At 35.8% G+C, this 67,487-nt stretch overlaps 3 protein-coding genes and 1 long non-coding RNA gene across 4 annotated transcripts in view; 2 read left to right on the top strand and 2 right to left on the bottom strand.

Moving 5' to 3' along the window:
* Nucleotides 1-18,600, top strand: part of LOC144452710 (von Willebrand factor D and EGF domain-containing protein-like) — an 18,912-nt gene extending 312 nt beyond the window's left edge. The window contains exons 2-25 of the mRNA XM_078143854.1: nucleotides 1,855-2,094; nucleotides 2,982-3,153; nucleotides 4,188-4,315; nucleotides 4,671-4,937; nucleotides 5,274-5,540; nucleotides 6,191-6,301; nucleotides 6,890-6,952; nucleotides 7,529-7,731; nucleotides 7,917-8,003; nucleotides 8,331-8,436; nucleotides 8,992-9,191; nucleotides 9,777-9,850; nucleotides 10,435-10,498; nucleotides 11,011-11,208; nucleotides 11,605-11,813; nucleotides 12,472-12,666; nucleotides 13,214-13,445; nucleotides 14,040-14,136; nucleotides 14,460-14,573; nucleotides 14,884-15,059; nucleotides 15,307-15,567; nucleotides 16,098-16,224; nucleotides 16,461-16,594; nucleotides 17,096-18,600. Coding sequence (XP_077999980.1) covers nucleotides 1,855-2,094; nucleotides 2,982-3,153; nucleotides 4,188-4,315; nucleotides 4,671-4,937; nucleotides 5,274-5,540; nucleotides 6,191-6,301; nucleotides 6,890-6,952; nucleotides 7,529-7,731; nucleotides 7,917-8,003; nucleotides 8,331-8,436; nucleotides 8,992-9,191; nucleotides 9,777-9,850; nucleotides 10,435-10,498; nucleotides 11,011-11,208; nucleotides 11,605-11,813; nucleotides 12,472-12,666; nucleotides 13,214-13,445; nucleotides 14,040-14,136; nucleotides 14,460-14,573; nucleotides 14,884-15,059; nucleotides 15,307-15,567; nucleotides 16,098-16,224; nucleotides 16,461-16,594; nucleotides 17,096-17,104 — 3,734 coding nt within the window. The 3' untranslated portion in view covers nucleotides 17,105-18,600. The remainder of the gene's footprint in view (nucleotides 1-1,854; nucleotides 2,095-2,981; nucleotides 3,154-4,187; nucleotides 4,316-4,670; nucleotides 4,938-5,273; nucleotides 5,541-6,190; nucleotides 6,302-6,889; nucleotides 6,953-7,528; nucleotides 7,732-7,916; nucleotides 8,004-8,330; nucleotides 8,437-8,991; nucleotides 9,192-9,776; nucleotides 9,851-10,434; nucleotides 10,499-11,010; nucleotides 11,209-11,604; nucleotides 11,814-12,471; nucleotides 12,667-13,213; nucleotides 13,446-14,039; nucleotides 14,137-14,459; nucleotides 14,574-14,883; nucleotides 15,060-15,306; nucleotides 15,568-16,097; nucleotides 16,225-16,460; nucleotides 16,595-17,095) is intronic.
* Nucleotides 18,601-20,523: 1,923 nt separating this feature from the next.
* Nucleotides 20,524-22,635, bottom strand: LOC144453059 (uncharacterized). The gene is made up of 3 exons (XR_013482386.1): nucleotides 22,550-22,635; nucleotides 21,798-21,943; nucleotides 20,524-20,638 (listed from the first exon to the last, which is right to left on the bottom strand). It is a non-coding gene; the product is annotated as an uncharacterized LOC144453059 (long non-coding RNA).
* A 12,430-nt stretch (nucleotides 22,636-35,065) lies between these two features.
* Nucleotides 35,066-54,283, bottom strand: LOC144452709 (multidrug resistance-associated protein 1-like). The gene is made up of 29 exons (XM_078143853.1): nucleotides 54,244-54,283; nucleotides 53,856-54,029; nucleotides 53,113-53,238; nucleotides 52,577-52,714; nucleotides 51,849-51,971; nucleotides 51,150-51,211; nucleotides 50,564-50,686; nucleotides 49,792-50,082; nucleotides 49,104-49,281; nucleotides 48,445-48,699; nucleotides 47,494-47,697; nucleotides 46,907-47,053; nucleotides 46,467-46,551; nucleotides 45,968-46,034; nucleotides 45,605-45,731; nucleotides 44,831-45,007; nucleotides 44,164-44,331; nucleotides 43,428-43,620; nucleotides 43,043-43,148; nucleotides 42,461-42,626; nucleotides 41,761-41,974; nucleotides 41,043-41,353; nucleotides 40,494-40,693; nucleotides 40,014-40,140; nucleotides 39,435-39,683; nucleotides 38,844-39,002; nucleotides 37,950-38,116; nucleotides 37,114-37,308; nucleotides 35,066-35,989 (listed from the first exon to the last, which is right to left on the bottom strand). The coding sequence occupies exons 1-29, from the start codon at nucleotides 54,277-54,279 to the stop codon at nucleotides 35,878-35,880; spliced, it is 4,680 nt and encodes a 1,559-aa protein (XP_077999979.1). The 5' UTR covers nucleotides 54,280-54,283; the 3' UTR covers nucleotides 35,066-35,877.
* A 3,422-nt stretch (nucleotides 54,284-57,705) lies between these two features.
* Nucleotides 57,706-64,565, top strand: LOC144452929 (WASH complex subunit 3-like). Its single transcript, XM_078144143.1, has 7 exons — nucleotides 57,706-57,826; nucleotides 58,697-58,795; nucleotides 59,161-59,226; nucleotides 60,602-60,727; nucleotides 61,630-61,728; nucleotides 62,221-62,285; nucleotides 63,354-64,565. The coding sequence occupies exons 1-7, from the start codon at nucleotides 57,776-57,778 to the stop codon at nucleotides 63,448-63,450; spliced, it is 603 nt and encodes a 200-aa protein (XP_078000269.1). The 5' UTR covers nucleotides 57,706-57,775; the 3' UTR covers nucleotides 63,451-64,565.
* Nucleotides 64,566-67,487: the final 2,922 nt, after the last annotated feature.

The raw sequence follows: 67,487 nt of genomic DNA, 5'->3' as shown, positions 1-67,487 counted from the left end.
GGCATAGTTTTCGTTGTTATAGAGGTCCATCGCAATATAAAGCGGAAAACAGTTCAAGCGAAAGCCACAATCATTTAATTTTATACTGTGGGTGATTATGTGTAACAATAGCAGGGTGTTTCCCTTTCAAATGATCTCATCGGGGTCACAATGCAAATTATACGTGGAATCTCAGTTAAATCTTCCGTGATAGGTCATTTCAACCACATGTTGATTTTATTTAACATACATGGTAATATATATTGTTGCCTTATAGACAACTTTAAATTAAACCTATACTACTAGCCGTAAATGATTTTCAAAAAGTATTCCATGGCCAGTTGCAGCTACTTCAGACTTTCCTTACAGTAGTATTTTATATATTTAGACTCTCTCAAAGTCCTCAGAACAGTCCTCAGAGAAGCGCTAAAAGGACTGTTTTGTATGTACCGATATCTACTGCATATATAATTGTACTCGAATATCCTTGTGTTGTTGGCCCTCGTCGACTACATAGGGCTATTCATTCGTTGACGTGTTACTGCGGTGTTCCGTGTTATTGCGATGCCCCGAGGACTGTTAACACTTAATCTAGGGGCATCGCAGTAACATATCAACAAATGATTAGCCCTATGTAGTCGATGAGGGCGCACACTGAGTACAATGTTATTCGCGTACAATCATGGCGTAGATATTGGTACATACAAAACAGCCCTTTCAGCGATTCTCTGAGGACTGTGAGAGAGTCTAATACTCATTGTGCCCTTAAACAATTAAAAGAATGTCCAATTAGTTAAACTAGAGTTATACGGTGCCATAAGAAAGAGTAAATAGTGAATTGTAAAGACAAATACTTTATTCTTTAGTTTGGAAAGAATACACTTTCGTGTTTGACGTCATATGTTGATATGTCGATTGTCGGCAGATGAAAAGATAATGCTAGGCTAAGTAGTCTCAAATTGAAGTAGGAAACTGATTTATTATTAAAATACTTTCCCGTCACGTGACACTATATCCGGGTTGAAGAGTGTGGCAACATTCCGGCGTTGACTGCAGCAATTTACATTATTTAATTGTATGACTGGTTCATATTTACACACGTCATCATTTTTGTTATTTATTGTGTGCTAGATAAAACTACAGTTTGACCTCAGATGACCTCTAGGTGTGCGAGCGCATGCGTCAAACCGTTTCCTTTAAAAACAACTGCGAGTTTCTGGGTTCGATTGAACACTGAACTAGCTGCTATTGGATAGTTGTTAATGTTTTGCTATAAAGTACAATAACGTTACTCGTCACATCGTATCCCGATCACGTGAACAGTGTTACATCACCTGTGGGTAGAGTTATTGTTTTTTTAGCTGTATACACGATAAATAAAATAAAATTGATTTTGAGGCCACACCAAAAATCAGCACCCTCAACGGCGATCAAGATTTCGACCTGTTTCTGTACTCTTTATGGATAATATAAATTTGAATATTAACGTGGTATTGAATCATCTGATCTCTTCTCCCCATCTAGCCCAATGAGAAATCATGAACCAAATATTGTTTATGCAAATGAGTAAACCCCAACCGTGATAGAATGTCACCGAATCACTCCAGCGCGGCAGCACTTGTCAGTGCAATGTGAGTAACGTAGTGCCCCAACAGTACCTGATTCATTATTCCAGAATTACATCTCAAACAATGGCCATATCATATCAAGATTTCACAATTGTAATCCCGCCTTCACAGTGATTACTCATATTCCCTGTTTCGACCATACCGTTGCGCATGCTCAATTTCCTGCAGCCGCGTTAACACGTACGGTACGTCACAAAGGTGATCAGATAATCGATCCGACGTGCAGTCTGTTTTTCTGTTCCAACAGGTGTGGACTTAGAAAGGTTTTTGTTGGTGGCTGGCTTAAGTGATGTCGTACAAATTGACATGCAGAATGACGGATATAATAACCGTAATTTGAATTTGACTGGATATTCATATATTATGGCCCTGGACTTTGACTACCAAGACAGAATGGTATATTGGACAGACGTAGATCAACGACAGATCAGCAGGTGTAACCTAGATGGCACAGACATTGAAGTTATTATAACTGTTGATGTTGACAGTAAGTGTAGAGCAAATTATGTATTACAGAAAAGATACGAGAATACAGCGAAAAACAGGAATTAAGCTCACATATTTATATTCAGACTTTCTAGCCCTCTAAAAGCTGTGTTGTAATCAATTAATTACAACTGGATTTGATCAATTAATTACAACTGGATTTGATCAATTAATTACAACTGGATTTGATCAATTAATTGCAACTGGATTTCATCAATTAATTACAACTGGGTTTCATCAATTAATTACAACTGGGTTTCATCAATTAATTACAACTGGATTTCATCAATTAATTACAACTGGGTTTCATCAATTAATTACAACTGGGTTTCATCAATTAATTACAACTGGATTTCATCAATTAATTACAACTGGATTTCATCAATTAATTACAACTGGATTTCATCAATTAATTACAACTGGATTTGATCAATTAATTACAACTGGATTTCATCAATTAATTGCAACTGGATTTCGTCAATTAATTACAACTGGGTTTCATCAATTAATTACAACTGGATTTGATCAATTAATTACAACTGGATTTCATCAATTAATTACAACTGGGTTTCATCAATTAATTACAACTGGATTTGATCAATTAATTACAACTGGATTTCATCAATTAATTGCAACTGGATTTCATCAATTAATTACAACTGGGTTTCATCAATTAATTACAGCTGGATTTCATGTTGTTTCCGAAATTAGCTTAGTATAAATTGATTGGTAATGATCACTTGAATACAGCAAGGACAATACGCAAATGTCGAAAACGATTTACAAAGTGCACTGAGTTGATGTCTTTAAAACAATCAGAGTTCGAAAGGTGGACATGTGGTAAAAAAAAAAAACCTCAATACTTGCACTTCTCCCTATCACTTCTAGTATTTTCTCTAGGATCTTATGGCCTTGCCCTAGATGTGGTTAATAGAAAAGTGTACTGGACTGATACTGGCACAGGCCGAATAGAACGTGCGAACTTGGATGGAAGTAGTCGGGAAGGAATCGTTACTACAAATCTATATTACCCTATAGCGATTGTTGTCGACAGTGACAGGCAAGTACAAATGTACTACAAAGATCTTTGCCTCTTCAAGTAAAATATGCAAAATGTGCCTTATATGTGATCAAATGTAAATATACTTAAAACAGAACTGATGTGCTTGAGTAGGTTTTGATTTACAATTTTGAAATACTTGAAAGAGTTACAAGCCTGGTGGTTTCCTCATTGATCTTTGGTCTATTTCCTTATAGCTCTTTACCATTGTTTGTGATGTACTTTATTTCGTGAACACAAAGCCGTCATTGATTACTTAGCCCCCATTACAGACTGGAATACCTCGCAAGAACTCAAACTGCTTAAACTGCAAACGAATTGAAGTATTCAAATTTAATTTTTCATGAACACAATTGCTGATTAGTTGGTTGAATAAGTCACATGATGCATGTACTATGTTGACTGTGTTGAGTTACCCTATGTGACCAAGTTGTCCGTATAGGGAAAGGGGATTTTAATTGTGTACATAAGATCATATGTCAATATAGGTGATATGTTAACATTATGTTGAATTTTCCGTCCGGTTGAAGGCAATGTGACATGGCCAAAAATACGAAATTTGAATGACTGAGCTCGCAATGCTGTTCAGGGTGCACAATATGACGAATAAGTTAATCATATATATAACAAAACAGTTCCAGTTACAGAGTTACATCTAGTGTAGCTTTAAGGACAAACGCAATAGGTATAAATAGCACCTCCAGCAAAGTAAGGCAAAAACATCTATACGTTTTTACATTTCGTACGTAAGCTATTTATTTAAAGTTAAAATACAGTAGTTGTATTTTGAAATTCCCTTCATAATTTGTCCCATATACTTTCTCATTCTTGTTTTACTGAAATGTTTCCGAATGCAAACTGTTAGACGTGTTCACTCCCTGATAGATGGCGCTGTTTAGATTTAAGTTTAAATAAAGGTAACATAACTAGATGTTTGATAGATGTATGTAATCATGATTGTTATCCTATGATTCCAGTACGAATTAAATTTTTGGAACTGTCTGAACAATATCCCTGTGGTTTTAACACTAAAGGTGCATGTATTGGACTGATTGGGGATCTTCGCCAAAAATCGAAAAATCAAACTTAGATGGATCTGGTAGGCAAACCTTGGTGACAAGTGGATTGGTGAGGCCAAGTGGGCTAGCTTTGGACAAACCAGGTGATAAAATGTTAAACTTGTATAACATTTTAACACAAAGTAACATTCTTTTCAATTTCAGAGAAAAATCAAGTTAATCTTGCGCCTTTATAGGGCATATGTGGTGTGGGCTAAAGCATCATGGGAGTCAGAACAAAAAAAGAATGGCAAATCTTCCTGAAATGTGTCTTACAGTGAATGGAATAGGCACTTAGGAGTCATGAATATTCATTGTTCAACCATGAATACATTATAGGCACAAGATTAACTTGATGTTCCTCTGAAATCAAAAGTAAAATCATGAATTCAAATGACTCTTTATGTAAATGTATATTTTTTCTGGTGGGATTTTCCCCTTTAATTTGTTGAATTTCAGATAAAAAGCTGTATTGGTGCGATGCAATTACTGACAACATAGAAGTATACAACTTGAGAACTGGGATAAGGCAGATATTGGTGTACCGTCCACTTGCTTATTTCTTTGGCGTGGCTATTGTCGATGACTACATCTATTGGACGGACTGGAATAGTTATAGGATCGGGAGAGCCGATAAGAACACTGGTGCAAACCAAGATGAGGTTGGTCAACCAATATCCGGTATATTGTGGGATATTCATTTCTACGGAGGAACGTATTCTGTCGGTAAGTCTTCAGAAATGTAATCCAAACTGAGCATGCCCAGATGCAAGTACTGTTGGGGGACATTTGGTTGTAGTAATGCCATACCTTACAGGATCGATCGGAATAATTATCTCCTCCCCAAGCATTCTGGGTAATCAAAGCACGATTAGAACTATCTGACTGGTCGTTTAAAATTGTACAGTAACAGATGATAGGTCATTTTAATAAAATGATACAGTTTATCTAAATGTGTACACAAATCAACATCACTGTCAGGTGAGACAATGAATGAGTCATTTTAACAACTAAAGTTTTCACATGATTATGTTATTGCAACTGTAAATTCATCATTTTCAGATCCATGTGAAATGAACAAATTTGAAGACATCAATGACCGATATAGAAGTAAAACATTCAACTCGAGTAATTGGTTCAACATGACAGATTTTATCTGTGATGGTGATTTAGAAGAGGGTTGGTACAGGTTTAGCAGTGATGCTGGTGATGAGATACCGACATCTTGTGTAGAAGTAGGGATGTGTGGAACTAAGTATCCTGTATGGATTGATGACCAGATTGGAAACTATCAGAATATTACCCAAGTTAGGGGGTGCATCAATAAAGGTAGTTATTAGTACATTATTTGTGGCTAGATTTGTGGTGGACAGTGCTTTACAATGTTGAATGTCATCACACACACACACGCACGCACGCACGCACGCACACACATACATACATACATACATACATACATACATACATACATACACGCACGCACGCACACATACATACATACATACATACATACATACATACATACATACATACATACATACATACATACATACATACATACATACATACATACATACATGTACATACACACACATCCATACATACATCCATCCATCCATCCATCCATCCATCCATCCATCCATCCATCCATACATACATACATACATACATATATACATACATACATACATGCATGCATGCATGCATGCATGCATGCATGCATACATACATACATACATACATACATACATACATACATACATACATACATACATACATACATACATACATACATACATACATACAGTGCACATACAGTTAACTGTCGGATTCAACTAATGTTTGCTGTTATATGGAAAGATAAAGTATAGACAATAAAGATGTGCGGTCATTCACTTTGGTATGGAATTTGGATGATAGGTTAATTATGTACTCTCAAGCAGGCTGCTGACTTTACAGTATATATTTATGTCCTTTAGGGTCGACCGATTGTTGTGATGAAAGTGTTGATATTCAAGTCAAGGATTGTGGTAATTTTACTGTGTATAAGTTGAAACCACTCCAGGACTGTCCTTCTGGATATTGTGCAGGTAATTGACACATATGGGTATCACGTACAAGTCAATATCCTACAGATCAAATAAAACAACCACCACCACCACCACCACCACCATCACCACTACTACCACCAAACTACATCGAGCATAGCTACTACAACAGTACTAACAATACATCACACCAGCAGTGATACCTATAATCACATTAAACCACCTCTAACAACAGATATACAAACCTGAATGCCATGGAAAATTTACAATGTCGACTTATATGAATCATGTATGCACAAATCTGACTTACATAGAAAAATCATGAAGCTTAAGTCTATCAACATCTGCCGTTAAAATCCAAAGATGAATAGAGACAGACATCGAAGTACCTAACATCTGCGATCAGTTGATCATACCGCCACCTGGTGGTCTGCTATGGAATTTTCTGATGAAGATCGAAGATAGATCGAAAGCTCAGTGCTAAAATCTTGAACTGGTTGTGCGTTACTAGTTACTGTATAATCTTTGTAATTCAATTTGAACCTATTGCCATATACTTTGATATCAATCCCAATAATATCGTACAATTACAATGCCAAATAATACAATGCAATGTGCCTTATTTTTCAGGTGAACGTGAACCTTGCCCTCTTGATCAAAATTCACCAAGTGGTTTCCAGCCTGGCTGTACAGGTAAATTACATCTAACTAAAAAGCCTGAGAGAATTTTGTATAAGCGATCACCATTCTCGATACTATTTGTTCTACTGGACACACCATTACATATTGTTAAATTATCACTCATCTTGGTGAAAGCAAGGGTTTTCTGCAGGTACGACTTACTAGTCTACCGCTAGAAAGCCAAGTTGAACGTGTTCTAACAAAAACATATATCCCGGTCTTTCTATGTCTTAACGACTGTGTCTAAATCAATGATTCGTAAAATAAGTCTTATACATGTATATAATTAAAACCTTAAAAATCTCCATAAGATTTCCTGACATTTCTCACTCGTCATAGTAGCAAGGCCCCTTAGGTCACTTTCGTTAAATGATGAACAATATAAAAGTAGTCACTATCTCTCGTAGAATTAGACGCTTAATATTATTAGAGGGTTGGAACGCAGACATGAACAAATATTATGTTAAAAATCTTCTGACTTTTGCTTTTTCAAAACAGTACTAGATGACAAGAAACGATGTATTAATTTAAAGTCAGTATTGTATTATAGACAGATAAGACACATTGAACAAATGTCTCTGTCAACAGATGTGTTTCCAAAACTCGGCGGAAAGCCATCTTTGTCGGCAGATACAGGTTATATGACGTGTCGGTTCAATGCTCCTTTATGGCCGAACAGTACCTTCACCATGGAATGGTTGTTAGATGAAGACATTATTAAGACAGAGCAGTTGGAGTACAAGTTACGATACTCTCGTTTGTATGACACTGAGTACAAACTTGGAAAGACGGTAACCATTTCTAAATTGTGAAATTGTACTTGTAAATCTATTTAACTGATACAACAGTAACATCGAAAGTTTCAATTTTTTGAACGAATCGTAAAATTCCACGTTGATGACTCTCAAGTTGACATCGCATTGTATGAAATTCTTATATTTATATACATATACCATATGTATGTTTTTTTGAATAGGTTAAATGCCGTGTTTCTGCAGCTTTCAAGAATTCAAATGTATCAAGTCCCACAGCTGATAGTAATGGTATATATGTAGGACTTGTGGTAAGTAATTATATATTAGGTCCTACTGCTGATAGCAAAGGTATGTATGTATGTATGTATGTATGTATGTATGTATGTATGTATGTATGTATGTATGTATACACACACACACACACACACACACACACACACACACACACACACGGTGTATATGTAGAATTTGTGGTTATTAGTTATGTAATAAATCCTACAGCTAACAGATATAATAACATACATTCAGAAGCCATGAAAATCTACAATAGACACTTACCTAGACAGTTACTGTGTATATTACAGTATAGAATGATATAAGTTGCTTTAAAACCGTTCGTTTTTGTGATTTATTAGGTTGAACCTGACATACAAACCGTACACGAAGACGGTCCTGCTGGTAATATATCCATACGAGCTACTGTACCAATGAATTGTCAAGTCAATTTAGTTGTTGAAAGAAGTAAGAGAGTACAATCTATCTGTCTATCTGTATATGTATGTATGTATGTATGTATGTATGTATGTATGTATGTATGTATGTATGTATGTATGTATGTATGTGTGTGTGTGTATGTATGTATGTATGTATGTATGTATGTTTGTTTGTATGTATGTATGTATGTATGTATGTATGTATGTATGTATGTATGTATGTATGTATGCATGTGTGTGTGTATATATATATATATATGTGTGTGTGTGTGTGTGTGTGTGTGAGAGAGAGAGAGCACATGTGTGTAAGTTTGTTGCCTGTGTACGTATCTTTGGCTTGTTGTTTTGTTTGTTTGTTTGTTTGTTTGTTTGTTTGTTTGTTTGTTTGTTAGTATATCTACCTTTGTGAGCAGGTGTGCATACATATATGAATATATGTGAGTATTTGTGTACGCGTGTCAGTGTTTTGGCACTTTCACGTGTGTACAAAAGTAAGGTAACAATTAAAATTTCAAAGGAACACACTAGTTTCACATGACAACCTTTAGTAACAAAAATAATCTGGTTGTTTATTTCTCAATAGACTACCTTGGACGAGCAGAAATTGTAATGGACAAGTGTACCATTGATATAGAATCCAAAACGTTTTCTTTGGAGAATGTTATCCAGGTATTCGCATTGAGGGACTGTCAGGATGATGGAGGCCAGGTAACAAGCATAGATATCGTACCAACTAATCAATGCTCAGTACCATTTGATTCAACCTATGGTCAATCAACAAAGGTGAGTGTGTCCTCGTAATTTGTAGTCTAGTTCCTGACAGGGACCGTATTACGTAACTTTGTACTTCATCACTATCCCAGTCTAATCAATCCCCTTGCTCAAAGCGTTAAATGTGGTTCAACTTCTGTGGTGAGCAAAGCTCAAGCGGCGCATGTCAGTAGTAACCCATCACAAATTGACAGGCTGTTGTCATCGCTCTCCTGTTTCTAGGATCTAGGACTGATATGGTACGTGTAAATGTCCAACCAGGACTCCACCTCCAGTCTATTTAAACTAAAATCATGTGGGGACGTGACAACGTCATCATGTTTATATGAACGCCATAGGGGGACACAGATATTTGTGCTCCAGCAAGGGGATTGACTAGACTGGGATAGTGATGAAGTACACACGTGATACAGTCCCTGTCAGAAACTAGACAATGTATTTTGTATCAAATTATCAATTATTGTAACTGAAATATCAAACTGAAATTCGGTCCAAATTTTTTTTTATATTCTTATATAAGTGGAAGTAAGGGCGTTATAAGCTTTCTAGCAATTGGCTGAATATAATATTTAAATTATTCCATGCATCCTATTCCAGATAAGAACAGCTGATAAAAGTTGTGGTCGATGCCATGGTACCGGTGATCCCCATTACAGTACCACTGACAAAACGTGAGTTTTGTTATATGTTCTTAAAATACCCAACTGATTATAACTAAATCCTCTTCACATTGTTTCCATACAGCCTTCAGTGATTGGCTTAGACCGTGTCACATGGTATGAAGTAGTGACCAATGGTGACCTCAATTTGTATACAGACTTCACTATTTGTTTTCTATTTTCCCAAGGGCACTATTCATGTAGCACGGGAATCCTCTCTGTGATTTGCTTTGACTATGGAAACAATACATGCCTAAGAATGTGATGTGTTATAAAACACTTATTGCCTGGCCTTATTTGGGCACTAGTAGACATCATATCACACCTAGTACTGTTATGTAGCAACTATTTCCCAATTTCAGCTAGTGCAGCTTTGCGTATTCTATATTGACACCGTCTCAAATGTTAGAATACATGACAAAATAGATTTCGCTACCAATTATGTCAATTGAAAAACAATAACTGTACCATTGCTAAAGTTCTGCCCAGATTAATTAATCATATTAGCATGTGACAATTGACATTCAATTTTCAAATTCTCCGGAAACATGATAAATTAGCAATAAACAAAAAAATGTTGTTAATATTTCTACTAGATATTATGATTGGTATGGTATTGGTGACGCTGTTCTTCTCAGGAGCAAGAGCCGTGCTTTTGAGGTCAGTGTGGGCCACTATGGATAACTAACTTTTTAGCCTGCTTACAGTGCTAGTGGTATTCCGTTTATCTCTGATACCATGCTTGTGATGAGAATGTTTAGAACTAATTCAGTTAGCCATAACCCCAAAATTCGTTATCAAACACTTAAGTTTGTTTATTAAATTTACATAATTACGTATATATTATCATATGCTTACGTCACATGATTCAGGTGTAACTCGTGCCTTCATCTCTGCTGTGAATGTACATTTACATAATGACTTCATTTGCATAACACTGTCATGGGTATAATCAACACACTGCTTTTACTGAAAATAAATGCTTTATGTTCAAATGTCTATCATAGTACAAAGGTCACTTAGATATAATACATTTAATAGGACAAAATATGGTAAACTTTCTCCTATCCCAATCATGATGTTTCCATATGCATCATACTGTGTCAAAGCTGGACGATCTATCGCCTCTGATATTTTTACCTGACTTTCCTTGTAATATTTTGGTATGGCAGGTCCATGCTCGGACATGGAAATGTGGAAGCGTGTCTTGTCACTGTGGAGTTACAGTAAGGGAAAACAATGACGTCATCACTATTGACTTGTGTTATGGATCATATGGAAAAACTGCTCCACAAGTCGTTAAATTAAGTAAAGGTGCTTTGTCAAAGGGAGTTCACATCACTAGAGATAAAAGTGGCAAAACGTTTGAGGTAAATATCAACTAATATTTTACACCAAATATTTGATATCGACGTTTGATTTGACAGGGATTTATTTATTTATTTATTTATAAATAAATGAAAACACACTGGTCTCACAAAAAAAGATGTGATTGAGGCCAGAAATGACCCATGGCTGTCTTGCGAAAGCTTTAACTAAAGATGCAATAAGTTGAGATATGTGGTCCCCAAAATAAAATTACCATTAAAAAAAGTTTCTTTAAAATTATTCTGAATGTAATATGTTATATTTGGTCCCGCTATTGTCCGCTACATAACAGATATAGGAACAAAAATTCATGAAAAATATTTTTGAAACTTCATGGCAATTGCTATTATACTCACATATTTGTAAGTACATTAACAATTTATTACTGTATTATTCAGATCACGATGCCGTCAGGTTCCTCGGTTCGAGCCGATACCTCAAGTTGGGGAATGAATATTTATCTTGAAGTATCAAGTGACGAGTACGACAACTCGGAAGGACTGTGTGGTTCATTTGATGATGATAACAGCAATGACTATACAACGGCTGACGGAAATGTTCTTCTGTATTCAGGAAGACGACCTGACAGTTTTTCTGACAGTTGGAGGTAAGAATGTTAAAAGACTTGGCAAATAGAAAAACAACCTCTGCATCCGTTTACAGGGAACTTGCAAACCCACCATGTTGAATGTTGCATCATGGGAAATGTGATAATAAATACTAATCAAATAGTATTGTAAACAATAATGTTATATTGCTTTTAACCACAAATAACCAATTCATAGTCACCCTGGCAATTGTGGGAGGTTTATTTTATCAGTAGCTCCAGATTAGGTGTTACGATAACCACAGATAATCCCATAGTCCTTTGCGTCTGAGCATACGCAGTCTGGATTGCAAGTTCCCTGTTGTATGTATGTATACTCCTGTACAAAAGTTACGCAATCAATGCTTCAGCGAAAGTAGTAAAACTTTAAATAATAAAGAAGTATGTAACTGCCTTGTGTAAAGAAGTATAACATGTCAAATGTTGCATGCTTTATCGTGATAACGTTGACTTTTACTTCTTTTTACTTCTTTTTGTATAATAAATCGATAAAACAGATCTTTGAATTCATATACCTTCGTTACACGTGCACTTAAGTATATACAATCGAGGTATCTACATATGGTCCAGCTTTATCAAACGTTGTACATATGACACCCATATCTCCTTCGTTATCAAATAAAGGAAATTTGCACTTTATATTTTATCATTATGATAGAGTTGATGGCGAGAAGAGTTTATTCAATATGCTCCCAGCTGACGTAACAGACGAACCCATGGATGAGTCACAATACTGCAATTGTTTTGAGGACGACAGTAGTTGTACCTTTGGAAATGAAGGCAAACCAACTGTGAATACTAATGCAATTGATATAACTGCGTTGGTTGGTGGTATTTCTATTACTCCAGTAAGGTAAGTGTAGACATTTCAGTAACGTTGCAATTGCAAGAAACAAAATATACATATGATATGAGAATTGCTTTTTATCCTTAAAACTTAATGAAATAAAATGTCAATGTCAATGTCAAATGGCACTAGCTGAGATTATAAGTTATCTTATTTATTCAATTTGGGTTGTAATATTTGGAGCACATTATAAGAGTGTAATTACCATTCTACTGTTATTGGTAGAACTCTGCCTTGGTATTGAGCCTTAATACTTGTCTGTGCAGTACATAATATTGTTTGTGTCAGAGTTAATATATACTAAATGTCAATGAAACTCCTGTTATGTCAAACACTGTGTCAACTAACAATACCAGAAGGGGATTTTTAAATCGAAGACATGTATTGCAATTAACAGGAAAACGTACTTGGAATGTTTAATTGCTCTCGGTTATTGAAAATATGTTCACTCGTGCATGTACAAAACATTATAAACTCAGCTTGTACAACTTCCAGCATATCAGAGGAATAAACTGTACCATTATACAATGCGATTATCTTCCCTCTTATCTAGACGTAGAAAAAGATCCTCCTCAGATGAAGATGTTTCTTGGTATCCATACACACCTGATCCAACCTTTGTACCAGCTAATGTGTCATGGCCGACACCAAGCGGCATCACTGAACAGGAAGCACGTGATTTGTGCAAATCAGCTGTCACTAATTCTAGCATAGCCGAGGCATGCCGGGAAGTTCCTAGTGTCGATATCTTCAATGGTGTTGAAGGCTGTGTTGAGGATATCAAGGTATTTTTGATAGAACACATGAATATTTTTCACTGAAAAAGTTATCATTTCTTATATTCAAAGTTATACTAATCTTTACAATCCATGATGGGTGGTGCATTGGTTCATTTCTAGGTAAGATGGTTGGAATAAAATGCAGCATACAAGTACTCAGCTGATTTTAGAACAGTGTAAACCAGAATCCGGTAACCGTTTTCAAGGGAATTAGCACTGGTGTAACAGGAATTGCAGTTTAGACAGGATGTCAATTGTCGTCATCCTTTCTGTGGTTTTTCCCTCATGTTACTATCTATTGGAAGTAATAAGTCGTTAAAACAATCCCTAAAGTTATACTTAAAACAGACGTTTCATGGAATAGAGAAGGTTCTTTGTCAATGTTTATATATAAAGGTTTGTGTTTTTTAAATAGCCTTAGTGATTTGCCTAAAGGTTCTGAATGACAAATATATGTAAATAGTATACAACTGTCGTATGAAATGTTAGTGTTTGTGATGTAGGGCCCACATGTTTACCTTATTATTCTACCAGCATAAACTATTTATGAAATAAGATATGTAGATATGTAGGTACAAATACTCATACTTTAATTCTCAGTTATCAGACAGTAAAGATTTCCTACTGACCGTTATTACTGATATGCAAAACGCCTGTCAAGAACAAGTATTGAAGAATGTCTCCCTGTATGACACTGGTAAGACTGTGTTACTATAATAATCAGCGGTCTTTGGGTTCTATGTTGGATGTATCACAGGTCTTTACTAAATATGAGAAATCTTCAGTTGTGTTGACTTTGAACCCAACTTTATAATGTAATATGTTTTCTCTGTCCTTCTGTCTGGCTGTCTATGTATGTAAGTATGTATATATGTATGTATGTATGTATGTATGTATGTATGTATGTATGTATGTATGTATGTATGTATGTATGTACCTGTGATTCTGAGCGCATGGTATGAGGATTGAACATCATGATCGGTACTTAATATAATTTTAAGTGCTTTGTTCTTCAAAAAGGCGAAAATGGAACTGCTGTGGCGACTCCCCCTAGATTTCTAATAGAGTTAATCTGTCCAGGAGAATGCAATAGCAATGGTTTCTGCATCAATGGGACTTGTCAATGTGGCGAGGGTAAGCATGAGACTTCCATATGTTTATTAATCTTCCGTTAATCTTACGATTCGATTTAGGACATATTGAGTGCATACTTAGGCCAGTGTTACTATTTTTCTTTGTATAGTTATGAGTTGACATCTGACCCCGATGTAATTTTCAGTATTCGGTGACTTTCATATTCAAATTCTTGAATTATTCACCAGGTACAAGAGGAATTAAAATAGCAATAAAGAACGTATTCCTGTTGCTGTAAGAAAACACGGTTTGAATGACGGTTTTATGGTTTTGTTAATTCGGGCAAATTTCTCTTGTTTGTCAATGTTAGGATTTTCAGGTTCAGATTGTTCTATTGATTCATCAAAGCCTCCTGAAGTCTGGTTTATAAATGGTGGAGAACAAGGATTATGTGATATTCGACAGGATGACTGTGCAACCACCAGTATCATTGGTGATAATTTTCTTGATTCTGACGACCTAGTTTGTTATTATTATGCAGGGGAGGTGAGTCTATATTTGTGAGTTTAGTGTAAAGTTCGCAATAACATGCATGTATGGTTGCAAGTTTTTTAAGTGTAAGTAACTGTTGAAACCAATAAAAGGAATAAACACATTACGAAATGATTTTTTTTTTAAAGTTTTCACTGCATCTGTAGCTTGTTTATATAATTTCCCACATAGAATAGTCCTTTCAATAACTCACAAAAAGTACAAAACTTTTGCTATTAATTCAATATTTTTTCCACTTTAGACAAATAACCAGACATTTGATGGGATTACGAGGTTTACCACAGTTGGCGCTACTTTGAGAAGTTTTAGAGAGGTCTTCTGTGAGTTTGGTGTTTCTATGGTGATTCCTGGAAATCCGGATGTGTTGAAAGGTGTCACTGTCAAATTAGTGACGGTCTTTATAAGTAACGATAATGGCAATACTATAAGTGACGGGTTGCCATTGACAACGTTTGACTCAAGATGTCAAGACTGCAATGAAGATGGAAAATGTCAAATGAAGGTTAGTTCAATCATTGCTATGTATGGACTTTGTATGCCCTGAGATAATGTCAGGAGACGTTCACATATGCATCCAACATACCACAATGGAAACTAGAAAAGAAGTTAAAAAGAACAATTACTATGACTTAAACAGCTTCATTACAGGAGAATTTTGCTATTATGGCAACGTGTAAGACAACTAACTAGAGACTGTGGTTATATGCATGAAGGAAACAACGAATATCCACCTTAGGCCCCCACCACCACCCCATTCCAAAATGTGCACGAGCTTCAAATTTTCTCATCAGGCCCCTGTTGTAAGTTCTCCAGGTGGTGAAATGTAATTACTAAATCTTGTCTCTTAGCTATCGAGTATACCCATTCTGCGCACATTTACTTGAAAAACTGAGAGTTTTTTTATTCCAGCAATATAATGTATTACATATTGGATGCAATGTTTAACGTTCCCACTCCCTCCATAATTTGTCAGTAGTAAATGTTATTCCTGTATTCCTGAATTTAATGAGGATAGGTTGTTTTTTGTTTCAGGCAAATTCGTGTGAAATCAATGGTCATTGCTTTGCTGATATGGAATTCCATCCAACTGAACCATCTAAACAATGTCAACCAGTGAAAGATCAGTTTGACTGGACTACAGCCAGAAATGATGACAACGGTAATGAATACTTGTCTATAGATGATTTGAATGAAACAAATGCGTTCATACTCTCCACTGTGATACCTGCACAGACTGACATGATCAATCAATCAATCAATCAATCAATCAATCAATCAATCAATCAATCAATCAATTTGAGGAGGTAAATATCTAAGACGCTGTCCCAAGTAGATGGCTCTCGCGAACATATAGATTAAAAAAACTCTGGAATTCTTTCTCTCTTTTATGTACAGAGAGCAAGGCATCAAGTCTGTACATCATAATTGGAGTTTCAAGCGCTGTTGCTGTGGTCGTGCTGTTGGTTGTCGTCATTGTTATTTACTGCGCATGTACCAAAGCTCGTAAGAAGACTACTGAGGAGATCGGGGTATGACTTTACGATGTTTATTGAATTGGTGGATGGGTGGGTGGGTGGGTGGGTCGTTGGATGAGTACATGAGTGCGTACTTGCGTACGGTCGTGCTTAAGTGGGTGGGTAGATGGGTGAGTTGTTGTTGTTGTTGTTGTTGTTGTTGTTGTTGTTGTTGTTGTTTCTTTATTCCTAAAGAAAGAAAGTTACATCAACAAAACTCAAAAACTACAAATCAGGAAGGGAAAATGTAAATAATTACAAATAATTACAATGTTCACGTTTCAAACTAGTAATCAAGGCACATAATTTTGTATAAACCGCATTTCTGTGAGCTATAAAGCATTGCATCTGTAAACCTGTCATTATTTTATCATTCCAAAAAACAATGTAAATCAAATATACAAAATACACTAAATGTCGCCCCGAGTTGACGATGAATCGTTAAGCTTTTCATCGATATTCAGAAAGACTTCGTTCCCATTAACATCAAATTTCTCTTATATTTTTATTTTACAGATCATGTAAGCAGGGGATACTAGCAAGTCACTTTGTGTATAACTAACTTACCAATTCAAGTCGAACATTCCATCAGTAATATGAAGTGCTTTTGCATTCTAACCTAGATTTACACGATAAAATGTCTGATTATTTTTTTACATACAGTGAATTTCACAACACCATTCAACTTTCCTGTTTGAAACAACCATGCAGAAATTAACATGAAACTGTATATGCCACACTTCAATGGCAATATTGCATTTTTGCTACATTTAGTCTAAATGAAATAAACCATTTAAATGCATTGCAACTCCACGCAGACTAGACATTCAGGCGCCAGTGTTTTCCTTCGTATCAAACATCCGATGAAGGGCGCGCAAATGTCATTTGATGTATGTATGGTGGCATGTGTAGTTCAATTCACTTGACAAAATGTAACAAGAAACTGTACTCGTTCAATCTTAGTATCTTAAAGTGTAGCATGTCCAGTTGTCATTGATTTTTCCGTGGTTGTATCTAACAGAAAAGCTGAACGGTGTTGTGAAATTCGCTGTAGATATAACTCTAACACCTTGTCATAATGATAATCCAAAATTATCGATTTTATCAATTATAATCAAGAGTAGTAACAATAACAATTTACATAATTACTACACAGTATTAATGAACATCATAATCTTTAAGAATTTTGAAGACGTGTAATGAAACAACATTTCCAATTGTTAACCATATATAACATGGTGAAGTACATATTTGACCACTGTTTTCCAAAAGTGTTCCACCAGAGTATTTTTAACTTTTGTTTATATAATTGAATTTGATTCACAATACCATTGCACAACATAGTGTCATGGATACTAGGGGTATTTACCAGTCAATATTTTGTTATACATTTTTAATGTCATGAGTCATAATTTGACCATGAAGTAAGTCTTTCAGATCGGGAACTATTGGAACTATCAATCGATACTGAACATGCGCAGACGCAAGGGACTATGGGATTAATCTGAAACCATTAATACAATAAACCTCCTACAATGGTCAGGGTATCCATAACTAGATTTATTTGTGGTTAAAAAACAAAATATGTTTACAATACTGATTGATTTATCAACACGTTTCCCATGATGCAACATTCACGATATTCAAGATGGCTGCTTTGTAAGTTCCGCATTCTATGAAATCTATCAACATATAGCTTGTACCATGGAAGTATAATGGGTTATACTTCCATGCTTGTACCAATACAAATGTGGAGAACTACAAGTGTGTCCAGTCATTCTTTTTTACAGGTTTTCGGACAATATGTGATAGAGCTCGAGTGCTTTCGATTGAAAGGCCGCTTACTTTGACTCAGATTGTAAGATATGTACATCGTGTTGTTCAGGCCTATCAGGCTGAGTGTCGGCTGATAGCGTGGAACGAATGTCTGTATCTTACAGACTAAGTTGGACTATGAAAAGCAGAGTGGTTGTTTTTGAATACCTGATTGCAGTTGTATTAGTAGTGTAAGAGAAATATCGTCCGTGGCCACATGGATGAGAAATGGGTATTTATTTGGGGGTTTTCATCAAGACTCAAAAGTCTACATGAGTCGAACAAAAGGGGGGGGGGGGTTCAAAACCGCGGTACATACGTATTCTATGGGAGTAATCCCCCCCCCCCCTGGATTTTCCTTAACAAGGTATACCAAATTATATTATAGTGTTATAGTGATTGTACCTCAGATCTCAGTGAAGCTATCGTCTATTACTGAATGAATTTATCAGATCTTTTCTCAGAGAGGGAGCTGTCCTGGGAACGATTTGGAATACCTACTATTTGTATTCGGTAGCACATAACTCTCTTTACCGTATATCTCGATCAGCCACGTCTAACCTCAGCTCAGCAACTAACGTAGACATCGTCGGCTTCTAGGGCAGCCTGATCCTCATTACAAACCACCAGTCACCCCGACGACAACACATAACTCGGTCATACAAGTATGTATAAGTTAAAATTGTAACGTGCATTTGAAACTTAATACTATTAGAAAGTGCTGTATTTACACCGCTTAGTGTAAAGCAGTGTAGTATTGCAAACATCACATGCGTACCTGCATGAATATCAGCACTCTATCGTACCACACTGTATACATGTACACGCAACACGCGCACGTGACGCTCTTGAGCAAATACCATACTTGTACTCGCACGTCATGTCACTAGAAATTAACTGTGCCATCCGATACATCGTAACCAATATTTTCCTTATAGCATCAACCTTTATTAACCAAACATTGTAAAAGAATAGCGTTCATTATACCATGCATAAGCCAAAAATATGGAATATATACCCTGGGCGTTCTACGTCACAATTTCAACGCGCGTCTATGTCACAACAATGCGTGTCTACGTCACTAGTTCTGCTGTGTTCGTAATATGAGTCAAAATGTCAAAATTGCCATTATTTTCCCCAATTTTTCTTTCATATTACTGGCACTGGTATAATTATGTTATTCTCCAATACTTTACTTCATTCAATTGGAAAATACTCGTGACCTATGGGTTGTGTCACTACTCGTCTAGCGACTCATAATGACAAAGCCCTTAGGTCACTCGTATTTTCCATGGCTGAACGAAGAAAAATATCGGGGAAAGTTTTTTTAATAACAATGACCACTTTGATTTGCAAAAAATAACCATTTCCAAATGACAAAATGTTATGTAACTACGCTATAGACAATTATTGGGTATTGATATCCCCATCAAAAATAGTGTCTCATTCTGATTATTATTAGTAAAAATTATGTAAAAATTAGAATCTGTTAAAACAAGATTAACACAACAGAAACAAGCCTAAAATACACATACTAAAACGTAAAGAGACTTTAGCGACGCTACTAAGTTTATATGTGAGAGTTTTCCAAATTCACGAGCCAAATTTGCATAAACATGTGACGACGTCGTGCTCCTAAATCATTCAGATATCACAATTTTCTCAAACTAATTCGTATTAGTGTTTTAATGAAAACGTCCCAAAATTATCACACCGTTCTAAAATCATTGAATCAATTATTATAGACACACTCTCTTTGATGGCTATTACATTATTGAAATTGACTTTCTGTAAGCTCAGCAGTCACGTGCACGTGACCAACCAATGAGGGCTTTACACCACAACGAGGCTCGTGTACAACATGACAGAGATACCAAGAATAAGGCTACTCGTCTTGATGATGTTGCCATCACTTCCTGTGTTACAGAGATCGGCATTGCAACATTCATTGCATCCTTTAACACCTGTAACAGCTGGAATACAACGTAATAAATGAATTTATACAAAGATACAGACAGAGACATACATACACACACACACACACACACACACACACACACACACACACACACACACACACACTGACATTTCATATATCTAAACTGAATGTTTCAAAGATGTTGACTTACCTTCCATCTCGGCTACAGTCAACTCTCTGCAATTATCAGTACAATGTTCGGAGGACTTTACACACCCTCTACCAAACATTGCGGGGACGTCATTATCATATTCGGTGTGATAAACCTATAGATCGTATAGAAAAATCATCAGCTCTTTCAGAGTCACGATTTTGCATTCCTTGCTTTAATAGTTATCCTTTCAGCAGAGTTAGTCCTTGCCTAACCACAGGGAAAAGGACGAATAATCATTTTATTTCTCACGATTTTCCAGATTTCTATTTAATTATTATTTATTATTTTCTGAACATTTTAAATAAAGTTTTAATTATTGTTTCCTCTCACTGTTTTTTTCTCAATGTGTTATCAGAGTTTATCGGCTTTGCATTAATTAGTAGCTTGCTAATCCGAGAACAAACTCATTGGTTATTTGCCCAATTACGCAGTGAGTGTAAACATCCACTGATCCGACTAATGGCCAGTACACTGCCGTTACATCACTGGGCTTGGTGTTAATTGGGCAATTAGCCCGTGAGTCTGTTCTAGGATACTAGTAAGCAATCTGCTGCTAATTAATGCAAAGTTCGTAACCTCTGATAAGACAGTAATAACAGTAGAAAATAGGGGGCGGGGGGTGAGGGGAAACAATATTTAAAACTTTATTTGAAACGTAGAGAAAATAATATTAGAAATCCGGAAAATCATGAGAACAAAATTGATTATTTGTCCTTTACCCTCATGATGTAAAAAGTAACGATGTTGAATCGGTTCATAGAACATACGATTTAATGTAGGTTGGTTGTTTGTTCTTTTGGTTTGATTGTTTTCGTTTTTTTTACTTTTGCTGTGTTTGTCTTTGGTTGGTTGGTATGTTGGTTGGTTGGTTGGTTGGTTGGTTGGTTGGTACATGTATGTTGTTTGGGTGGTTGATCGGTTGGTTGGTTGTTATGTCGGTTGAATATGTTAGCTGATTGGTTAGTATGTTGGTTGGTTGGTTGGTTGGTTGGTTGGTTACTTGGTTAGTATGTTGGTTGGGTGGGCGGTTGGTTAGTATGTTGGTTGGTTGGTTGGTTAACTGGTTGGTTGGTTGGTTGGTTAGTATGTTAGCTGATTGGTTAGTATGTGGGTTGGTTGGTTGGTTGGTTGGTTGGTTGGTTGGTTGGTTGGTTGGTTAGTATGTTAGCTGATTGGTTAGTATGTTGGTTGGTTGGTTGGTTGGTTGGCTACAATGTATGTTGGAATGGTTGGTTAAGTTCCAACCTTATGAATATATCGGGTAAACGTACAATGCAAGCATCATCTTCACCACTGCATTCTTTCTTGCTAGCGTAGTCAAGGTAATTCAATTCACATGATGTATTAGTCAGTGGCGAGTAATCTTCGCACGAGTAACATGTCAACGCGGTAGTGGAGTAAACAAACACGAACAATACTGCAAGGAAAATTAACAAATGTGACTTCAGATACATGAACACAACAATATGCGATCAAAGAGTCACAGATACTTGGTCAATTGTAAGGTACACACTAACTTGGTATTGGTGAAACGTTACGTAGTGATTACTATGCGAAGTAGTATTTCTCTTTGTTAAACATCCCATCCAGACATGAAAATTATATAATTTACATGATGTAATGACATGTTCCCATGACTACAAACTTGTAATAGTCATGTGCATATATAAATGATAGCGGGTATAATTATAGAACATAGTGCCAATCGTCATGGCAACGTAGCACAACTATACTTTATGTGATGATTTTTTGAAATCCTCATGACGATCTACATGTACCCTTGTGACCATACAACATACACGATAATTTTACTATTAACATATGCGGTATTTTAGTTGCTGGGTAACTATACATTGTTTACCTTCCGAAAGGGAAGGTTATGTTTTAGATGTATGTATGTCTGTCTGTCCGTCCCTCCCTCTGTGTATGTGTCTGTGTGTCTGTCTGTGTCATCGTTTTCTCAAAACCGGCTGGCTAGCTCCATTCAAATGAAATTCAGTACTCATATTTTTAAGATAATTACCTAATATTACGTAGATGAATCTATTTTCCATAATTATTGTCTGCCTTGGCAATAGGTAGCCTTTTCTTCGTTTAAATTCAACGGATATGAATATATATCTGCAACAAAGCATACAATTGATATGAATGGTAATATTATAGTTTCTTTTATATGAAGAATGAATGATCAGTTTGAATAAGTATCAAAATTTAGGCATGAAAAAAGAATTTCTAGCAAGACTATAGAAAAACGTTTGCTCAGAAGTGAATAACGATACCATGTATTGACAGGCACTTTAATATAATTGGATAATTCGTTCAAGAAAAACATGATCCTGATATGTCTACACTCAGACCACTAAGAGATAGAAGTGGTCTGAGGTTTACATCATACGCCAACTTCAAGTTTGAATACAAGTCACCTGTGGATGTGATAACGTCACTGGGCTCCAATTTGATTAAACACAGCTGTATGTTGGTCGCCTTTTAACATTTAGCAGGGAATGTTGTTCTACATACATCCATTTGACTAGATGTGAGTGGTAAGATCTTCAGATTCGAAACAAACGGATAGCACATATAGACTAAGATTATGCGTGCAATCTAATGAAGTAGGGAAAACTAACGAGCATATTGTTTAATTTGGTGTCAATATTGAATAAACCGACACCCAAAATTGTAATAAACAGTAAACATCTCTATCATGTTGAAAAATGAACGCTGTGTCTAAATAATTGCAATAGGTGCCAACACCAGTTGTTTGTTGGGATGACAACAGAAATAGCCCACATGGAGTCGATTTCCTCCTGAGTTTCCCTACAAGACTAGAATATTGTCAATAGTTTCTAATATGCCATACCTGGCAACATCGGAAGTGAGAAAATTTGCCAGAATGAAGTTAAGGTTAAAGCGAAAATGTGTGTTGGTTCTTCACTAGCATTTTCCAAACGAGTATGGGAATCAACACAAAGCCTGAGGTGACCACAAAAGTCAAAATACAAAAGCGAGTGGTCTGGTATTTTGCACCTGTCATTCAAAAGATAATTTAAACCATTTTAATAATAACAGACACCGTGTTTACAACATTAAAATTACTACAATGCTGAAAATGCTAAGGTGCACAAATATAGTCTACTACTGCTGAACCCCTAGCTAGTCGAAACTGATGTGAAACCATCGCATTGAGGATCACACCTGCCATTTAATGTGCACAGTTTGGATTCTTGTAAGAAATCACGAAAACAGTGACCATGTTGATTAACACCTTTGTCAATGACATTCCTTTATGGAGTGTCATCCAGAAAACCAATGCTATCATTCAAGGTGCCAATGCGAGCATTATAATCACCACACATGACGACTGAATCGACATCATTGTTATAAAAATATAACTGACAGAGCAGGTGGCCAAACAACCTATTAGTATCTCGGCCCCAAGGCGAATTCTCAGGCGGCAAAATAACAGGAAAACACAACAAAGGAATAACCAGAAACCTTATTTGTAAAACGCACTCCCAAAATCCCGTTAGACGATTTATCAATTGTACGTACTATATGAAATCGTTATACAGTGAGTTCTTGATAAAGAGACCCACACCTCCAAAGTTCCTGCGTGCATTATAATGTACAGGTGCTCTGTTAAACCCTACCCACTGATAACATCATAACTGTATTGTTTCATCCCCAGACAAATGCGTTTCATTCAGAGAAATTATATCTGCCCTTATAGTTAACAAAATTTCACTCCTGAGCGTACTGTTCCACCGAGTCCATCCCCGACATTATGGTGAGCAATTCTCACCCCGTTGAGCTGAATGTCCTATTCTGTGTCATTATCACCACCTCTGTCTTCTTGGTGATTTGCCTTCTTGATAATTCGACCATTTGCGGTTACCTTGTAACTACTTCCATTTGGTAATTCGCTAAGAAGTGTTCTAGCATTCAGCTCTACAATGCGCTCCGTGTGTGACTTACTTGGGCGAAGGAAAACCCTCTTATACTGCTCACTGTCCTTTAGACGTTGTTGGGCCGGAAAAGCAATCTTCTTTTGTTCGACATTTTCCATTGCAAACTTAACGAGACCCGGGACACCCACTCTGCGACTTCTAAGACGAACTGCTTCTACCACCTTGACTTTGGTGAAGACATCCTTCCCAAGAGCTCTAAGCAAGGTTTAATAGCTTAGTGACGTGTGATTTCAAACAGAGAAATTATAAAGCGAATAAGGTATTATAATGAAATACATATTTTTTTCAAGTAGAGGAAGCTTGTGTACCATACACCATTACGAGAGAGAGAGAGAGAGAGAGAGAGAGAGAGAGAGAGAGAGAGAGAGAGAGAGAGAGAGAGAGAGAGAGAGAGAGAGAGAGAGAGAGAGAGAGAGAGAGAGAGAGAGAGAGAGAGAGAGAGAGAGAGAGAGAGAGAGAGAGAGAGAGAGAGAGAGAGAGAGAGAGAGAGAGAGAGAGAGAGAGAGAGAGAGAGAGAGAGAGAGAGAGAGACGTTCGGCATCCGATGTCAGGCAGCTAGTTAAAATTAATAGAAGTTTTCAATAGAAAATGTCTGGTGTTATGGGACACCTTTCCAGACAAAATCAATCCTGACATCACCAAATTGAAGCACTGGTGTGTTATCGGTATTTTGGTTTACTGCATTAGTTGTTTGAAGGCAAATGCAACGTTCTTTACTACTGTAACATTATCGGCTTGAAAATATGCTAGTTTATTGGTAAATCTGTACTAAATTTTCAAGTTCTACGTTAATGATACATTTTTACTACATTGTTGGTTAGAAATGTTACTACGCTCTCAGTTAATTCTCGGTATCTGCAATAGCATTTTGCTTCATACTAGAGGGTCAAAATATATAGAACAAGGCCGACTTGTTCTCTCGAGCGCCCACGGTAATGCATGTGAAGTGCGTGGAGCCGAAAGTATGATGTCGACCAATTCAAGAAATCGAATGTTCTTTAATTTTATGATGCGCCTAGACAGTAATGTTCTATTTCAGGTACCGAGAATTGATATATTACTGGTTGATTTAATACGTTATCGATTTGTTACTACGTAATCAGTTGAGTGAGTTGTAAATTACCTCATCCCGCCAACCTAAAATCACCCATAAATGTACATACACATACTTCAAGATAAAATTCAGCACAAACACTTCAATCTAAGGTATATACGTACTTTTTCGACGTTGCAAAATGTTGTCTTGTTCTCCCAGCTATGATATATGAAGCAGTGGTGCTTCGGTTGACGTTGTATATAAGTTTATATATTAGAAAGTGTACTGTTTACCGCCTTCCATGACAACCTATTGTTATGCTGTACAGTCATATCAATGCCTTCAGAATTCCAGCGAAAAAGTATATTGTACTCACGAGCAAAGTTGGGTAGATGTAATAATTCCCTTTGACGACGTACCATTGATTACCGGCCCTACAATAGTATCTGCAGTGAGAAAGGGGTCTTGACTAGATAAACATAACATCAGCAGCCCTGACATTTGGGTCATTTAAGTTCATTGAAATGGCTGTGTAAAGACATGGCATTGTTAAAGGCTAATTTGAGTGTGTTGTGACCAGCCATATACAAAGGTGTATAACATAGTGAAAGTGGTGTATTGTCTCGTAGTCTTTGAATTTCTGTTATTTAATTTACAGCAATAGATGTTGACTCTCTCTCTCTCTCTCTCTCTCTCTCTCTCTCTCTCTCTCTCTCTCTCTCTCTCTCTCTCTCCTCTCTCTCTCTCTCTCTCTCTCTCTCTCTCTCTCTCTCTCTCTCTCTCTCTCTCTCTCTCTCTCTCTCGTTGTGTTTTTTGAAATACTGGTAGTTTTGTTATGCAGTTTCCAGGTCAAACAGGGTCGTCTGAACGAAACAAAAGAACCATGGAAACCCAAAGATGGCTGACAAAAATGTCCCTGATGCTTGGATGGCGTCCTTGATCATGTACTCGCATGATTAAACGAATAAACATTCTATATTCTGTCGAGCTCACTGCACTATCCCCTCCCTCCTTTACTGTGCCAAGAATGACAACGTGACTTCAAGTGTTCTGATTACGCTTTAAATAATATAACATTTACTGCCTTATCACTTCGCTCAAGAATATTTCCAATTGATAAAGGATTGGGATACGAGCATTATTTTGGCTATCTTCACTCCACCTCAGCCTCTTCCTGCAAATATCATTGAACCATAGTAGCAGACCACCTCTAATTCTCACATTCCTAAATCTCCAACTCCTTAATCACCCCCCTCCCCACCCATCTTACTCAAAGAACTGGAGCAAGTCTGTGTCTATGCGTGCCATCTGAGGTCACTTATGTGCCGAATGTTTTCCATTGTTGTATGATAGTTGTATCAAATGCGTGCCTATGTCATCCACAAATTTGAAATGATCCTTCGAATGGAAGGCAGCAATTAAGCTAAGGGCTATTTGAATAGTCATTAGTCTACCGCTACCTACAGTCATCACGTTATTTGAGAAATTATAACTGCCATCTTTTATTTTTAATCCATCAAGTCTTCACAAAATGTTTCGAACATGTAGTATTTAAGCCTATTGGCTATCCAATTGATACGATGAAACACGGGAGACCATCAATATAGTACTCGACTGGGTCAGTCATAGATTTGTAATAATTCCATCATTTCTATTGCACTAGTATGTAGCCTTCGAGCTATGGCCAGTACTTAACTATTAGACATTGTTTACAATGGTCCGGGTAATGGTCCGGGTAGTCTAGCTGCTGGCTTTCCCGATACAATACGACAAGCGACCGAGGGTGGGCGTTCCGCCCTCACAATGAATGTTTTATATGCCAGCCAATACTTACAAGGAAACATCTATCAGTGTCAGCTGCAAACCACGACCGTTTTACGGTACCGTTCTTAACAATCCGGTCCCTACGGGTTAATATTTCAAAGAAATAATAACTCTGGTTTGCGAGAATGGTCAGCTCGAGCACAGCTTCAGTGCGAGGATAGTGTTGGAAAGTGCTCCTGTCAACTCAATCTTTCAAGTTCCACATTTATTTTGTTTGTCTGTCTGTCTGTCTGTCTGTCTGTCTGTCTGTCTGTCTGTCTGTCTGTTTGTTTGTGAGTTTGTTTGTGTGTTTGTTTGCTTGTTTGTTTTCGTAAACATAACTAACTAAGCCTGAGTGCCCTGTACTAAAACCTTGACATTCATTCTAAATCTGTTATGTGAAGAGGCTGTCAAACGATAATGTCGTAGTGCTGCTTAGATGCTGTGCAAAGGGCGATTAATCCAAGTCATTTGTGTACTTGTCCTCTCTATAACGGGTTCCGTTTGTACACGTGCTGTGCTGTCGAAAGTAGTATTGATTACTGGTGAACTCGAGCATGCGCATGAGGCGACAAAGTCCATCATATTATTGAAGTGAATCACAGTGAATGTATCCAATCTTAGCAACATAGATATAACTATGTGTAATAATCCATAGATGTGATTGATTTTTATCAGTGTAATTCCCGTATATTAGGTAAGTACAATTCTATCGCACGCTCAAGTGAAAACCAAACTCGTCGGGAAACTTTCGGCTCTCACATTCTATAAACCTCCCAAAGCACATTTTTACTTGATACAAGGGTACTGAGTGTACCAGTTTACGGTTAGTCAGTATGAACGTATCTATATCTACATCTGTATCTATTTCTCTATCTCTCTGTATCTATATCACTATACCTGTACCTGTATCTGTATCTGTACCTGTACCTGTATCTGTACCTGTATCTGTATCTGTATCTGTATCTGTCTGTACCTGTACCTGTATCTGTATCTGTACCTGTATATGTACATGTACCTGTATCTGTATCTGTATCTGTATCTGTATCTGTATTTGTACCTGTACATGTATCTGTATCTGTATCACTATCTGTATCTGTACCTGTATTAATTTGTATATGTATATGTAGCTCTATATATCTGTATATGTACCTATATCTGCATCTATCTTTATCTGTACCTGTTTCTCCATTTCTCTATATCGCCATCGCTGTTTGTGTGTCTGTATCTCTATGTACATTTGTATATAAATTCAGTCTGTATTCGTATCTGTATATGTACATATATTTGTATATTAATATATATCTGATCTGTATCATTCTGTATATTAATGTCTGTGTCTGTATATTAATATATCTATATATCTGTATCTGTATTATTCTGTGTATTAATATTTGTATCTGTATATTAATATCTATATGTAGCTGTGTATTAATATTTGTATCTGTGTATTAATATTTGTATCTGTATATTAATATCTATATGTAGCTGTGTATTAATATTTGTATCTGTATATTAATATCTTTATCTGTATATTAATATATCTATATGTAGCTGTGTCTGTACTATAGAAAAACGTGTACATATCTAAAGTATTCTATAATACAGGATCAAAGGAGATTTCAGAATTCTAAAATGATATGCAATTCTAAGTATTGACTGCTTAATACGAATTCATAGTTTGAAATTACGTCAAACAACGAATCATGTCATCTCTAGATGGATTAGGATTTCACTTTGTTAGTCACGCACCCAATTCCGAGCACACAAAACATCAAAACCATAGAAAAAAAATTACACGGCTACCATAATAGAAATAATTATCCCAATTCTATTATATCGAGGAATTTCGATTCGGATAATCGGATAATATCACATGTGACGAATGTCACATTTTACCAAAACTCTATATTATTATATCTCGTCAGCAAAACAATAGCCAAGCCTAATGACTTCTAAAATCAATAGTATGAGCTATTTTATTACTTTTACTTATTAACAGATGTGATGTATTCAATTCCACGAAGTACAAAAACTACCTTTATGTTGTAATCTGGTTACAATCTAATCAAGGAGAAGATACGATTTCGTTTTATTTGCTGTAATTCTCAACTAATATGTTTTGGCATTAAGTTAACGTTTCCTATTACGTTCTTTTGTGTATATCTCAGATGTCGGCATCTTACACATGGGAATCCACACTTGCCCTATTATGTACACAAAATGTCACGCAAATATAAAATAAGGGTGCCAATATTTGTATACAAAATAGGACGCAATTTTCCAGAACATAAAATGATTGAGTAGAGTAAATACGAACGATAAATCGCATCACTCTCCAATATTTAGTTCGTTTCATAACGTTTATAAACGCAAATGAGAACTGGATGGTCCCAACAAAACTCAACTCAAGGGTTTCCAAAGTTCTGACTTGCTTTCACCCCGTTAACAGAGCATCATCGGGTCGGTATATATATGAATGTAAGTGTCTCACTGGAGAGAACAGTGCTCGATGCAAGTATAGTAGCAGAGCATTATAGACTTAATTCAAAAGAATAAGGATCTAATAAGTCGTTACTCAGAGTTTCACGCTTTTCAGACAACTAAATTGGGATTGTCAAGGTCGGTCTTGACAATCCCAATTTAGTTGTCTGAAGATCGCTCGAAACGTGAAACTCTGAGTAACGACTTATTAGATCCTTATTCTTTGAATTAAGTATAAGCTTATATATATATATATATATATATATATATATATATATATATATATATATATATATATATATATATATGCTATTTGATGTACATGTATCTTAGTTTTTGAGGTTGATACATTACATTTCAATGGGTATTCGTAGCAGATTTGCGTTTATGTATTAATGGCGGTCATTATAATTAATCAGTATCTAGTCGACAATCGATATTAAGACCATATCGTGTTTGAATGATTTGTTTTGTGTGTTTATCTTATAGATCACAAGTGTTTAATAATTACAACAACATGAGTGAAGACTCAAACATAAGTTACAACGATGTTAATGTGACCATGAGTAGTATTAAACTCTTCGGCTATAGCACCATGTTCCAGAACAGCATTATCATCATATGTATCATTGGAATTATCGGGAACAGTTTAGTATGCTATGTAATTGGCCGTGTTCGCTCACTTCAAACACTGACTAATGTTTTTGTGATCAACCAGGCTGTGGCTGATATATTGGCATCCTTTCTAATCCTAACTGTTCATCTAATACCAATCAAAGAAACGTACCATCCACAACTTTTGAATAGATTCATCTGTCATATTTGGTTATCACGGTATTTAATGTGGGGCAGCTTAACGACATCAACCTACAGTCTTCTGGCGTTAACAATGGAGAGATATGTAGCTATCGTTTATCCAATGCGTTACCTTGCTACTTTCACGGCACAGAAGGCTAAGATAATTATCATCGTGGTCTGGAGCACAGCTTTCCTTGTCTGCATTTATCCTATATTTATGCGAGAGGTAACAGCAGATGGCATGTGTAGTCAAAAAGTCATTTCACCGGAATCACTAAAGATAGCGATGGGGGTTTTTGTTTTTCTTGCCCAATTCTTCATTCCGTTGTTTTTCATGTCTGCAGCCTACATCCACATCGCTTTTATTTTGGTACGAAGTATAAAGGTTCATACACATGTTCCTCAACCGTCATCGCAGGCGCCAATCTCGGAACAAATACAGGAGGGCGATGCTACTAACCAGACACAAAACCAAGACCCGGTGATGACGAAGGCACGCCGAAATGTCATCAAAACACTTTGTCTTGTTTTCTTCTCCTATGCATTGTGTTGGACACCAAACCAAGTATTTTTTCTGATGTTCAATTTTCATCTAATCAAAAGTTTAGGTTCGACAGTTCATGAAGTAACAATTCTGCTAGCCTACACGAACTCTTGTATCAACCCATTTATTTATGCAATCAGGTATCGACAATTTCGAGCTGGTATTCGCAAAGCCTTCAATTGTAACAATGCTATCAATGACATATTTACAACAACTACAGGTAACTAAAAGCACTGACATACAACCAGTAACAGTGAAGTAAAGCACTTTCTATATGTGCTACACTTGTCTATAGCTTTCATATCAAGTGTAAAGTATATTGTTTCAATTGGTTTATTTACAAGCCTAGCATGTGGCCTTTCTAATGTGGTCATTTAGCAAATGAAACAGTATACTTTTACACTTGAATGATATGGATGCTATAAATGATTGTGGTACATACAGAGAACACTTTACTTTGCTGTTATGGGTTGTACTTTATATGGATGCTGTAAACGATTGTGGTACATACAGAAAATGCTTTACTTTGGTGTTATGGGTTGTACTTGATATGGATGCTATAAACGATTGTGGTACAGACAGAAAACGCTTAACTTTGGTGTTATGGGTTGTAGAATATTAGACCACTAAACCATTAAACCACGAGATTTTTGTACTGTCATAATCTTGTTTTCCTTTATTATTATAGCAAAATAAACATTTAAAGTTCAAATGATGGCCTTCTTTTGATGTAGACTTTTGACGACTTCTTGATAACGATAGAAGTATTTCGCCTCTAACCGTGAAAATATTGAATAGTTTCGTCTGTGTGGTCACAATGAAGTTGGCTAATCAATTGTTCAAACATGTGTGGTGTACCAAGTCTACCATGTGTCTATGTAGCAGCAGCAGCAGCAGCAGCAGCAGCGGCAGCAGCAGTAGCAGTAGTAGTAGTAGTAGTAGTAGTAGTAGTAGTAGTAGTAGTAGTGTGATGTGGTATAACATCATCATAGTCGTAAAGGTGTACGAGTCGTAACGAGAGTAATTAATTCGATCATACAAACAGTACATGCCAATTAGAGGTCGATCCGTTTTTGTTTTTGTTTTTTTTTGGGGGGGGGGGCACTGAGTTTACAGTGCCGATGCTAGAATTAGAATCAATATGATTGAATTTATTGTACTAGGATTTTACACATTTTTACACATTATTCCTTGCGTATATTTAACCGTGTTTGTGAGAACTTGCTGTGTGTCATTCTATTCCGTAACATTTAGATATACAGTCAGGTGATGACCTAAAATACATCTTGCCTTGATATCCTATGAGGAAGAATATTGATTCGAAACGCCAGAATTGAATTTGTTTATCAGAACTGTTTTACTCATTAGTTTTGCACTCCTGTGTTTATCGATCCACAGTTAACGTTGAATGAATACTATTCAGGATGTGCAATAGTAAGTCATAACATCTAAGAAATGGGATTTCAAAAATCGGTCCAGTTGCAGTTCTAATACAGCTTTAACTTATTTACTTCTCCGACGTTTCTATTTCCGTGTCTGTTATTCAAAACATGCCAATAATGTCGACAGGAAGGTCGACTTTGATCGATATTTCAGGATGTTTACGTTATTCACATCTCCAAATTTGTACAAATAAAATTGCACGCAATATTGAACCAATGTGACGTCATCATAATTATTGATTATAGCATTCTGTTGAGACAGATTTTTCATAAAATGATATTGGAGGGAGTTACATATTGATATTGACGCCAGTTACATTTGTGTAAGTGTGGAACAGATATTGATATTGATATTGACGGGAGTTATATTTGTGTAAGTTTGGAACAGATAGATATTGATTTTGGGGCATCATGTAAATAGTATCAACAAAGGCAGATGATACGAGCTGTTATTTTTGATAATCAACTAACTCAGTACAGTATGAAGGGAAAAAATTAAACTGCCTCATATATCGTGCTAGTGTACGATTATATATAGGTAACACTTTTATATTGCGTATTAATACCGGTATGAGGCAACAATTCTTGTGTATATCAACAGTGGAATAACATTTAAATAAAGACAAAAAACAACATACAAGTAATTCCTAAAAATATGTAATAGATAGTCAACGAGTTCGGGAGTGTTATGTGCCAATAAACGAATTGTTCGGATTTCACTAGAATTGTTGCCTCATGCCCCTGGCTAAGCCCGCTATAGAAAATGTTCTATAAGTATAAGGCCTAACCAAAAAAATTGTGTGGTTCCGATTACGCTTAGTCTTAGAATAGGTGGGGAAGGTAATTTTTTCTCTCTTTTTTCATAATATATATATATATATAAATAAAAATAAAAAATCTACTTACCCCATCTATTCTAAAATTGAGCATAAGCTTAATCGGAAGCACATAATTTTATTTGTTTACACCTTAATGAAAATGATGAAAAAAATATGATTCTAGCAGAGCTGCATTCACTCGAGTCTTCTATATAGAAATAGGTAAGCGTTTCGAACCTCCATCTTGCAAGATTTGTTTAGTAGTTTACCGTAATTTACTGTTTACTATAGATGGACCCAAAACGCATTATGTAGGACAGCTAGTACCTTTACTTTAGTACAGAAAACTGCGTCATTTTCGTTACTTATTCTGGACCAATCCGGAACAACTACGTCACTCCGGACAGTTCGCAACATTGTAGTCAGTTTGAGCGTGAACATCCGAGTTGTGCGGACTGTCTGCTGATGCTGTAAGGTCCGGTGTTGTTGTACAGTATGCGGACCGTAGTATGTAAAGGTTTGGTATTACAAACCTGTGAACTGTACTGCTTTGGTGACGGAGAATAATACGGTTGGAAGTGTTGAATTGCAGACGAATTTGTTATTTATTCCCACCTTAACCCCATGGCGAGGACGATACAACTCATCAGCGGGAACCCAGGCCAAGGCTTCAAGGTAAATTTGGCCTATGGTCAGATAAAAATAATTGTTTGGTTCCGGTATAAACCTAGTTTTTCACTGTCGACCCTCAACTTGTCTTTAGGTAATTCTAACAAAAAATTGAAAAATTGAAACATTTTTCAGAGTCGTGAGAGAGAAATAGTGAGATTTGTTGACAAAACAACATGGCAGAATTGCATGTCGTCTGCATATCATATGGAGCTCTACGTACATTGTAACAATCTGAACCAGACCAAAACAAACAAAAAATTCCTTTTAGAAAATAGTTTCCGATAGCATGGCATTAGAAATATCATAGGTAGGGCGATATCTCATTTTTATTTTATTTTTTGAAAAAAAAATTGCTTCGACGCAAAAACAAACAAAATGTCAGTCAAAATACCCCTTCTGTAATAGTTTGATGAACTAGGGAAAGAAAACAGACGTGCATGAAAGTCAAGAACTTAGACGATACATTCTTATCTCGTTGTTTTAAATGTTTAAGAAATGTTTAGTGTTGGGTCTTAGACTAGGGTCCTGTCGGGTTTAATATGGAAACGCATTTTTTTATTTGGCTTTTATCGCCGTGATCAAAACAACATGGCAGAATTCAGTGTAGCCACAATGTCGTCTGCAACAGTGCATGTCAATGTCATACGGAAAGTGTGAACACATCGATGAAAAATCTCTGCTGACCTATTAAATAATGTAAGTAATTGAGCAAGAGACTAATCATGAGAGAGAGAGAGAGAGAGAGAGAGAGAGAGAGAGAGAGAGAGAGAGAGAGAGAGAGAGAGAGAGAGAGAGAGAGAGAGAGCTGCAGCCTTCTATCATGCTGATATTCTGCCAAGTGTGTAACACGGTAATAATATATACATTTTATTAAAAAACACAAGTATATACATTGGCAAATGGAAATACATTCATATCAAATTGCATGTATTGTAAATGATGGAGAGTAACTCATTTGAATGTCTTCATATCACTCTAACACAAAAAAATAAAAATAGAAAATAAAAAAAATATTGCAATAAATAAACACTATATACAATTTTCAAAATACATTTTTAAATTTAGATTTATCATTTTAATAATTTCTAGACTTGAGTTCTGCATATCTTAAGTATCCGAAATTATTTTAAGCTTGGGCGGATGCTGGTTATAAAACCAGACTTAAATAACTTCACATTATAAACACTGTACCCTCAGGTACCTTGTTTTGGCACATTTATAACAGTCAATCTCTGTTCATTTGTTTAGTCACTGCAAGTAGAACACATCTATTGTCATAGAAGTGTATGTTTATATTTCTGTGGAGTAACAACACTCTTCACCAGTGTGCCCTCTAGTGATAGCCAAATTTTGTTGTTGTGAGTCAAAAGAAGAAAAAGTGACATTTCTTGAGAGTCACCACATAGTGACAGAATGGAGAACACCAAATTTTGGTGGCATCATTAGAAATTGTGTGCATCAGTGGCACATGCATGTCAAATTGGCTTAGCAGGCACACTGCTCTTCACTACACAAAATATAGATGTGTGCTGAAGTATCCTCGTATAATCGTTGTTCATAAGTTGAAGCAGATTTCAATTAGAAAAGTCACTTAAATTGTAATGAAAGTGTACTTTTTATATTTCAGTGTCATTCATAATAACACTTCACTGTATCACATCATCAACATTCCTCCAGTAGGCAAAATAAAATGTTGTCTATCAAAGTATCCTCTCAGGTGACCTTTGAAGTTTTGGTTCAGTTTGTCATTTCAGACAAAAGTACATATTCCTGGAGATTTCACGAATTATGCGGCTAATCCTGCATTTTGGGCCATACTGTGGAAGATACCCTCAGATGATAACAAATTGGCTGGAGAATCAAATTCAGCGATACTTCCTTTATCTAGGACCAACACTCTGAAAATATAAAGAAAGAAATATTAACATGAAGAAAATGAGGAATAAAAATTCAGTAATCCTCATATATCTGCAGAGCATTAAAATCTATAATTATTTTTTTAAAACTGTAACACTAACAGTGAGATATTCTCCAGGCGGGCTCCTTTTATATTAATATATACCATATAACATCTAGGTCTGATTTTTCTAAAGTAAGACTACAGCTGTGTAAGACACAAATGGGGACCTGGTAGGATGTAGGTTGCAATGTGAAGGCTTTAATCCTATGCACTTAAACGGCTGCAATGGATTGTATGCTCCCTGTTCTGATCCGAGCCAGGGGTAATAATTGTAAAGTGCTTTGAGCACGGAGTGGGAAAGCGCTATATAAGAACCCAACATTATTATTATTAATATTATTAAATGTTTTTTCTTTAAGTTTTTGATAAAACTCAATGCATTACATTATTATTATTATTATATTATTATTATTGTTTTGCATCCCAATCTTAACATGCTAAGAGACTAGGGATTATATCATATATGTAGCTCTTACATTATAATAAACATAGTGTTGGGTATGTTGGGTACATGTCAGAAGACCCCATCTATGAGGATGGGGGGGAGGCGTGTCTAGATTGCTTGTGGTAAATAGAATATGACAAGATAGTTTACAATGGTGAGTGTGTGCTGTCAATAATCATATTTCCCATCATGCAACATTCAGGATATTCAAGATGGCGAATTTGCAAGTTCCCTTTTGGATGTGAGCTCAATTGTTAGGCCTAACAAAAAAACCTGTGTGGTTCCCATTACGCTCAATTTTAAAATATGTGAGTGTCTAGCTTAGGTTTGTTATGTTTTCCATTGCTTTCCATATGGTGTCTGTGTTATTTGTTTGTTATCAGATGTACAGTTACTACAGATTGGAAGAACAGTTTTATAATGTCTTCTAAGTTGATGTCTGTTTCCACATCTGCTATTTCTTGCGAGACTTCACAATTTTAGTGATTTTATTATTTTTTTCTCAAATACGTAAAAAAAAGTTTAGGGTCGGCATGAAAAACTAGGTGGGGTTGGGTAACCGGAACCTAATAATTTTTCATAGGCCTTATATAGTGTATAATGATAATGGAACTCACTTTGTGCTGTCCATGATAGTGTTTAGTCTGTGAGCAATTGTTAACATCGTACAATCAGCAAACTGACTACGAATGGTGGTTTGAATCAAATCATCTGTTTCAAGATCAACTGCAGCAGTTGCTTCATCTAACACCAAGATTTTACTCTTCTGCAGCAGTGCTCTTGCCAGACAGATCAACTGACGCTGTCCAACACTGAAATAGACAGAAGGTATAAAGTATTAAAAGACACATCATCAAAGCTGCCAGAGCATCAAACAGACAGTGCTGTATAAAGATTTGGCATTTCAAGTCTGTATATCATTCAGATATCTATGTAAAATGAGTCAAAACATCTGAAAGAATCAAGGTAAGGACAAATAATCAATAATTCATCCCATCTGTGCAATAAGGTTGTATCTGCCTATGCAATTGCATAGCAGATACAAACTTTCTACACTGACGCGATGAATTGTAGGTTAGAATTGAAATTCAAATCTACACACAAAAGAAGTATAAACATTGTGTCAATGCAGGTTGAAACCAATGAAAAGGAATAACAAGTTATAACTGATGCTTGAATTGCTATTATTTGTCTCTTATGAATACAGCAAATACTAAAATAGCAATGGTTACTTCCTCATCGACATGCATGTAGATCTTAACATCTTTGAGATGTGCCAAAAGTGCAGTTAAATTTCATCGATATCTTGAATGTTATGAAGTAAATTGAGTTATATTTAAACAATGTTGTATTTAGTTATTAAGAATTCTAATATACTAAATTTCCCATGCTGTCCTCTACCTCTGACTTTACCAGTAAGAGTTGTCCCTTTGTATTCACAAGCTAAACTAACCTGAGATTCTCGCCTCCCTCTGCACAATCAAAGTCCAAACCATCAGCAAGACCGGACACAAAGTCAGCTAAGTGAGATAACTTGAGGGATTTCCACACTTCGTCATCTGAGTAGTTATTGAATGGATCTAAATTCATTCTTAAGGTACCGGCAAACAACACTGGATCCTGGAAGGAGAAATAAGAAATGAAATATTACCATCTCTGTAAAATATGAATTATTATTATCCTCTTCAATAAGTGTATATGAATTATTACCCTCTGTATAGCATATAAATTATTACTATCTTTTTAAATTTGTAACATGAAATGTTAGCCTCACTGTAATCTGAATTGTTACCCTGTGTGTAGCACATTACCCACTGTGTATTACCCTCTGTGTAGCTAGCATATAAATTATTACCATGTGTAGCATATGAATTGTTACCCTCTGTGTAGCATATAAATTATTACCCTCTGTGTAGCATATAAATTATTACCCGCTGTGTAGCATATAAATTATTACCCTCTGTGTATTACCCTTTGTGTAGCATATGAATTATTACCCTCTGTGTAGCACATTAATTATTATCCTCTGTGTAGCATATAAGTTATTACCCTCTGTGTAGCATATAAGTTATTACCCTCTTTGTAACATGAGAAGTTATCCTCTCTGTAAGATATGAATTATTACCATCTGTAACATCTTCATTATATTACTCTCTCTCTAAGACACGAATCATTACCCTTTTTATAACATACCCTCTGTGTGGCATTTGAATTATTACCCTCAGTGTGATATATGAATTATTACCCTCTGTAACAAATAAATCATTACTACATGTCAAAGTCTGTATAAACCCTTGAACATATAACATAATTATTAATCAGGTGGAGGACAGTAACTGTAATCTACCTGCGGTATAATTGTGAGGCGAGACCTCAAGTCAGTCAGACCAATCTTGCTAATATCTACACCATCTATTAAAATAGATCCACCAGCGGCTTCAATTAGTCGAAATAGTGCAAGTGTCAGAGATGATTTACCAGCACCTGTGCGTCCCACAATGCCAACCTGTAAAGTGAACAAACACATATATTCATGTATCTTTCGTTGAAGCTATACATTATACAATAGCATTCTGTCCCACTAAAGAAGGAACATGTTGTGTTGATTTTGATACAACTTTGAACTAAGTTTGTTTATAAAACCTCAAATGTCATGCTACTAGAAGATTTTTAGCTGGTTTCACTTAACATGAAAACAAACATACATCCATGAAAATGTGCTTTAATATGACGTACGCAGTATATCATCTCTGAATATTTAACTGGGCAGCACGGTAGTCTATTTCCGTATATAGTAACAAAATCAGTTAAGCCGTATGTTTCAAAATAACAAACAACAAACTAACTATCTAACTAACAAACTAACACACACACACACACACACACACACACACACACACACACACACACACACACACACATAAACTAAGTATCTTACCTTTTCACCAGGTTTGATTGTCAAGTTAATATCCTTGATAACCAAATCCAAGCCTTCACGGTATCTAGTACTGTAATTAACAAACTCCACCTGACCACGTTGTGGCCATCCTTCAACTGGTCTGTTGTCTGGCTCAATAGCTGCTGCCTCTGTTTTCTCTTCTGAATATTCTTTTACTCTCTCAACTGACACTGTATTGGTCTCTAATTCACTGGTTATGTGAACCAACCCGCCCAGTGTTCCCGTGATCTAAAAAATCGTGGAAAGTGACAATATTAGAATATAGAACAGTGACAGATTTCCTCTCATCAAACTTTGCCATTTTAATTTGTTCCTCGCAATGGTGAAATAACTGAATTTGAAGAGGGTTCATCATCTTCTTTCCCATGCAAACAACAATGTTATTTTCCCATTGAGTTAACACCATTTGGTTGTCATTTTGGATTCTTAAATTAGCTATTTGTAATGTCATTTTGACTTCGGCTGTCAACAAAAATCCAACTGAGAGTAAACAAATATAATGCAACAATTCTTATCAAGGCAATTATGGAAATGATGTAACATTTACTATTATCTCACCTGCATGGCGTATGAGAGACAGAGGCCAACAATGCCAGCACTTAGTGTATCTCTACTGTAGACAGCGAATAATGCAGCAAAGAAGATAACCAAGTCACCGAAAAACTGCAGACGAAGTCCCACCCACCTGCAGAACAACAGATATGGAAATGAACATTTAGTATTGAGTTTGGTAGCAATAACAGGTCAAAATTGTGCAAAGATCCTCATACTCATAGCATCATAACACAGAAAAATGGGGACAATAGGGTATTTGGGTATTTAAGCAAGGCAGGTTAATAAGCATTGATTTTTTAATAATAAGATTGAAGAACACTCCATATGTTGTATGTCAACCACGGGTGTATTTCATTTTTATTTCAGTTTGTCCCTTGAACAAGAATTGAAGGGGAAAATATCTAGTGAACTGCCATACTGACAAAATTCATGATTATGTCACCATTATCACGTAAGATTCAAAAGAAATGGAAGTATTTTTACCTGTGTGAGCACACGTTAGGGTAAAACACGATCTGACTTTCATCAACCTTTGATTCGTTTTCTTCAATAAACCTCTGCCTATGTCCATAAGCTTTAATAGTGTTAACTCCAGCAATGGTTTCAGAGAAATGGGAATATATCGGAGAACGAGATACAGACTCCAGTCTTCTTAACTCTCTAGATGTAGCTGCATAAAGCCGCTGGAAGAGCAAAAAACGTCAAAAAAATATTAGCTTATTGTACATAATATATATGTTAGTGATGGATTTCAACAAATTTTGTAACATTTAATAGCGTTTATCATGTTATATTTTCAGTGCTGATTGAAATTTGTAACTGTCATCATCATTATTATAAGCTAACCTTCCTCAAGAATAGAACGAATAAGTAATAAGGTTTGCACTTGGTAAAATTGCGTACTGTATAAAATTGCGTACTTGTTCAAAAGCTTCTGAACTAAACTGGGTGCTTCTGAACTCAACATCGGAGAATTAAAATGCAAAAATAAGTACAGCTGTATTAAGATAAAGATAAAAATCTATCCTGTACCTGTATAAATGTATATGCAATAGCCATGGGCACTATAATCACTACAAACTTCGGTGTACCAATGCATATGGCAAACAAGCCTGTTACTGCACCAAGAACGCTTGTAAGTTGTCCTCTGAATATATGAGGCAGATGGCCATCAATCACATCAATGTCTTTAGTAAATCGGTTGAGAACTCGTCCAAGTGGTGTCACATCAAAGAAAGCCATCGGACAGTGTAGGATATTTGACAGTAACTTGACATGGATGGTCGTGGCTGCTCTTACAGCAGCCATTGTAAACACAAATGAACCAAAGAATACACATAAACCTACAGGTGCAAAATAAAATGGTTTAAGTTAATCTGACATCAAGTAGCATGGTGAAGCAGATTCATATATTCGGATATTTGTATATCTGTTATCCATCGATAATATTAGAAATGGATATAGCATTTAGTAATTGTAGAATGTACATTGTATATATTATTTACATATTTATCACACAATCTTCAATACTAATTGAAGTAAAATTCAAAAAGCATGGTATTCTACACAATTTCTAAAATATTATATAAAAATATAATAACATTCCAATGAATGGCTGTGAAGTAAGAATTGGTAGATGTTTACAATTTTTAAAGTCCATATATTGTGGGTATCCAAGACTGTTATCCAATTTCAGTTAATGAAACGTTGTCTGATAAGAAATTGCTGTTGTTTCATATTGAGACATTACCTTGCAGTAGCCCAAATGCACCATATACACCAAGATAGAATTTGTGTACACTTTCTCCTTGTGTGCCGTTGATGACCGGTTCTTCACTCCATTGGCTTAACAAAAAATTTGATGACATTGTAGCAATGCGGTGGCCAAGATACATTACAAATACCAGCATAGACAGTGAAATTCCAATAGCCTTTAGATAGGATGTATATACTGACAGTTTCACCTGGAATATATAAAAACAATGATATTGTTAAAAATTCAAAGGCATTGAGGATGTCTAAACTGTTTCCTTTGTTTGATGAGCATATTTTCTACATAGTTGTTAAACATTAGCCTCCTTACGACAGACGCCCCACCATTTTTTGTATGTCAATAGAACAGTTAGACTCTGGCTTGCAAGATGATTTTGTACAAAGAAAAAAGACAAACTTTTTTTTGGTATTTCACATTCAGTTTTTGGTATTTCACATTCAGTTGAACCATTAAATATTAATAACCTTTTTTTATTGCCAGAAATTATAGGCTTACAAAATAGTCTAAATTCTAAATTTATCTACAAATTTACAAAATATCAAAACTTACAAGTCAAATGAGCCACAAAATAGTTAATGTAGAGAATTACAAAACAAATTTCTGGCTAGGGCCACAAAAATAGATAGTACTTCATTTGAATATCTGGTGTTATTTTTTATAAACAAAATTAACTTACAAGTCCTGTTTCTTTGTTCTCTTTATCAACAAGTTTTCCTTTCTCACACAATTCTTTTTCTGGGTTTGGGTTTTGTTTCTTCTTTTCCTCCTTCAGATATTTCTCCAGTGATATTTGTCTTGCTAACGACGACACTTTAGACTGGGACTTTGTGTCACCACTTTTCCTATTGAGAGAATGAAATATAATAAATGATTACGGCAAAACTCCTCTGTAGTTAAAATAAAACAATTGATGTCAAAGATAGAACAAGTTTGATATTTTCAAAGTGTATATCGTCAAAGAAGTGTGTTCTAGAAATATTAGTTATTATACTGTTGTTTTGGGACTGACTGTCTGAACTGAAAATGATTATTCACTCTAATTGTTGCCTCATTTGTTGATACACCAACCATGTTATTATTCAAAAACAAAAATCTGTATACATATCTTTTTTTTAAATATATTATTTGAGGTTAGAATAATGAAATTCCTTTTATAAATTATGCAGTGTCACCTAGTGTGACCTTCATAGCAAATTGAACGATAGTAAAATAGTGTACTGTCACATGACAATGTTGAAATATTAGTGTGATGAAATACCTTTGTCTTAGAACTTGTTCAGCTTCTTCTCCACCAGACAATATACCACTTGGTGTTGTTTCCATCTCTGACTGCTGATGTATAGAATCCTCATCGATAGACATGACTAGAAAACAAAAATGTACACAACTCATAAATTATTGTCTTTTATATATAGGTTGTTTTCCTTGTGATTTTATTATTGTTGTTGTTGTTGTTGTTGCTGCTGCTGTTGTTGTTGTTGTTGTTGTTGTTGTTGTTGTTGTTGTTGTTGTTTTAAGAAACTCACCAAGAAAGGAAAGAACACTGATCATCTTTTCACTGTGGGATGTTTTGCTTAGAATTAAGATATGGCAAACATTTAAGTCAACGTCAACCATATATGGAAATGTGTAATGTACCCTACCTGTAGGATAGTCATCTTCGTTCTTTTCAGCTTTAGCGTTTGAACTATAATTCTTTAGAAACTCGGCAAAAGCACCATTTTTGGTCAAGAGTTCCTGAAACGATCCTGTCTCTGTGATTTTTCCATCCACAAGAACTATAATTTTGTCAACTTTGGGGAGGAAATGAATACCATGTGTAACAAGTATCCGGGTCTGAAAGAAACCATAACAATTGTATAAGTCCAAAAACAGTATCATGATATACTGGGAGCAGTATCAAAACTCCATGATGTACAAATATTAAATTTGTAACTTGCAATCAACTTAAAGTGTGAAGAATCACATATGTGTATTGTTTCTTGTGTATTTAACAATGTTATGACGGTCGTATTTCCAAGTAAATGTCTTATATTTCTGGGCTTTATTTCGGTTTGTTTACATCTGATAAAATATTTCTTCTTGGTGATTAACCCAGCATTTATAGTAGCATGAACAACTTTACAAAAGTTTAAGTGAAACAAACTTATAAACTTGTGTGTATGACAAAACAGTCGTGTCCATGAGCAAGAAAATTCTAGAATGTAGCATTACTACATTTTATTCTTTCCATCTATATGATTTACACTCATTGCAAAGATATACCATACTGCTAGAGGGAGAGCTATTCATATTAGGCAGTATCAATTTACACATTAAACTTAAAACATGTTGTTGTGGAGAACCTACCAGTAAACATAATTAAAAAGTTGAACTTACCGTGTTCTTAAGTAATCCCTGTGGACCAATCACATTGTCAAATATGTGCTTGCCTACATGAGCATCCACAGCACTGAGAGGGTCATCCAAAAAGTATAAATCAGAACCAGCATATACTGCTCTGGCGAGACTTACTCTCTGTTTCTGACCACCACTCAAATTTATACCCTAGAGGAAACACAGTAAATATATTAAAACATTGTAAAAATACAATCACAATTGCTGCACTTGAAATTTGAAATTCTTCTCTATTACACAGGGACATCATGCTAGCATAATTTATATTGTGTTTTAGTATGTACTATCTGTACTGCGGACTCTTGGTGTTTGTTGTGTATATTTTTGTTGTTGAAGCCTGTAAATGGGACTCCTAGGTTATCGTGGTAAATAAATAAATCCTTGAACTACAGGATAAAGGACTATAGGACACATCCAACAATATCTATCATGACTAGGGAGAAGTCATCAACAAATTTCTGTAGTGATAAGGATCCGTCTTAATGGCAGTGGTCATATATACACAACTTATAATGATAGCACTGACTTTTTTTAGAAATTAAGTCTACATTTTGTGTAAATGTATAGTTTGCCTATCATGTCAAAACCAAAGTCAAACTGTTTGACAGCATATCTAGGAGAGTAAATAGAGTACCAAGTGTTCTCATACCTTTTCACCAATTTCTGTTTCATCTCCACCAGGTAGCATTGCAATATCAGGTCCTAGAGCACAAGCATTCACCACGTTTTTGTACTGAGCCTCATCATATGTTTTACCAAATACTACATTATCACGTAATGAGTTGTTCTGGATCCATGCCTGCTGTGGTGCGTATGCTATTGATCCCTGTAGTCAACAAATCAAACAAATGTATTCAATTACTGTAGTAAGTTGCTTTTGTTATTCATAGGAAAAGGACAATATCTGGAAGACTACACAAGTACTTTTTGTGTACCAGAAAAGTTGCTATGATGTTGACATTCAATGCTGATAAGCAGGATACTTGCCTATAATTTTATGAATGGTCACTATCATAGTCCGCCTTTACCAGTACAGATTTTTACACCTTAACACTAGTAATTATCTCTTTAGTGAGGTTTTATCCTTATTTACCTCGCAAGATCTTGACTCGTGTTAACTGTCCAGGGTAAACAAATGCAGCTTCCTGATTGGCTGAACACTTTGAAAGAGTTTTTTCACAGCTAACCAACATTTGAAAGGATTAATATGGATATTTGCAAAAGCGAGATTTTTTTCTATTAATATTATCTCACTATTAAGTGAATTATGTATATTTATAGATGGAACTACTATCAAGAATGTCATCAAGATTATAATAATCACCAAAACCAGTACGATAAATATGATTCAAAAGATACAATTATATGATATTACTTGATTTAAAAATATGGCCACATGGTTATATGAATGAACGTGTCTTACCTTAACATTTACACTGCCTTGTCTTTTCTCCATGTCCCCTAAGAATGCTGATAGAATAGAAGATTTACCACTGCCGACTTGACCAACAATAGCTACCAATTCACCTTCCTTGATATCTACATCAATCCTGTACAACGTGAAGAGAAACAGGCATTTAAGAATTCCAGTATAGGAGATGATGTCAGCAGGTGAAATCCATGCAAATGTCATGCGCAGCTATCAAATGATATTTCAGATGCTTGGCTACCAAATAATATTTCAGCTGATGAAGGAACTCAGTGATATTCACAACTTAGGTACTTAATGACTATAATCACTATTTTGGCATGATTAGTTAAATTCCATGTATTACAAATAACTTACTGGCTCAACGTTGGTTCTTCATCCTTTCCCCAGCTGAAAACTCCCTCTTTTACAGTGACTGCCTTGCCTGGGAAACAAACAACAGAGATAATCAATAAATGTGAATATTAAATCTAAATTATTCTTGTTACCAATTAGTGTGTTCTAATGTTACAATATTCACAAAATAACTTCGTAAAGACATTTGACCTTCAAATTCTAAGTCAAGGTCATAAGAAATTGCATCCCAAATAACACAGATCTGGATTTTTAGGTGCAGACACAAAAATCGAATTGATTTGATAGATTGAACCACGCTACGTGTACTGCTACACAAGTATATTCCCCACAGGTGATTGAACACTATGCAGGGTTGTTATCATTCAACTTAAGTCACAATATTTAACAAACAAACAAAACTTTCAAAAATCATTCCAGTGGCAACTAGTACAGCTTTAAATGAGAAGAGGTTCAGTATTTGAGGAATAATAATAACGTATTACTAATAACATATGCTCACCTGGTTCATTAGTCCTAATAACATTGGCAGTATTCAGTTCTTCATGGTTAAAAAACTTCTGCAAACGTTTCAGAGAGACGTGGGCCTGTAAGGTAAAACATTCACATTAACACATTTTAAGGCTATGAAACTGTTTACTTGAAAACACATACCATATTTAGTCAGGTTAGCGCCCTCACACAGGCAAGCACCCAGTGCTTTTGTTTAGACAATGTCTATTTTTATTTGCCAAGTAATAAATACCATCTGTTGATCAGTACTGAATGCAGGGAGTTAAAACAACTAACTTCTTTGATATAATCGTACATCTTCACTACCCTAGGAAAATCATTGCCACACCTCGACCCAATATATGAAGTGTTTGTATCACACCACCTTTGACCCAAATTGCATATTATCTGAATATTATCCTAACTTGATATCAACAGTAGCATGCTTACCATTATGAAACCGTTTATCACTGGTGGAAGTACTGTTAACGACACGCTCAAAATATTGAATAAGGAGAGTGATACAAAGGCCTTCTCTGCATTCAGTATATTGTCTGGACTAAGATTCACATAAACTGCAAAGGTGACTAAGGAAACCTGTTGATGAAAAAAAATAAAACATTGCAATAACACCATGATCAAGGCAATTAAATCCGAGCCCTGCAGATCAAGTCCACGTATAGGGAATTGCGGTAGTGGCATGCAGGGATGGGATTGTTAATGGGGAACATCAACTAAGGAAGAAACGACGTTTCATTTTCATAACGTTGTGTTTTGGAGACATTTCATCGTTTCATCGTTTTAAATCAGGTGTACTGAATGTGATTGTTGGGAAAACAGTGAGTAAATACTTAATCCTCACTTTTTAGTGTAATCCTTGCCATAGATACGCTCAATTTTAGAATAGGTGGGGTAGGTAGATTTTTATTTTATTTTTACTGTTTTACGACACCGTTTTTAAGGAGCCGTCCCACTTTTAGTTTGAAGTGTAGTGGAAGAAATAACAGCTTTGGTTGATGAGAATGCATTCCACTTACCATATATGGAGTACAGTCCCATATAAAACTAGACGTTGCATCAAGATATGCTTTAGATCTCCTGACACGAAGTTCTTTATTCCTTATTCCCAATACCTTTCCCATAAAAGACTTTTCCCAGGCATACAGCTTTAATATCTTAATTCCATTCAGGATTTCATTCATTAGTTTGATTCTGGAATCTTTCTCTTTCATGTGTTTTTCCTTCAAATATAAAGATCAAAACAGATTATTCAAGGTGATGTACACCATCCATCAGAATAGCCGAACTAGCTATCACTATTAAAGTGGCCATATGGATGAGGATTTGGTATTTATTTTGAATTTTTTATTTATAAAACAATTTTATCATGGCTTCCTACTTGAAAAATAAATGTGGAAGAATTTTGCAAAAAGTCTGTGTTTGTAACTCAATACATTTCAAAAAGTTAAAAAAAAAAATTGTAAAAAGTTTGTTATTATACGTACAATAACAAAGATTTTACACCTGTATTACTTATTTGCAATGTATTGAGTTACAAACAAGGACTTGGTCTATGTTGTTTCACATTGAGTTTTCAAGTAGGAAGTTATAGTAAAATTGTTTTATAAATTAAAAATCTAAAATAAATACCAAATCCTCATCCATATGGCAACTTTGAAATTGCTCAATTGTACTCAATTATGAAAGGTAAAGTGTTGAAACCTATGCTTTATATTACCAGATTGCGTCCCTAGTGATAAAACCAGCAAACAGAGAATTTGACAAGGTTTGTCAACATGAACAGGTGAAACATCATTACTTTAAAATTACTTTTCTGCGTAATGTTTGCAGGTTTTGACATTTCAAACAGGAACTAAGAACTTTTTAGAGAAAAACAACCTTGGAGGTTGATGAAACTGAGCAATACTAATAACAAGAAGAGAGAAATACAACTCTGCTGTACTTTTACTTCCAAACATTATACTCACATGTAAATCTTTTTGTTTTTTTACTATAACAGCATTAATTGGAATCATTAAGACCATAACTCCAAGACCAGCCAGAACCGATGGTCCCAATTTATTCCACAGGAAGTATAAAGCTATGACCAGTTGTAGTGGAGCTACCCATATCCAATTGAAGTAGTGTGATACATCGCTTATTCTTTGGGCATCCACACTCATTAAATTCACAATCTCACCAACTGTAGATGACTTTCTGGCATCATTGGTCAAAACAAGGGTCTGGAATATCAAGTGATTGCTGTATATTAAAATGGATGTGACAAAAATATGACAGTGTGATCGTATGTAAGTCTCCCATAGCACTAATCTGTTTTTCACATATTTTATCTAGTCAACTTTGAGGAGTGATGTTTTTTTTTTCAAACTAGGCTACACTATAATTAAATGCCTTACTTCAAGTCTTGGACAAAATTTCCTTTAAACAGCACCCCCAGTGGCTAAACTATACAACCTTTTATCTATTTGCTAAATTGCAAATTGGTAGAACATGCAGACATACTATACTAGTGTGCCTTCAAGTCTTTGACAAAAGTTTCCTTTAAACAGCGCCCCCAGTGGCTAAACTAGGCAACATTTTACTAGTATATTGTAGAACATGTAGCCATACAAAGGAAGACTCTTACCTTGCGATAGATGGCTGAAATGATGACTGTTCGTACTCTCATGTAAACTCTGTTATTATTATGGTAGTACTGGTTACAGAGAAGAGACTGGAGAAAAGAATTACCGAACATCAAAACAGCAAACAAGACACCTTGCCATTGGTACAGACTCTTATCAGCCATAAAGTTGATCATTAAACTGAAAATATAACACATGACAGTGAGTAAGGTAAACTGAACTCTCAGGGACGATTTTAACTGACAAGCAAAGATCTTAAAATCCCTCCATATTTTCCCACTCCTTTTCCGTTGATATCGGAGTGTGGCAGCTTCATTCTGATCCTTTTGAAATTAGAAAGAAGTGTGGGTTCACCATCTTGTTTTCAAGAAAATCAGGACCCTATTATTTTCGTATAGATACGACAAGACATTTTATTTTCTAAAATGATTTAATTTTGATATTTTGACCTGTTTTTCAGAAAATTGTATGATGACCCCTGTTTTTTGCTGTGATTTTAACTGAGAATGGAACGAGTCTACCTGAACAAAGAAACTCAAAAATTTAAATGGTCGAGCTATTGAAGCAGCATCTCAACTATAGAGGGCAGGCTTCATTGAACAGGGTTCTGTATGTGACATTGGAGTATAGATTATGTAAGTACACTGTCAAGAACATGTCTACAGTTTGCTATATATTACCATGTCTTACCTCAAAAGATATGGATTGATAAAGTCCATGACAACGTCAAGGAAATTAATGAATGCACCAATCAGAAAGGTTGTACCAAAAGTCTTGGCGAGTGCTTTAAACATTGTAGTTTTCATAGTCGTAGTGGTGTCACATTCGGTGTTTCCATCTTTGGTTGGTGTTTTTAATTCGTTATGGTTTATATCGGTGTGGTTTTCTTCGACTTTCACCTTCTTGTAAATCTTTTTGTTTTCCAAAGACGGAACTTTACCATTCTGTATGTTGTCCTTGGATTCAATCCCCTGGTTTGTCCTGACGACGTGACAAAAAATTTTCATGTCAAAACGTTTCCCATGATAACAGTTTCATTTCTTATAGCATTAAAGGTATATTGCTCGCACGCATGCGTACACAATATGCATGCATGAACACACACGATACATGTTGCCCTCTCGCGATCTTTGCAACATTCCTATAGTTGAAAGATTATTCTAACAAAATTGAAAAATATTATTCAATATATGCACTGTTATAGAAACTATACCTAACATTTTTTACATTACAGGATATTAGAAAAGTGAATGGGACATAGAAAAATATGACAACAAAAGTCACAAAGAATGTTACGAGTTAGCTAGTCACATCTAGGCTAAAGCCCAACATGCTTAATCAACTGGTATTATTGATAGTGAATATCCTAAGAGATTAATTTCAAACAAGGCTTCTTGTGCATCGTGAGTGTCCAGTAATACGTGATACCATCACACATAATTATTGTCTAGAAATCTCTTACTTGTTATCTTGTTTCTTCCATTCTTTCTCAAACATTGGATAGAGGGTAGATGCTTTATTACAGTTACTTAACTCCCATAGATCCTCTCGTTCCAATGGTTTCTTGTAGCCTTGCATAACCAGGCTGTTGAATAAAAACATGGAACTGATAAGTATCATTTGTTATATAGCTATGAGTTCCAAAAAGTCCTCGTTTTAACTACTTCACATGCACGGCGATCTAATATTAAAGTAATTGGACAACTGAAAGTGATGTCACCTGCTATATCATCTCAAAAGAAAGTCACTCAAATACAGCAGCATAAACACACAGGCCCCCCCCCCCCCCCCCCCCATCTATAGGTTAAGTTGTTACTAAGAGCTCATCCAGGAACGCATCTACAAAGAGCTCTTCCCTGCAGGAAAATGTCTACAGCATGAAATTTTTTTTTTTTTTTTAAAGACTTGAGTAGTCTGAAAAAAAGTATCTATACAAGTGTTCAGTAGTTTGGATTAATAAAATATATACTTTATTGAAAATTAAAAATAATTTTAATTTACAACATTTGGTATCATTTTTATCTTTTTTGGTAGTTATTAATACTTACCTACTGTACCAAGAAAAAGTTAGCCAAGACAGAAAGGACGCTGATGCTTCAGGACATGGTTTCTGTAAGATTTAATTTATTAGAAGATTTCAAAGTTTATACTCTAAAAAAACATCAATATGAAATCTATATGTCTTGTATTCTAGTTTTCTTACACATGCACTTGTTTTTATTTTTAATAGAATGGATATGCTGTCAAGATAAAACAAAGTACATGGTAATTATGGTTTCTACCAAGGTTTGTACCATTTTGCATAAGGCTAGTCAATTCTATAATCACACACACACACACACACACGCACACACACACACACACACACACACACACATATATATATATATATATATATATATATATATATATATATATACTCAGTAAGTCAGACACACTGACAGAAATAGACTCATGCATAGACAAATAAAAAGGCACGTGGCCATACAAGCAGAGATAGATAGATAGATAGATAGATAAATAAATAGATAGTTAGACAGACAGACAGATAGATAGATATAAATAGATAGATAGGTGGATACATGTATATGATAGACAGGTAGATGGATGGATAGATAGATAAATAGATACACAGATGGATAGATAGATAGATAGATAGATAGATAGATAAATAAATAGATAGACAGATAGCTGGATAGAAAGATAAAGAATTAACTCTAGGAAACATTTTTAAACATGACACTTACCAAATCTGTGTCTTTGGTAGAATGATGTGGTGTATTCTCTGATAGTGATGTCAGTATCATCATTACAACTATCAATGCATAGTAGAGATAAAATGTCATGTATGAAATAGGGTCTGTTATTGGCTGCAAGAAAGAAAGACAATAAGTAATAAGTTGGTTGAAATAAGATTTGATAACCAATTAAAATATGTATGTGTGTGTATGTGTGTATGTATGTATGTATGTATGTATGTATGTATGTATGTATGTGTGTGTGTATGTATGTATGTATGTATATGTATGTATGTATGTATGTATGTGTGTGTGTGTGTGTGTGTATGTATGTATGTATGTATGTATGTATGTGTATGTATGTATGTATGTATGTATGTATGTATGTATGTGTATATGTGTGTACGTACGTACGTATGTATGTATGTATGTATGTGTGTGCTTGTGCGTATGTGTATATATGTATGTATGTATTTATGTATGCATATATGTATTCGTGTATGTATGTATGTATGTGTGTATGTATGTAATGTATGTATGTATGTATGTATGTATGTATGTATGTATGTATGTATGTAATGTATGTATGTAATGTATGTATGTATCTAGGTATGTATGTATGTATGTATGTATGTATGTATGTATGCATGTCTGTATTAAGTATGGCAACACCTGCACACTTCAATCCCTCCATGTACAGGGTAAATACAGTATTTTATTCTATTGGTAAAACTTACTGCATCCAAAGCTTGAAGAATCAGGGACCGAAATCTGACAATACCGAAGAAACTTGATAGAAACCAGTATATAGATAGAATAGCAGAACACTTGACATCTTTCAAGTGTTCCATCTGTACTATGGCAAATGTTAGCATCTGTAAGAAAAAACAACATTGACATTAATAATTTTAGTCTTTGTTTGTGTTTGTTAGCTTTCCTATCGCTGTCTTGTCATCGTTGTAAGATCAATATTGTGTAGATGACTGATCTATGTTAAAGTTAACCTACCTGTACGTACTATTGGTGTTGTGGTGTTAGTCCTTCAAGACCACAGGTAGGCTACAGGTTTTTTTGTGTTTTTTTGTTGTTGTTGTTTTTATTATTATTTTTAACTTTTTATTTTTTTAATTTTTTTTTTTTAATTTTTGTGCTGGGAATTCCTCGCAGCGATTTGCTGGCTACAGTTAAGGATAGCTGAAATAGTGTAGTAGCATTAGTCCTTCAAGACTGCAGATAGACTACTAGCTAAAAGTTTAAGTAATGTACAACTTACTGCTGTTATGCTCAGAACTACTGGTGTTACAAACTCCACAGGTGGTAGCTCTGTTCCGTTTACAGTGTCATATACAGCCTTCGATAAGTTGGTCAGGGGTATGAGAATGAGAAGAGAGCTGAAGACCTGATGAGAAATCAAATACAAAACAACCATTCCATTAATCATGTAGACAATCACCATTGTAAGGTAAGGGTGTAGGGAGCAATAGATACGCAATTTCACTCAAGCTAGGGGACTTGGGTTTGGGATAAGAATAGGCTTAGACTCCCTAGCATCACCTTTATTTGTATATTCTACAATGAATGGACACTGCTACACATGAGTGCCCTCTTGAAATGCTTGAAAGTAGAAAGTTGAGTTTCTCCAAGAAATTTGTTTCTGCATAGACACAAACTTTCTAGGCAGATGCGTGAACGACAAGCCATAGAAGACAGTAGTAGAATCTGTTTGTTGTTGTTGTTGTTATTATTGTTGTTTTGTTTGTTTTGGGTTTGGGTTAGAACTAGTTTTTTTCCGAGTTGTTGTTTTTACTTACAAAGAGAATTAATACCACTTACTGTAGTGATGTTAATTTATTATGCTATGAAATATAAATTTGTTGCCAATTATTGTAAACAGACAGTATTGTACAGGTAAGTATACGACATTGAATCCAGAGTGTATGATATAAAACCAGATACTCTCTAACTACTGCATGGTTTCATGACACGGAAAATTTAATAGCCGATGTGTTAACTTACTGATTTCACTCTATGGAGAGTCGACACTGGCGCGTATTCTCTGCTGTGTTGCTTCATGTAGTGAATGTAGAAGGGCGCCACCAACCACAGGTATGCGCAAGGCAACCATAACAATATTGTTGTCTGGAAACATACCGCTAAATCTGGGACGGTTGAGTTCAGTAAAGTTGGGTCCTAGTTATGATACAAGAAAAAAATCAATGCGTCAAAATATTTTTTTCTTCTGATTTGCATAATTAAACAACTTCCATGTATATGGCCATTGCCATGGTATCGAAATAACCAATTCAGGTCGAGGGACCTGTAGTATATTGTTACTGTTCTGTGCGTACTTTTTTCTGTAATGGTATTTTGTGAAAGTTCACCGTAATAAAAGACACTTTCTTACCCACAAAGGACCACCGCAGAAGCTTTCAAGGACCATGTCTCTCAATTGAAACACGGTTATATTCTTCAGTTGCAACTGTAGGATCTAATACAGTACCACGGTCACTTTGATGTTAAACTGTACAAGTTACAACGTGAACACAGAGACACTGGGTCTAGTTCTATCAGTCGACTTCCAAGATCAAAATCTCGTTTCAGTCTGGCCGCTCTAGTGTTAAAGAATTCTCCTTTTAAATCATTTCAAATCGATAAATCCCAATGTGTAATGTTCTAAAACTGGCCGATGAAGTCAGAATAATTTTATAATTTATTCAAATGTAAGCTGACGTCATTGTCTAGCAGATTTTAGCGGTCTAATTTACATAATTAGAAAACAGGCAACATCAGCAAAATTTTACATTGTAAAGAAGTAGGACAAGCGACCTCGTTTGTGTTGGTGATTCAATCTACTTGCAAATATTTTTGATTACCAGTTACATAACAAGACCCACTCTGTTTACACTGGGAGAGGTATCCATTGTTTACACTTCTCGGATCTCAACATGCCAAAAGCGAAGGTTTCTCACCTAGCTGCCCCACTAAACAGAGCAAAAAGTACAGTTGAAATTTATGGTAACTTGGCGAGAGAAAAAAGGGGAATTCACTAACAACTTCTTACAAAATATCAAAATACTAACCGGTTTACATGGTATGTGAGTTGTTTCTTAAAATTAAACTGTCTTTGCAGGATGCATATTTAATTTGTATTTACGTGTGTTAGCTATAATGTGGAGGTGCTCATTCTGTCTCCATGGCAACAAGTGGCAGGTAGGAGTTGTATGCAGCGGGTTCAGTCTAACCATGGAAGTATTACACTTCCATGATCTGACTTGAGATGCTGACCTTGGAGGCCGTTTTATAAAGGGGCCTGGAAGACCTGCACGGTCTAGTTCAGAAACTCGTCGCGTTCAATTTCTTGCTGTGGTTTCTCAGGTGTTCAGTATGGAAATATATTAACCCACATTCTTCCGCGGTTCAGGTATGTCTCGAGAAAGTTCGGGTAGTAATCAATATTATGATTAATTCGTAACGTGTATTCGATAGCTGTCGCATTGTAATCGTGCAGCTGGTCCACAAAAGTAGAACGCCGTATCATAGCAACATAACAAACGCTTGCGGGAACAACAAACCTAACACAAAGCGTTATGTAACTGTCGTGATTCACTAACACTCACTGCACACATGCGTAGACCGTGGAGGCTAAACACATTTGTCAACGATAGAATGTCTCTATTGTTTATGCTTCATTCGACGAGAGGATCATAGTACATTCCGAGGTAATACATCCATGTTCTCACTCAGCGGTAGTTTAGCCACAGACAAGCAGTAAGAAGGTGTCTGTGGTTTAGCATACTTGGTCGGTAGGACCACAGGTATTCTGGACTATCTCTAGGAATACACGCACCGAGAACTCCGACACGTCTTCGTGACCCCGACTTCCCACAGACGCGTATACATGTCGTAGTTTTCGAAGGGCAAATTATTTTCAGAGGTGGTCGTAAGAGAAGTTGATAGCCTAACTTACATTACAAAGGTCGTTAGGAAGGTCATTACAAAGCTAAGACCGTCGAGTCGAATTACTTCTCAGATACGCCAACTACCAATGATCAGTATCTCCATTTAATTCTGAACAGAGTCGTGTATCCACTATATATGTTATATACTAGTATTAGCTCACAGGACTGTGATTAGCTGCAATAATTGTAACGTTAGTTTTGATTTTGAGTTTGTTGTGTTCTTTTTCTGTTTTAAGCTTTTTGTTTCGGCGTTTGCGATTAAACGACAGAACGAAAAATTCAAAAACAAGAAAAAAAACAACTAAAAATCAAAACTAACGCTAGAATCATGTACGCACTTCAGAAAATGTATAAAGATCAATGATATTTAAAAAACAAATTAAATTTAAAAAAAATACTCTATTTTGCAACTGGAACGATTTGTTTAAAACTATTAGCTATAAAAACCCACTTGTAACGTGCACGCGCGCTGAACATTATTGGATCACACGTCAATCAACACATGTTAACGTACTTATGTGGCTGTAGACACAGTATGGTGAAATAAATGCAGTCGCGTTGTTTGTTTTTGAGTTCGCAGCAAAAAAATCAGCGTCTCGATGAAGTAAGGCTATACTGTTTTTATAATAATAAATAGATAGATAAATTGACAATGTCTAATTATTTGTATTTTAACAATTGCAGTGAGTATATGTCAAACACTGAGTCAACATTTTGACAGCTAAAGGGTATAATGTTGGTTGACTACTCGGAAAAGCATTAGCGCAGTTTTAAAAGCCAAACCCTCAATGTTTACGTGATTCGAATACGAAATGAAAATCAAAAGTTCTTCACGATGTTTAAAACGTCACATCAAACCACAGACCCTCTTCACCAACGTGAGGGTCTATGACCACAGGGGCATGTAATATTTAATAGATTGTTGTTTTCTTATTGCTTAGAATGTCGTTTTCTTAGGAAAATATCGTACAAATGTATCAATCTCTATACTACGAAGAAATCCCTTACATGTAGGAATATACATTATTCAAAATGTTGTTACATTTAGTCTGTAGACCTGGAAAACAACAATCTATGAAATATTACACGACCCTGTGTCTATGACCAAACCTCAGATCACTCTATATACTAGTACACATGTAGTTAGCCCTCAGGATCTAAGAGTGTTGACAGCTTTGCATGTTGTGTTCAGTGTTTCTATGTATTTGTTTGAATTGAGTAACAATAGACCGGTTGGGATTTCCCCTCTATTATCTACGATGTAACTGAACTCGTATGTCAATAAAGAGTTGTAAGGAGAGGTAGGGTAATACTATAGGCTGTAAGGGACACCGTGAAGGGCTGCCCTCACACATCGACAACCCCTTTCAGAGCAGACCGGTGAGGGCGGACCGACACACGACGTATCTATATGTTACAGTCGATTATACGATTGCCAGTGTTCATCATCATAACAGGTGTTTTTTGTGTGTGTTGAATAAAAGAAAAAGACGTTCCAGTTGCAACTAGTGTCGCTATAATTAATATAGCTATCCCATGTATTTTACTTATAATTCACTTTGATCGGTGACATCCATAGAAATTACGAAAAAAACACTGTTCCTAGGTTTGTTATTTTTGAGTACGTCAAAACATTGAACGATAAAAAAACAAAAACAAATAACATTGCAGTTTTTGTAGTTAATGGAAGGATATCACAAATACATTGATGTGACACTTCCTAAATGTGAGCAATTTCTTGTATCACCTGCCGCCAAGGTGTCAGCATAGACAGTGGTGGGGTGTCAGTTTATGGTGTCAGTTTATACAATGTTTTGGTTTGTTACCCGTTGCAATGCAACAGCGCCCTCTGTCGTAATGAAGTGATATACGGAAGTGACCCGTCATGACCTTGTCATGTGAGATTGTCATCACAGCGAAGAACGGAGCTCGGAGACACCGTGGAGTAGTGGAAAGTCGTAATACACTCGAAAAATTATGGACGAAGATGGCTTACCGTTGGTGGGAGCTGGTGTAGATTTAACTAAGGTTAGTCTCCACGTAATTTCTGTTAATTTTAGTAAATAAGGCATACATTCTGAATATAATTATTGATACTACCGTATTTACATTTCAACAAGGGGGTGTACCATTGACTCTGCATGTACATGTATCGCCGTAAATATCGAACAGGAATCAAATTGATAATGGCGCTGTCAACGATTTTTGTTGTTTCTGTTATTTGGGCCAGATTATTGTAAATGTAATCACCCTTCTACAGTGCAATTATATACTAGAATAGTAGCTACAACTGGCTATATACTATAATTTCTAAATTGTGTTTTGCTGTAACTTAGTGGGTGATACTTCTATGCTTGAATGTTTGTCAGTGGTAGTCAATGTACACGTTTCGAATGATATACATATCATTCAGATCACTAGAATTACTGAAATGTTTCATGTAATGGTTTGCTGAATATTTCAAGTCGCAAAAAATATAGCCTGCATTGTGAATTTAAACCACTGCCTGACTAGCTGTTTGTAATGCAGTTAGTGGCAAAATGTTAATTTAACCATGCCCCCCCCCTCCCATTCAGTTATCAGCATGCCTGTATTTAGATATTTATATATCACAATATGTAAATTATGTCAGTCTTGTGTTCATCTCAATGAGTGCACATTTACATATTGACTTCATTTGAATATAGTCAATACGGCTGATGTACGTTATCACTCCCCATTGTGACCAATCAGTTGGGGGTTTTTTTCAACCAATCACTTTGAGTGTATGATTTCTAAACCACATTAATTGGTTGGTGTTGATAGCATTATAAGCATTTAGTGAGACACTGATACAAAAACACAGATTGCGACATAACATTTTTCAATTTCTCTTTCTTCTTTCTTTTTTTATTTTAGGTGGAAGCAATACATCAGAAGAGAATGTTAGCTTTTCTAAATCATTTTATAACACACACTGTCAGATTTCTTAATAAATTCTCCTGTGTATGTGAAGAGGTAAGTCAAGCATAGAATAGACTGTTGTACTGTGTTCTCAAGATACATTGTCAGCTGGTCATACCTCCTAGCCCTTCTTGTGTTGAGAATAATTTCAAACAATTCATGTAGCCACACCCCAAAAGTCGTTATTACAATATGGTTATCCAGCTGCCGTAGGGTTAAATTTACATAAAGTATATGTAAATGACCACATCACATAGCGTAACGCCATGAATATTTACATACTGATTCATTTGAATAATGACAGTCTGACTAGTTGCCATGGTTTAAGGGACTGCAAGTTGTGATTGACCAGGTTATTGGGTGAAAATTTTCACGATGACAAATTTATCTGTTTTATTCTATTTGTTTTTTTCTTTCAGAAATTAGCAAATCTTAACCTTAGGTTACAAAAACTTGAAACAACATTGAGTATTCTTGAAGCTAAGGTAAGAATCAGGTAGATAATCCTCTTGTAGTGTGTGATATAGGTATGTATCAGGTAGATAATCCTCTTGTAGTGTGTGATATTACATGTAATAAGTACAATATCACACTGTCCCTGCCCAAGCTTGTACTGTATTTGGGTTGTCAGGGGCCGAGTGATTTGCTTGTACACCTTTTACCTGTGCAGTCCACTTTAGAACCAGCCTAGACTCTCTCACAGTCCTCGGAACTTCGCTTTACAAAAACGACGCTAAATGAATTATTTTGTATGTACCGATACCATCTACATAACGTACTCCATCGTACTCGAACAACCTTGTACTGTACGCCCTCATTGACCACATAGAGATATATGTTCGTTGACGTGTGACTGCGACGCTCCGTATTTTCGCGAAGTCCTCGGGGCTTCGCGATAACACAGAGCGTCGCAGTCACACGTCAACGAATGGTTATCTCTATCATGGTCGATGAGGGCGCACAGTACAAGGATATTCGAGTACGGTTATATAGCTGGTATCGGTAAATACAAAATAATTCGTTTAGCTTTAATTTTAGTAAAGCGAAGCTCCGAGGGCTGTAAGAGAGTCTAGAACCTGCCAAGTGTCGGCTGGGTTTGATTAAGATTTAACCTGGTCTGTATGTAAGAAGGGTGATACTCAGTTTGACCCTGCCGAACTGTGCTGCTGGTTTCCCTGGGTACTCTGGTTTTCTCCTTCTTCATCCACACACAGTCCCTCTATGGACTGTGTTCAACACTAGGGCATTGCTCTTGGCGAATATTCAACAAATTTCGGAAGTTATGTGGAAGATTAAGGATTATTATTATTACTATTTAGCTAGAGAGGTGCCCTTCTGAGACTATAATTAAACCAGCGTCCATTCTATGGGTTATCAACATGTTATGACAATAATTTTAGTTTGTGTCTATCTTAGAAAACCGAAACCTCAATTACCAGAGTATTATGTAGAAATGCCATTTATTGTGAATCACAGATTTTAGCAGAAAGACATTTTTTTCACATTTTCGTTAAATAAAATGTGTTGATTTCATTCATTTACACTTATCAGTACAGAGCTGGTATAAATGAGAACTTAGGCAGGAGTGACAATTAGGCCTTGCTTGACAACTTTCAGTAAAGATATTGTCAACTGTTTGTATTGCTAATGTAATTTTACAATTATACTACAAGCTGTTGACAAGATATTTAATGGAAGATTCGTACCAAAGTCTGTACGTCACTTCCCCCTAAATTCATATCAATGCCAACTCTATACTAATAAGTGAAAGTGAATGAGTTTTTCATGTGTAGTAAAACTCTATATAAAAATTGACTTTATTACACATTCCTTAATATAGACTACTATTCGTCTCCACAGCTTGCATCCATTCCTGAGTTAGATAATGTCACAGCAGCATCAGCGCCCTCTGGAGGCAGCTCAGCACCACAAGCAGCAACAGCAGCTACACCACAGCCACAGCAACAAACAGTAGAAGAACAAACAGTAAGTGACTGGTAGAATGGGTGTACTAGGGGGTTCACACAACAAACGTAACATCAGATCGGTAGAATGGGTGTACTAGGGGGTTCACACAACAAACGTAACATCTGATCGGTAGAATGAGTGTACTAGGGTGTTCACACTACAAACGTAACGTCAGATCAGTAGAATGGGTGTACTAGGGGGTTCACACAACAAACGTAACATCAGATCAGTAGAATGGGTGTACTAGGGGGTTCCGAACCATGATTGACGTGAATACAAGGTGGCGGACAACGGTAATCATAGGGGGATCGCGCGCCCGTGGTTGGCAAGTTAGAAATGACGGAAAACATTATGTAAATAAATTGTATTCAATCAGATTGGTAATTTGTTATCATTGTAATCATTTTGACGATGTAAAATCATTTAATTTAACGGAAATGTGCGAAACTTTTAAAAAATGTTTACATGTAAGTAATCATGATCGTGATTGAATGTTTTGTTTACAACCTCGTTTCTAGAAATGACGTCAGATTAATCACAATCATGTTTGGGCAAATCGAATGCGCCCCAGATCAGTAGAATGGCTGTACTAGGGAAATAGTGGATTTCTGCTGTTAGGCCAATAGAAAAAAATTGTTTCTGGTCAGGACAGTTTGTCTAAAATGGTGCGATGACTTGATTTTTTTTATTTCTCAACAAACCTGTCAGTCTACTATACTATTTATGACAGTTACTGTTATTTAGTACTTTAGAGCAAGTGTGTATGTGGGGTAGATGTCATTTACTTGTTCATGATTGGCTCTGCAGTTGTCTTCACTGAGAGATTGTCTGATGAAATGTAACCACAACAGTGTTCATCACATACAGCATTCACCTTTCACTTGTTTTCATTTAACATTTTATTGTTGTTTCATAAACAGCAAGGAGATGATGAGGCTGGTCCTACTGAAGCAGCGCCCTCTACAAACCCTGTATCACAGGACCCAAGATATGCTACATATTTTAAAATGTTACTTGTGGTAAGTATTAATGTGTCAATGCATATACTAGAAAATTACACCCTGGCGGTTGGTGGTGGTATTCACCATACACATCAATTGCATTGTAAAGCACTGTCATGATAAGTATCAGAATGCATGTAGAATCATTACTGTGTTTTGATTTGATCGATATTGTCATAGAAGTGCCTTCCCTATTGTCAGTAATCAGGTGACTATGATGTTTGTCATGTGATAGGTTTAGCCAATCAGCATCTAGCTCAGATGATTGCACCAATGTTTAAAGAAACCACAAAGTAAACACAGCCATGTAACTACATTGTAGTCTGTTCCTACAACCGTTAATACAGTGCAGTAACTTTTAAACACCAATACTATGTTGGGATAACTACAGCTGTAACTGGTCTGCTCATACATTGCTGCAACAGCCCTGTTATGTCAAAGAGTTGTACTCATATAGTAGTGTTTCAGACCCAAGTTTTAATAACTATGTATTTGCTGTCATCATTTCAGGGTATACCTGCTCAAGCCATCAAACAGAAGATGAAATCTGAAGGAAAAAATCCAAATTTGTTAGAGTAAGTAATGTTCCATATTCCAACTATTTTTATATTTTTGGTGCACCTAAATATATGTTAAAAGCCGAGGAATCTCAGTGTAAGGACACATCCAACATTGGCAGGTTAAATCTACATGTTACCAGGGTTACCTACCAAAATGACAAAGGATCCTATGTAACCTCAACTCCCTTGGGAGCCAACAGTGCATTAGTGCATTGCAGCCTCAGTATGTGCATAGGATTAAAGCATTCACATTGCAACCTCTATCCTACCAGGTCCCCAATTATACAGCTGGGTTGACTAGGGTACACATAGGATTACAGCATTCACATTGCAACCTCTATCCTACCAGGTCCCCAATTATACAGCTGGGTTGACTAGGGTACACATAGGATTACAGCATTCACATTGTAACATCTATCTTACCAGGTACCCAATTATACAGCTGGGTTGACAGGCACAATCATGGTTCAAATCTTGCACAAGGAGTGTAGCCATTCAGAAAAAAAAATGATAGTATGACAGAACCCAATGATATGCGAGTGCAAGTGTGGCGTACTCAGGGTATTTGCATGAGGGCTTGCAGTGTTCTCTGTGGTTGTACTTTCGTACGTGTAGCAATTGAAAATGCAGCAGAAAACACTGAGTACAGGTGCACATATCCCAGAGTACCCACACTGGAACTCATACAGCATGGAGTTCTGTTCATTACATACGTTTATCCGAAACAGCAAATTTCCAAAAAACATGATGTTATGTGATCACGTGCTTTCATGTACAATGAACATCGTACCCTCATTTGCATATCATTTGCATGTAGGTATGTAATAATGTTTCAGTATTGCACTGCAGTGCAAATACCACTAGTATGCACATGGGCAAGTAATTGCCAGTACATATGTAATAATGACAAGGTTTGAATCTACAACATACATGCAGATTCAAAGCCAGCCACTCTAATGATTTGAGCAACATGACTCCAACACGGCAGTGAATGAAAAAGTTCTAACATGTGTGAGTGTTTGTCTCCCCAAACTCCATACACCAGTACATCTTCAGGGTTTGTTTGTTTGTTTTTCCTTTCAGTACTCCTGATGCCCCAGCACCGCCACCTGATGATGCTAACTCAGACAGTGATGACTTTAGTGATGATGATGATGATGATGACAGCTATAGTGACTAGGAGAAAGTACTTCATCAGATTGTAACCATGGTAACAGGTATTTATCCAAGCAAAAGACCCATCAGAAGTTTGAGAAACAAGTATTTGACCGATGATCATAAGGAGACACTGATGTGTGTCATGGTTTATGTGTGTACACATGTATGGTTGCCATGACAACAAAAGTCTGTTGATACAGCATTGAGTTGTAATTTTGAAAAGTTTATTTATGAACTTTATGTAAATTCAATAATTTTACTGTGTTCAAATAGTTACTTCCAAACCAAAGAGACTAGAGTTTCAATTAGGCGACATGATTTTTTCGCCTTTCACAAATGGATTTTCCTACAAATTGTACCAACTAAATACAGACAGTTTTAGGGTGCAAGCCTATAAAATGATACACTTTGTCTCACTGTGAACACAAATCAACATCACTTTTGGATGAAACAAGGAAGATTCAAATACAAATCTTGATATTTGTGTTCACAGTGAGATAAAATATAACATTGTATATGCATATGTGCATGTATTTTGTATGTGTACTTGGGTAACAAAAATGTGTGAGACATAAAAAAAACGTGCTGCCTAATTGAAACTCTATGCTGTCTCTGGTTTGGTAGTAAAACAGTACACAATAGTAAACATATCTTGGGTGACAAGTATTGAAAGTCAATAAAATGTAAATTCCAGGAATACCTCTCACATCCACCCACTATCACTACCTACCCATCTAATGCATGTACCTAGTAGCCTAGGTAACCTATAGTCTATAACCTTCATGATGGTGAGTTTTGATTATGTCCATTCCACAAACGCTAATACTTATTTTCAGTGAAGCTTAATTTTCAGTTTGAGAAAAAATGTGGAAAATACATCATCAAAATCCACCAGGGCAAGTGACTAGACTAAGTACTTATGTTGTTTGTGTTCATTTAATTCATGCCTATTCTTATAAAATTCAAATGAATATTCGATCTTCAGATTCACAAACCAATGGTTAGCTTCTAGACTACCCAAAATTATAGTCAACTTTTAATTAAGTTAGTGATAGTGGTTGATTTTTGAGACTGTCAATACAATGACATTTCCCAAGAGAATGTTTAAATCTATAGTATACAGTATAGACTTGGGTATACACAGTCTTGTTTTTCAGATACATTTTAGTACAATAAATGAAAAGACCTATTGTTAAATATTGTGTTGTGTGTTTGTAGTGTTCAAGTATGATATAGTGTAAGTTGTATTGCATTGTCTGTAGTTTGTTATATATTTCAAACCAGCCATCGTGAATATCTTGTGTGAGTGATATGCTGTTGTAAGTTGTATTGCATTGTCTGTAGTTTGTTATATATTTCAAACCAGCCATCGTGAATATCTTGTGTGAGTGGTATGCTGTTGTAAGTTGTGTTGCATTGTCTGCAGTTTGTTATATATTTCAATGCAGCCATCGTGAATATCTTGTGTGAGTGGTATGCTGTTGTAAGTTGTGTTGCATTGTCTGTAGTTTGTTATATATTTCAATGCAGCCATCATGAATATCTTGTGTGAGTGATATGCTGTTGTAAATTGTATTGCATTGTCTGTAGTTTGTTATATATTTCAAACCAGCCATCGTGAATATCTTGTGTGAGTGATATGCTGTTGTAAGTTGTGTTGCATTGTCTGTAGTTTGTTATATATTTCAATGCAGCCATCATGAATATCTAGTGTGAGTGATATGCTGTAGTAAGTTGTGTTGCACTGTCTGTAGTTTGTTATATATTTCAAACCAGCCATCATGAATATCTAGTGTGAGTGATATGCTGTTGTAAGTTGTGTTGCACTGTCTGTAGTTTGTTATATATTTAAAACCAGCCATCATGAATATCTAGTGTGAGTGATATGGTGTTGTAAGTTGTGCTGCATTGTCTGTAGTTTGTTATATATTTCAAACCAGCCATCGTGAATATCTTGTGTGAGTGATATGCTGTTGTAAGTTGTATTGCATTGTCTGTAGTTTGTTATATATTTCAAACCAGCCATTGTGAATATCTAGTGTGAGTGATATGCTGTTGTAAGTTGTATTGCATTGTCTGTAGTTTGTTATATATTTCAAACCAGCCATCATGAATATCTAGTGTGAGTGATATGCTGTTGTAAGTTGTATTGCATTGTCTGTAGTTTGTTATATATTTCAAACCAGCCATCGTGAATATCTTGTGTGAGTGATATGGTGTTGTAAGTTGTGCTGCATTGTCTGTAGTTTGTTATATATTTCAAACCAGCCATCATGAATATCTAGTGTGAGTGATATGCTGTTGTAAGTTGTGTTGCATTGTCTGTAGTTTGTTATATATTTCAAACCAGCCATCATGAATATCTAGTGTGAGTGATATGCTGTTGTAAGTTGTGTTGCATTGTCTGTAGTTTGTTATATATTTCAAACCAGCCATCATGAATATCTAGTGTGAGTGATATGCTGTTGTAAGTTGTGTTGCATTGTCTGTAGTTTGTTATTTATTTCAAACCAGCCATTGTTAATATCTAGTGTGAGTGATATGCTGTTGTAAGTTGTGTTGCATTGTCTGTAGTTTGTTATATATTTCAAACCAGCCATCGTGAATATCTTGTGTGAGTGATATATCATATGCTGTTGTAAGGTGTGTTGCATTGTCTGTAGTTTGTTATATATTTCAAACCAGCCATCATGAATATATAGTGTGAGTGATATGCTGTTGTAAGTTGTGTTGCATTGTCTGTAGTTTGTTACATATTTCAATGCAGCCATTGTGAATATCTTGTGTGAGTGGTATGCTGTTGTAAGTTGTGTTGCATTGTCTGTAGTTTGTTACATATTTCAATGCAGCCATTGTGAATATCTTGTGTGAGTGGTATGCTGTTGTAAGGTGTGTTGCATTGTCTGTAGTTTGTTATATATTTCAAACCAGCCATCATGAATATCTAGTGTGAGTGATATGCTGTTGTAAGTTGTGTTGCATTGTCTGTAGTTTGTTATATATTTCAAACCAGCCATCATAAATATCTTGTGTGAGTGATATGCTGTGAGAAATGTTAAACATATATTAAATTTATAATGAAATTTCTACTCAGAGTCAAAATATTTCTTGGAAGCGAATCGCAAAATTTTATTACTAAGTATGAATACAGAGTCCATGAACTTTCATTCTTGCATATATTAAGTTACTTTAAAAATGTAGTACATATACATATAAATGTAGTGTATATCCTGCTGACATCAAAGAATTGATGAACTGAATGTTACAAACATGGAGAGTAATAACACTTGGCACAGCCGGTTGGAACAGCAGAGACTTGTCTTACATTTAATGGTTAGATAAGAACAGTTTTATGGCCTCTTTATGTGTACATGAAATACCAGGAGAACTGGAAATTTGTTTGTGAACTATTATGTAAAGAGGCTGTTCTTATCAAATGATGGAATGTAATACAAGTATGTGTACTTTGTGAGTGTGAACTATTATGTGAAGAGGCCATAAAACTATTCTTATCAAATGATGGAATGTAATACAAGGCTCTGTATGTTGAACATGCTGTGTCAAGTGTTATTAATCCAATATTCAGTTGTTTACTTTCCCTGTTTGTAACAAGTCTGGCTTGTCAATGCTTGCCTGATCCTAATAGTATTTAATATAGATAGCTTTTCATGTGTTTAAACTGTTGGTATTTACTCATATCATGCATATTTGCTTACATCATGCGTATTTAAATTAGCTATTCAAATAGATTTACAGCAGCAGACCTTGTATGTGGACCTTTATCCAGCAAGAAACCTAAGAAGAGGCAACAAAATATTACAGCTGAAATTCTAAATACCAGTCGATGGAGTAAATCTGAATTTTTCAATGGAAACTTGCCAGTTCCTCAATTGAAAGAGAACACCCACTTACCAGAAAGAAAGATGAAGCTAAAAAACTGTGGGGCCGGAAAGCACAATGGTTTGATGATACAAAGGAGAAGAGATGGGCAATACAACCAAGTCATGTCAGCTCATAAAGATGACATCAATACCTATAGGCTTATCAGAAAGAGCAGAT

This window comes from Glandiceps talaboti, chromosome 23 (assembly GCF_964340395.1).
Source record: "Glandiceps talaboti chromosome 23, keGlaTala1.1, whole genome shotgun sequence".
Classification (NCBI taxonomy): domain Eukaryota; kingdom Metazoa; phylum Hemichordata; class Enteropneusta; family Spengelidae; genus Glandiceps; species Glandiceps talaboti.
The sequence above is the reverse complement of the archived record's forward strand: the minus strand, read 5'-3'. Positions and strand labels throughout refer to the sequence as shown.

Bases quoted from the DNA above. Each gene is read 5' to 3' on its own strand.
- LOC144452709 (XM_078143853.1), bottom strand. From the start codon at position 54,279: ATGGTCCTTGAAAGCTTCTGCGGTGGTCCTTTGTGG. The intron at 38,117-38,843 runs GTAGATTACAGT...TTCTCCTTCCAG, and splicing joins GCCTCACAATTATACCGCAG to GATCCAGTGTTGTTTGCCGG. The intron at 35,990-37,113 runs GTGAGTTCCATT...TTATATTTTCAG, and splicing joins ACTATCATGGACAGCACAAA to AGTGTTGGTCCTAGATAAAG.
- LOC144452929 (XM_078144143.1), top strand. From the start codon at position 57,776: ATGGACGAAGATGGCTTACCGTTGGTGGGAGCTGGTGTAGATTTAACT. The intron at 59,227-60,601 runs GTAAGAATCAGG...TCGTCTCCACAG, and splicing joins TGAGTATTCTTGAAGCTAAG to CTTGCATCCATTCCTGAGTT. The intron at 62,286-63,353 runs GTAAGTAATGTT...TTTTCCTTTCAG, and splicing joins AAAAATCCAAATTTGTTAGA to TACTCCTGATGCCCCAGCAC.